General features: G+C 44.6%; 1 protein-coding gene and 1 long non-coding RNA gene across 3 annotated transcripts; one reads left to right on the top strand and one right to left on the bottom strand.

The window, feature by feature from the left end:
* The first annotated feature begins 6,998 nt into the window (after positions 1-6,998).
* Positions 6,999-9,136, top strand: LOC132533028 (uncharacterized). The gene is made up of 2 exons (XR_009544912.1): positions 6,999-7,862; positions 8,329-9,136. It is a non-coding gene; the product is annotated as an uncharacterized LOC132533028 (long non-coding RNA).
* A 4,453-nt stretch (positions 9,137-13,589) lies between these two features.
* On the bottom strand, positions 13,590-70,614 carry MALT1 (MALT1 paracaspase). Of its 2 annotated transcripts, XM_007529028.3 has the most exons (17): positions 70,243-70,614; positions 62,763-62,929; positions 52,713-52,834; positions 50,456-50,615; positions 48,406-48,584; positions 47,947-48,043; positions 47,123-47,155; positions 44,368-44,394; positions 43,080-43,112; positions 36,348-36,551; positions 28,238-28,415; positions 26,346-26,420; positions 25,451-25,578; positions 21,280-21,429; positions 17,563-17,720; positions 15,792-15,917; positions 13,590-15,252 (listed from the first exon to the last, which is right to left on the bottom strand). In XM_007529028.3, exons 1-17 carry the CDS (start codon positions 70,467-70,469, stop codon positions 14,818-14,820), a joined length of 2,499 nt encoding a protein of 832 aa, XP_007529090.1. In that variant the 5' UTR covers positions 70,470-70,614; the 3' UTR covers positions 13,590-14,817. The 2 variants fall into 2 exon arrangements, with proteins under 2 accessions (XP_007529090.1, XP_060029927.1); XM_060173944.1 differs by lacking the exon at positions 47,123-47,155.
* Between the last annotated feature and the right edge of the window lie 1,066 nt (positions 70,615-71,680).

Genomic DNA, 71,680 nt, shown 5'->3' with positions numbered 1-71,680 from the left:
TCTCACTGCAGGGCCATCATCAATGTTCTGTGACATTCTCCATCAATATCTCCAATGTGTCTGGAACTGTACACTTCTTTTCAAAGGTTTTTAAAATTACTTTTTCAAAGTTATTTTTTATTTTTAAAAGATTTATTTAGTTATTAAGGAGAGAGAGAGAGAGAGAGAGAGCGCAAATCAGAGCATCATTCTGGTAAACGTGTTGTCAGTATTCAAACTTGGGGTTCATGCTTTTAAGTCCAGATTTTTAGTCACTATCCCATCTTCAGACCTCCCTCCCTAAGAATGTTCAGTCCCTTCTGGGGGAGATGGAATGGTGGAGATGCAGAAAGGCCTTGATGCCTGTGGCTCCAAAGGCTCTAGGTTCAAACCCCAGTACCACCAGATGCCGTTGAGCTAAGTTCTGGTAAAACACAAAACACTTTTGAAAGCAAAGGACTCTGGGGAAGGAGAGAAAGAGACAGGATGGAGGGATATTGGGATCCTGGTCAAGGGGAGATAGGCACATACATAGGCTGTGCCTATGTGTTAAGGACTGTACTGTAAACCAATAATAATGATAATAATAATAATAATGTTAACCCCTTGTTGCTGTGTTACAGAATCAGGTTAAAAATGAGCATCAAGTCAAGCTCATGAGGACACAGACGGGGTGTTGCCAGGGGGTTTGGAATGAGAATCTGTCTTCACGCACTTTTTTGCCTTGCACTAGTTACCTGTGACCTGGGCTGGTGATCCTGACTCCACCTTCAGCGAGCTCCCTTCCAGTTTTTCTTCTGCCACGGCATTGGCTTCCCCGTGCTAGACTTCTGGTTGCCCTTCTTTCTTGTTAGAAGCCCCAGGTGATGTGATACCCCCGGCAGTCCGGGATAATCACCCTCCACTGTCAGCTATGCCCATAGACCCCCTGAGCCAAGTCAGCCAGCACTCCCAGATCTGGGGGTTAGGATGTGGACATTTATTTAAAAAATATTTTATTTATTTTTATTTTTAATAAAAGAGAGGTACAGAGAGATAGAGGCCAAAGCACTGCTCAGCTCTGGTTTATGGTGGTGAGGCAGATTGAGCCTGAGGCCTCAGAGCCTCAGGCATGAGAGTCTGCATAACCATTACACTGTCTCCTCCACCCAACATCTATTTATCTCCAGCTTTGTTCATGTTCGTGAGGGATTGAGGTTACCAATAATCCCCCAAACTACTAGTCTAATTGAGGCCATAAGACAATGAACAAAACCCACACAACAAAAAGGAAACATGGCTTATACTCAGGTAGGAGAACCATAGCCAGATAACATGACCCTGAGATCCAAAGCTCTCAGGGCTGAGCAAACAACTTCAGTCACTTCCTAGTGTGTCTCAAAAGTCTGGAGGGACAGCAACTAGACATCTGGACTGTCAGGTGTGTCCCTGATCAGAAATCAAAGCAGAGTATTTATTGATAAAGTCACATCCTATCAAAAGCAACAGGAAGATCAAAGATGCTTTTAGGTCAAACAATCCAGGAGCAATTGTCAAAGCACAGATTACTCTCAAGGTGAGGGAGAGAGACATCAAGAATGTGTTGGGCCTTGACGACCATAGTCTTTGTCTGACTGCCATGAGTCAGGTGCAAGTGTCTGCTGCCTCAGGAAATATTCAGCTCACTCCATCGTGCCAAAGCCCAGACCCTTCAGGGAAGTATCCTGAGGTGGGAGTTACAGACCTGCATTTCTCATGATCTCCAGGCCTGTGGGTTGCCATTATAACTCTGGACACTCTTCCTCCTTCTGCCTTCAGGGGGAGGGAGTTGTGACACCAAAAAGAGCCTGGAGCCTTACTTAGTGGGCACCTGTTAACAATCAACCAGACAGGTACTGTCAACATGGAGGCTTAAGGTAAAATCAGTAGAATTTTTATTAACAACAAGTAAATAAATCTGCAGGGCAGGGGTAGATAGCATAATGGCTATGCAAAATGCCAGGTTCAGCTCCCTGTACCACCATAACCAGAGCTGAGCAGTGCTCTGGTAAAAGAAATAAATAAAAATTTTAAAAAATCTGGAATCAGAAAACCATTATTATTATTATTATTATTATTTTACTAGAGCACGGCTCAGCTCTGGCTTATGGTGGCATGGAAAATTGAACCAGGGACTTTGGAGCCTCAGGCATGACAGTCTTTTTTGCATAATCATTATGCTATCTCCCCCACCCCAGAAAACTTCTTAAACAGGGAAAATTTAGGAAAGGAAGGTTTCATTCTTTGGTCAGAGAGGAGAAGGGGAGCTCTTGTTTTGGAAAAACCTTCCGGGGGCTGGGTGGTGGCAAACCTAGTAAAGCCACAGGGGAATCTTCAGGAATGGTGAAGCTGCAGGTATCTCTCCTTCTCAATCTCTCCCTCCCTTCTTAATTTCTCTCTGTCCTAGCAATAAAATAACAATAACAAGTGTATATATACTTTATTCTCTCCAGGGTTATTGCTGGGGCTTTGTGCCAGCACTGTGAATCTATGGCTCCTGGTGGCCATTTTTCCATTTATTTATTTATTTTTCTTTCTAATTTTCATTAGATAGGACAGGGAGGCAGATAGAGGGAAAGATACACACCTGCAGATCTGTTTCACCACTCATGAAGTGGACCCCTCTTCAGGAGGGGAGCAGGGGCTCAAATCGTGATTCTTAACAACGCTGATCTTTGTGCTTTGTGCCATGTGAACTTAACCTGCTGCGCTACTGCCTGCCCCCAGAAGTAAATATTTGTATACCCTTCTTCTACAAGCTGGCTGAGAAACAGAGTAACTTTTTTTTTTTTTTTTTCCCCTTTTACCAGAGTCACTGCTCAGCTCTGGCTTATGGTGGTACCAGGGGTTGAACCTGGGACCTCAGACACCCAGGCCCAGTTCTACCAACACAGCCATCTCCCCAACCACAAAGCAGAGTCATTTATAATGATAGAAGTGGCATTCTGGGGGTTGGACAGTAGCGCACCAGATTAAGAGAACATGGCGTGAAGCGAAAGGATCTCAGTTCGAATTCCTGGCTCCCCACCTGCATGGGGGTTGCTTCACAGGTGGTGAAGCAGGCCTGCAGGTATCTATCTTTCTCCTCTATCTTCCTCTCCTCTCTTGATTTCTCTCTGTCCTATCCAACGACAACAACAGCAGCAGCAAAAACAATGGAAAAAAGATAGTCTCCAGGAGCAGTGGATTCCTAGTGCAGGCACCAAGCCCCAGAGATAACCCTGGAGGCAAAACAAACATTTCTCCTCTGGGAATATGGACTAAAATTCTTATTGGGGTGCAAAGGAAAGGATTTCTGGCTCCTATAATTGCTTCTCTGCTACACAGGGTCAACGCACATCCCCAGGGGAGGCTGTATTTTTCATTCTTCACATTCAGTTAGGTGATGAAAAACAAGCAGATGTGGGTGGTTGCCCATGGGTGCCCCCCTCCTTCCTCTCTCAAGGACAATGCTGTGGGTGCAGGAGGGTGGTGACACACAAAGTGGAGGAAAGGAGAAGCTAATTGAAATCACTGTATGCTCAACTCCCCTCCCAGAGCACCTGAAATAACAGCTTGCAGGCTACTTAATCTTTCCCACCTCCTGCTGGCTGAGCTCTCAGAACCAGTGGGCATTAAAAATCCCAGCACAGAAAGCCAGAGGCCCACTCCACACTTCCTGGCCTACTGTTCACCTCCCTGGGGTAGCTCCTAGCCAGTGTTCTCAGAGTCCAGTCCCTTCACTAGGCAGCAGAGCTTGAGGGACAGGTGGAGGGAGGTCTCCACAGATGTGTGGGGGAACTGATGCATTCTGGGATTCCTTCCTGGGTGACTGTTTATTTTCTTTTGTAGGGAGAACTACACAGAAGTGATAGTTGGTGATCGTGTGTGTGGGAATTATGAACACCCCCATGGTGGCTCAGTATTCCTCCTGAAGGGGGGTGGTGGTGGTTTACCCATCACAGTGGACAGATGAAAACAGTGAAGTGCATAAGAATCACTCCTAACTGGAGAGCAAGATGGCGGCTGAGATGCTTGCTCATGACAACTCGCTCAAGTTTCCAAGGAAGGCAGCCAAGGGAGCCTGGATTTGACCCCAGGGGGCTGAGTTCTCATGACCACCCCTTTGTCTGACACCATTCTGGGTGCTGGCTTATAGGCGTGGGGTGCACTGGGAGTTGGGGGTAGTGGTGGTAGTGGAGGGTCTGTTCTGCGGGAGATCAGAAGAGACTGGATGGTGAGTCCCCTGGCTTATTTTATTATTTTGTTGTGCTTTCAAATTCTATTTTTAAAAAGATTATATTTATTTGTTAATGAGAAATATAGGCGGAGAGAAGAAGAGCCAGATATCACTCTGGTACATGTACTCTCAGGGATTGAACTCCAGACTTAAGGATCTGATGCTTTACTCACTGCACCAGCTCCTGAACCGCTCCAATTCTATTTTTTAAATATTTTTTTATCAGTGACTTACAAGATTACAAGATAATAGTGGTAAACTCCACACCACTCCCACCACCAAAATTCTGTGTCCCCTTCCCCAATAAGTCGCAGCCATAGTTCTCCCAAGCTCATAATTACCGGCTGACTATATATATATTTTTTTCTCAAAAGGTTTGTTTTATTTAGTTTATATGAGATAGAGAGTTTTACATGAAAAAGAGAAAGGGAGGCAGAGGGATACACTTTGGTATGTGCAGTGCTGGGGATGGATCTGGGAGCTTCAGGTACACAGATCCTTGGCTCTAGCCATTGAATTATCCACCTCACCCCAACTTTCTGTCTGTGAAAAGCGAGGCAGCTTCCCTCTCCCGCTCCTCAGGGATGCATTGGATCGACCTTCCCGTGGTGCATCCCGTGAGTACCCATTCATTGGGGAAACTGACCATCCTTCCTAGCCGACTGAATCCACATGGATCCCAGTCACTTTCAAAGCCAGCAACAAGCAGCTCCTGACAGCTTTCAACCTGACACTGTTGACTGGCTACGGAAGAAGGGCAAACGCTAGAAGAAGAAGGGCCGCCTCAGGCATCCGCTTCCAGGCTGCAGAGAAGGACAAAGTCAAGCCTGTGCTGCCCTCTGCTGACCCGTCCAGCTCATTGCCTCGCCAGAGCGCAGTCGTGTCCAGGATACCGGCCTTTTGCTGAGAAATAGCAGAGCGCAGTGCCACCCACATTTATGCAGTGCAGGGATTTGAACCCAGGGCCTGAAGCGTATACTCTGCCTTTGAGCCACCTGCTCACCCCTCTGACTTACCTGGTGTACCCATACTCGTGCCCTCCCTCCACAAAAAACTCTCCAGCACTTAGAACGCTTCGGGCTTATCTTAGAGCTTTCCAACTCGTTGTTAGGCAGGCTGACAGCAAGCACCCAGACTCCCCGCCTCAGGCAGCGCTGCGTTGGCATTTGCTGGTTGCCTTTTGGCCTAGTCCATGTCTGGGGCTCCTGCCTTTCTCTCAGTCCACTAGAACCTTCTAGCTTTGAGAATTTCCCAAATGAGTTTGCGTTCATACTTTACTCATTCTTCGTCTAGCGTTTGCCCGGCTAGGGAGGATCGTCAGTTTCCCCAATGAATGGGTACTCACGAGATGCACCACGGGAAGGTCGATCCAATGCATCCCATACTTTACTCATCATTCAGAATATACATGGGAATCTTTACTCTTTTAAATTTTTTTGGTCGCTTCTAATTACTCATCATTTGAAATATCTCATCTACATGACCAAGATGGATATTTGCATCTTTCTAATATTTTCCCCTTTTGTTGCCCTTGTTGTTATATTGTTGTTGTAGTTATTGTTGTTGTTATTAATGTCATCGTTGTTGGATGGGACAGGAAGAAATAGAGAGCGAAGGGGAAGACAGAGAGGGGGAAAGAAAGACACCTGCAAACCTGCTTCACAGCTTGTGAAGTGACCTCCCCCCCTTGCAGGTGGAGAGCTGGGGGCTCAAACTGGGATCCTTACGCTGGTCCTTGAGCTTTGCGCCACTTAACCTGCTTAACCTGCTGCACTACCGCCCAACCCTCACCTTTCTAATTTTTAAAAAAATCTTTGTTTGTTGCACAGAGATAGCCAGAAATTGAGAGGGAAGGGGGAGACAGAAAGGGGGGAAGAAGAGAGAGAGAGAGAGAGACCTGCAGTCCTGTCTCACCATTTGTGAAGCTTTCCTCCTGCAGGTGGGCGCCGGGGACTTGAACCCGAGCATTATAATACGTGCACTCAACCAGGGGCACTGCCACCACCCGGCCCCCATCTTTTTATTTATTTATTTAATTTCTTTTAAAATTTTATTTATTTTAGGATACAAAAAGACCAGAACCCTTCTCAGCTCTGGCTTATGGTGGTGCTGTGGACTGAACCTGAGACCTTGGAGCCTCAGGCATGGAAGTTTTCTGCAGAGCCATTATACTATCTCTCCAGCCCTGTATTTGTGTCTTTACTCTTTTTTTGAGTGTGTGGTTTAAATTTTCCTCCTTATTTGAGCTCTCTATTATCAACATTTTTTATTTTTAAAGATTCATTTATCTAGTGAGGGAATCAGAGCATCACTAACACATAAGTAGTGCTGGGGACTGAACCTGAGACCTTGCAGTGGTCAAGCAAGTCTTCTTTCCCTGTGCTCACCCTGATCAACATCTTTAGTCCTCTGCTCACTCATTCATTCACTCCCCCTCCCCTTTATTTTTGCCTACAATGTTTTTGCTGCGGTTGGTGCCAGCGCTATTCACCCAACACTCCTGGCATCCATTGTTTCCATTTTACTGGACAGGACGGAGAGAAATTGAAAGAGGAGCAGGTGGTGCAAAGCTCAAGGACTGGCATAAGGATCTGAGTTCGAGCCCCCAGCTCCGCACCTGCAGGGGAGTCGCTTCACAAGCAGTGAAGCAGGTCTGCAAGTATCTATCTTTCTCTCCCCCTCTCCGTCTTCCCCTCCTCTCTCCATTTCTCTCTGTCCTATCTAACAACATGATTTGCAACAATAACAATAATGATAACAAGGGCGACAAAATGGGAAAAATAGCCTCCAGGAGCAGTGGATTCATATTGCAGGCAATGAGTCCCAGCAATAACCCTGGAGGCAAAAAAAAAAAAAAAAAAAAGGAAAGAAAGAGAGAGTAAGATAGAAGATAGACATCTACATACCTGCTTCACTGCTCATGAAGCATCACCCTGCAGGTGGGGAGCGAGGTCTCAAACCCTGGTCCTTGCACATAGTTCTATATGTGCTTGACTGGGTGTGCCTATTAACTTTTGAATGCTGCCTGGGTGGTAGACACACAATCAGGCATCGGGCACACATAGCTGCTAGCGCTAAGAGAACAAAAAAAAGCTTGAGCAATTCCAAACCTGAAAATGGAGAGAAAGGCAAGGAAAGTTATTTGTATGGTGCTGGGCTATAGGATAAAGAAGAGGGCCTATTGGGATGGGCCTTCAGGGGTGACGTGGAAAAGTATCGACTTAATTCCACTCCAACAAGGCCATTGAACAGTTGAAGGAATCTTACAAGTTGACAGGGGAGTAGAGACGGATGGCACGAGCTACTCTGAGCAGTTCAGAAAGGAGACGCCACAGAGAACAGTCAGAGATGCTCTGGGTGGCAGAGTGGCTCTTCCTTCCAAAGTTATTCAGGGGCAGGTGAAGTAGCTCTCACTTGGTTCGTGTGCTTCTCTACTGTGTACATGACCCAGGTTCAGACCCCCACCCCAGCTGCACATTGAAAGGAAATTTCGCGCTGTGGCTTTTCACTCTCTCTCTGTCTCTGTCTCTCTCTCTCTCTCTATCCATATATATAAAGTGCCTCAGAGTTTCAAGGGGCCAGAAATGTGGCTCAAGTGGCAGGGCACCCGTCTCCTCACTTATTAAAAATGACACAAGTCAGGGAGGTTGTTGTTTTCGATGGGTTATGTTGTTTTCGATGGGTTATGTTGTTTTCGCCGGGCTAGCTTCACCGGCGGGTGTAACAGACGACCAGGGATTCATGGTTGAGCTGTAGGCAGTATCTCTTTATTCATGCAGGACGCAGCACAATCTAAGCCGAGCTAAGCTAAACTAAAGGTACAGTAAAACTCACAATGCTGTCTTTATATATACTTGCCAAGTAGGGTGGAAACAGGATGTGACATAGAGAGGGTGGAGAGAAAAGTGACTGGTGAAAATCAGAGTGTGACAAAGAGGGGGCAGATTAGGCGAGAATCCTATCACTGAACCACAAATGCCCTGGAGGGAGGGTGGAACTTGTTAACACTGGTTATGTAAATAGAATGAAGTGGTTATGTAAATAGAATAGTGTTAAGCAGGGGGGATTTAAATCAAATGAAACAGAAGGGGTCTCATGCATACCAACAGGAGGTGACTCCGTGATAGTGTTGTGAATAAGACCCTGGGCTTGATATTGGGCATTAGAAAGAAGAATTTCAAGACAGTGACAGTGGAGAATTAAACCAACACAGGGCCCTGTGTGACTGAGATATTACATGCCCAAGAAGTCAACTCTGCGGGCAGGTTTATATTCCTATGCATCTAATGTTTAAAAGAGAGACACTGATAGCATAGGAAAGAAGAGAAGAGAAGTGATAACCAGAGAAATGACCCCTGTGGTGGGCCCCGTAGTGTATGTGGAAGGACTGGGCGAGATGGTTCATGCCTTTCCCTATGGCCAGAAGATAAATGTAAGTGGGTTAGAAATATGGTTATGGGAGCGGGGTGGGGGCGTAGACAGCATAGTGGTTACGCAAAGAGACTCTCATGCCCGCGGTCTCAAAGTTCCAGGTTCACTACCACACAACATGATAAAGTCAGAGCTGAGAAGTGCTTTGGTTAAAATAATAATGACAAGAAAGGGGACCAGGCGGTGGTGCACATCGTTAAGTGCACACAGGACCAAGAGAAAGGACTTTTGTAAGGATCTGGGTTTGAGCCCCCAGCTCCCACCTATGGGGGGAGGAGGTAGAGAGGGGACTTCAAAGCAGTGAAGCAGGTCTGCAGGTGGCTATCTATTCTCTCCCTCTCTGTCTCCTCTTCCCTTTCAATTTCTCTGTCCTATCCAATAAAATGAAAAAAAAAAAAAAAAAGGCCGCCAGGAGCAGTGGATTCATAATGCTGGTACCAAGCCTCAGGGATAGCCCTAGTGGCAAAATAAAATAAAATAAAATAAAATGTGATGGGTGGGGGTAGATAGCATAATGGTTACTCAGACTCTTATGCCTCAGGCTCCGAAGCTCCAGGCTCAATCCCCTGCACTACCATAAGCTAGAGCTGAGCAGTGCTCTGGTTAAGGTAGAAAGAAAGAGAGAGAGAGAGAGAGAGAGAAGGAAAGAGAGAAAGAAAGAGAGAAAGAGAGAGAGAGAGAAAGAAAGATGGCTATGATGGCTCCATTTTCTTAATGATAACTTTCATTTTCTCAACGTGATTTCCATTTTTTCAATAATGTCCATCTTCTCACTGAAGGGGGAAGTAAGGCTCCCAGTCAAGAGCGAGTCTGAGGAGTAGGAATGAGGGTATGGGGAGGGCACGAGTAGAAAGCAACGTGTGTGGGAGATGGTTGGGCTGGAGTTTGGCCAATTCAAAGATAACGAAGGGAGAGCAGATCTAGGGAGTGAGACTGTAGAGTGGTAGAAATATGCACCTAGAATGAAGTCTTGACAAGAAAACAAGTCAAGGGAGGAGGGCTGTGAGTGGAATTAGAGGACTCAGTGTGTTATCAATCTTTACCAGGCCGAATAGTTTAGTTATTAAAGGGAGACTCGAAGAAGTGGACGGAATGGGTGGGTGTTTGTCATCTGAGAGGGAAAGCTTTAAATGAACTTTTGTAGGGACAAGGTTCAGATAACTCCAGGGAAAAGTGGCCGCGTTACTCAAAATGGTGTCTCTTCATGAGGGCGTCAAGGAAACAGGAAAAACAGTGGGTCATCAATATGGAGTTTACCAAGAAGGATGAAAGGGAATGGCGTGAGACTTCAGAGCAGGCATAGAAGTGTTCTCTCTTACTTTTAAAAAATATATGTGGGAGGTGGCACAGCTATTTACAAGATACTGGTAATATACAGCAAACCCTAACAAAAGGATTTTTCAAAGTTAACCCAATTACCAAATAATGTGATGATAACATTAACTATCCATTGTCTTTTTGAACCCTAAGACAGCAGGAACCTCACATCTCCACTATAGAGCCTATATTTCTCCCAGTCCTGGAACCTTAGGATAGGGCCCACTTTCCCACATGCCTCTCCCAATCCATATCATCAGTCGATCACAATCTAATCAACACAACGATTGCCACCTCAACATGCTTCAGCTCAGACTGTGTCCAGAGACTTCACGTGTGGAATGACAACCCTTCAGCTTCATTACTCGGGTGAGACCTTTCCTTTCATAGCATTCTCTAATTCCATCCCAGGTGGATCACTTTCTAACAAAGTCCCAAAACCTAGATATAGACCAGGTTCTGTGAGAGAGAGCATATGTTCACATGTATCCATAAACAAGTGCAAAATATATACCTGAAAGCAGAAGTACACTAGAGTTTGCAGTGAGCACCCCCCCCCCCCAACACTTCCTCTCCACTATTCCAACCTTTGGGTCCATGATTGCTCAACAATTTGTTTGGCTTTGTATGTTAACTCTCTTTTCAGCCACCAGGTTCCAGATGCCATCAGGATGCCGGCCAGGCTTCCCTGGACTGAAGATCCCACCAATGTGTCCTGGAGTTCTGCTCCCCCAGACCCACCCTACTAGGGAAAGAGAGAGGCAGACTGGGAGTATGGACCAACCAGTCAACGTCCATGTTCAGCGGGGAAGCAATTACAGAAGCCAGACCTTCCACCTTCTGCAACCCACAATGACCCTGGGTCCATGCTCCCAGAGGGATAGAGAATGGGAAAGCTATTGGGGAGGGTATGGGATATGGAGATTAGGTGGTGGGAATTGTGTGGAATTGTACCCCTCCTACCTTATGGCTTTGTGAATTTATCCTTTCTTAAATAAAAAATAAATTAAAAAAAAGAAAACTTTCATAATCATAGCAAGAAAAATAATAAAAAATATGTGGGGAAGAATGCACTACTGATTTTTTCTTTCAAGTGAAAGTCTGCCTGAAGTTTGAGACTCCCTTGGTTCTCCCATTTCATTCTCAATTATTAAATACTAGGACCGGAGGAGGCGTATGTCCTTTTTGCGCCAGCAGGGGGTGCAAGAGACTGCAACACACACACTTCCTTGTGGAACATGAAAGGGATGGAACTCAGGGTCAAGGAATTCTGCCTCCTCTGCTTTTTCGACAACTGTCCTTTCAGAGGCAGGTGGAATGGAACCTGCTCCCTACTTCTTGCTAGGACATTTCTACCAAGAGGCCCCAGTGAAGTCTGGGAGAGGGGAAAAGGCACATATCTGAAACTGAAATATTTACATAAGTTTAGAGTGATCTCCCCTCCCCTACCCCATCACTGCTCAGCTCTGGCTTATGGTGGTGCTGGGAGTTGAACCTGAGACCACTGGTGTCTCAGGCATGAAAGTTTTTTTTTTTTTACAGAAACATTGTGCTATCTCCCCAGCTCTGAGTTTCACATGTGTCAGAGAGAAGGAGAGAGACAAGACAGAACACCACTCTGGTATATGTAGTGCTGGGGATTGAACTGGGAGCCCCAGATGTACCAGTCTGATACTTGATTAGCTGAATCGTTTCCCCAGTCTGAAACTTGCACATGCACCATGCTAGTCTGAATAAAGTAGGAAGGAGCTTGCTCACAGAGTCCACTGCTCCCAGAGGACTGATGTGGTGCCTTCTCACCCCCTGGCCGCCCCCCAGGCAGAGAAGAGACTTTTCCTTATTTTTTTTTGCCTCCGGGGTTATTGCTGGGGTTCAGTGCCAGCACCACAAATCCACTGCTCCTGGTGGACTTCTTTTTTTCTTTCCATTTTATTTGATAGGACAGAGAGAAATTGGGAGAGGACGGGGAGATAGAAAGGGAGACAGACACCTGCAGACCTGTTTTGCCACTTGTGAAGCGTCCCCTCACTGCATGTGGGGAGCTGGGTGCTCGAACCCAGATCACTGCGTGGGTCCTTGTGCTTAGAACTATGTGTGCTTAGTCGGATGTGCCACTGCCCTGCCCCAAGAGGAGATGCATTGTACACTCGTGGTGACTGAGAGCTTGAACGCAGGTCCTTGTGCATGGTGAAATTCATGCTCTCACAGGAAAATTATCTCCTGCTCCCTCAGACGTGTGTCAGTGCACGCGAGCACTGCACATACCTCACTGTGGCCACCACTGGAAGTTGAATTTCATCCTTTACTGCACAATTAGTTCTCCTTTCCCTGATTTTTCCCCCTTACCACCAGTTGCCTTTAGCATTTAAAAGCTTTTTGTTCATTTCATTTAGCTCGTTTGTTGTCTTGCTATCCCATGAGTGGAATCCTAAGTGTCTGGTTTTTTGTTTGTTTGTTTGTTTTTGCTGTTTGGCTTATTTCATGAAACATAATACTCTCTATCTGGGTCTATCCATATTCCCAAATGTCAAGACTTATTATTTTTTTATTTTTATTTTTATTTTTTTTTAATTTTTTTTTAATTTAAGAAAGGATTAATTAACAAAACCATAGGGTAGGAGGGGTACAACTCCACACAATTCCCACCGCCCAATCTCCATATCCCACCCCCTCCCCCGATAGCTTTCCCATTCTCTATCCCTCTGGGAGCATGGACCCAGGGTCATTGAGGGTTGCAGAAGGTAGGTCTGGCTTCTGTAATTGCTTCCTCGCTGAACATGGGCGTTGACTGGTTGGTCCATACTCCCAGTCTGCCTCTCTCTTTCCCTAGTAGGATGGGTCTCTGGGGAAGCTGAGCTCCAGGACACATTGGTAGGGTCTTTAATCCAGGGAAGTCTGGCCGGCATCCTGATGACACCTGGAACCTGGATGTCAAGACTTATTACTCCTCTTAACAGCTGTATAGTATTCCAATGTACCAATATCCTTTCAATTTAAGAAAATCATTTATTGGGGTCCAAGGCCATCTTGCCACAGCTTGAATGAGAAGGATGGTTTGAGGGCCACATTTAGTGCTATCGGGTCAGTACCTACTCAGGTGGCCTTCCCTTGTCAGCAGCAACTCCAAGTCACAGACATTCTGGGCACTTCCATTCCTCAGGGAGGCCAGGGGCCCTCACTAGGCAGGTGCTATTTCAATGAAATAGAGACATACAGAAATACCAGAGCACTGCTCAGTTCTGGCTTATGGTGGTGCTGATGATCGAACCTGGGACTTTGGAGTCTCAAGCATGCAAGTCTTTTTTTTTTCTTCAGCATGAAAGTCTTTTGCAGAACCACTATGCTGTCTCTCCAGCCCGGCAGGCGGTTTTTTCCATGGTGGTTTTCTCAGTGCTGAGATCTGTCCACAGGTACCCGTTAAGGTTGGGGAGTGACTGTATGGGAAGGAAGGATTTCCAAGCCACGGTGGAGTCTGGTGAGGAGTGACTCAAACACTGCTTTATGAAAACCAGTGCTAGCTAGGAAAGGTGATAGGCAAAAGGTAAACTCTCAGTTGTCCTAGAGCAGACAAAGCGGGTGCCCATGTCAACATAGCTGTGTACTGAATTCAAGAGGCCAGTCTTATTTATTTATTTATTTACTGGATAGAGACAGAGGGAAAGGGTAGATATAGAAGGAGAGATACAAACACCTGCAGTCCTGCCGTCCTGCTCAAGAAACTTTTCCCTGCAGGTAGGGACTAGGGGTTTGAACCTGGGTCCTTGCGCGTTAGAACGTGTGCACTCAACCAGGTGTGCCACCACCTGGTCCTTACTCTTGTTTTCAAGGAATGGTGGTTTCTTGGAAATACTGTTCAGACAAAAAAAATTATTCTTGGCAATATTTTAAATATCGAGTAGTCAACCCAATGTGAACATTTATTTTATTCTGTTTTGTGGAGCTAGGGAGTGAGGTCAGGGTCTTACACATGCTCAGTAACACCACTGTGGAGAGAACTCTCCAGCCCTCATTTTCCCATTTTGAATGAGTGAGAGAGTGAGTGAGTAGAGATATCAAGAGCACATAGCACTGCTTCACCATCCCTGGAGCTCCCATGTGGTGCTGGGACTTGAACCCAGGGCCTCAAGCATGAAGAGGAAGGTGTATGCTAGATTGGGGTGTCCTTAGCTATCTAGCTTGCTCTCATGACCTTACAAGCCAAGCAAGACATTCAGTCTGTTCTACATAGATTTATATACAACTCTCTTAGCTGACAGTTGTGGCAAAGCCCTACAACACAAAGTCTACAATATTCCTAGATTATATACAGACATGTGTATTTACACAGCTACCTGTAGGCCTATATACAAAAATAACACCTGACTTGGTCCCCAGTGAGTAGTGGAGAAAGTGCTGGAGTGGGGGTGTCTCTGTTAGGGAGCCAGCTCTGACTCACATGGCCTGCCTCTGTCTGTTTTTCTCTGCTGACAACATCACATTAAGTATGATGATAGCCAAGGCTCTTGTCTGGATTTTAAACATACAGAGACATAATTTAAAAAAATGCAATGCCTCATTGTACAGTAATGCCATTCCCATTGTTCTTGAAGCAGTGACGAACATGAAAACAGTCACGTTCTCTCCCTCTCTCCCTCTCTCTCATTCACAGACCAAATAAACTGCCTCACTAGACCTTAAGAGAAATCTGACATTAAATCATTGACTTCCAACCCCTCAAAGTCCCAAGTCTGCTACGGAGTAGTTGTTACTCATCTTCCTCTTTGTGTCTGCATTTGCTCTCGCTCAATCCTTTGATTCATGAAAGCATTGAGGGGTCTTGTAGTTGAGGTAATGTCCAAATGCAGGGAGGTAGGTCATTTCTCAGAAATTCTCAGCACCTCAGAGAAACTGAACGGCACCTCATCGGTGGTCTCGACTGGCACGTTGCTTCCGCCCAGCTGACAGGAGTAGTGGTGTGTGGGGGGGCTCGGGATGAAGGTGTTGGCTGTGCGGCTGCAGCTACAGCCATCAGAGGGCATGAGGGAGCCTGGGGGCGCCAGGTGTGAGTGGTAGACCCCCTGGAAGGAATCCTGGGAAGACTGGTAGTGCCCAACTGGGGTGGAGGCCGCGCTCTGGAAGGGTCCTTCACACAGGAGGCACGTCTGGAAGCAGGTGCTCCTGCCCAGGCTGCGGTGGATGTCGAGTTTGGCGATGAGCGGCTTCCCCACATTCACCTCCTGTTTCTCCTCCACCGTGTCGTCCAGCCCTGAATACTGGTAGGACAGACACACGGTGAAGACCAGCTGCTCCTGAGGAGGAAGAGAAGAGAGGCGTGCTACTGTTACCCACCAGTGTGGACCCACCAGAGAACAAGGGTGACAACACACACCCGCTCTCCCCTGTCTCCCCGGGTTCTGGTGCCCCATTTTCCTGGGAGGAAATGAGCCTAGCAGCAGCCATCTTCCTCCTCCCTCATTCAAGGTTCTGAGTCTGCAGAATTCTCATTACTGAAGGCAGCCGGAGCCGTGAGGAGACTGAGACTGAGCCTGAGACTGAGAAATGGTTATTTGAAAAATGCTAAGATGGGGCCTGGGGGTGCCTTCCCTGTGAGGGCGCCCTGTTTCCAAGTGGGTGACTCTGGCCTCAAGCCCCAGGAAGCAGCACCATGGAACCCAGGATGCTCCACAGATGGTGGAACGGTGCTGTGGTGTCTCTCCTCTCTGCCCACTTCCTCTTTCTCTGAGAAAGAAATCATGTCTGGGGACTGATACCAAGGGTCACGTGTCAAAGGAAGTGAGCACTTTCATGAAGTGTCCCGCTCTCAGTTAGAAGCAGACAAAGTGATAACCTTCAGTTTCTGCAGCGAGCTGAGTCGGGTGTAGAGGCAGTGCTTGGGGAGGTCCTTGGACACCAAGTAGCTGCCGGTTTCCTCAGGTGTCCCTTTATTTGCTTCTTTTGGGTCAATGTCCAGGTCCTGTGAAAACCAGTCGACATTACTCATGAGCCAATGAAAGCCACACTGTTAAGTTACGACAATGAAGCAAATAGACGGGCATTGCCCCTGTGTGTGTGGATGCTGGCCAGAGTGGGTAAATCCCCTCATCTGAGACTGAAGAAAACAGTTAAGATCACAGGTAGTAGTAGTTACAGGAATTCTAGTTCTGCACTTAGTATATGTGAAACATTAATTCTGTAGGGTTAGGGAGAGATGAGCATCATGGTTATACAAAAAGACTTTCATGCCTGAGGCTCTGAGGTCCTGGGTTCAATCCCCAATATCACTGTAAGCCAGAGCTGAACAGTGCTTCAAACACTTGTGAAGCCTTCCCTCTGCAGGTGGGGACCAGGGGCTTGAACCTGTGTCCTTGTGCACTAGTGGTGAGAACTGTAGAATTGTACCCCTCTTATCCCACAGTCTTGTTGATCATTATTAAATCACCAATAAAAAAAGAAGTTGAAAAATAAGAAAACACCAAGCAGAACTTGGACTGGGTTCGGTGTATTGCACCAAAGTAGAGGACTCTGGGGTGTTGGGGGCGGGGGGTGGGCTCAGGTCCTGGAACATGATGTCAGAGGACCTAGAGGGGGTTGAATTGTTACGTGAAAAACTGAGAAATGTTATACATGTACAAAATACTGCATTTTATATTTTATTGTCGACTGTAAACCATGAATCCCCCCAATCAAAAAAAAAAAAAGAGAGAGAGAGAGAGAAGTATTTCTAGGGGGCCAGGTGGAGGCACATCTGATTAAGTGCTCCCACTACACTGCGCCAGGTTCAAGCCCCTGGCCCCAGTGCTGTCTGTCTACTTGTCTCCTTTTTAGAGAGAGGCAGGGAGGAAGGAGAAGGAAGAGACACCACAGCGCTGCTTGTGGAACTTCCACTTTGCTCCTGGCCAGAGGCCAGGGCTTGAACCTGAGTCCCTGTGCAAGGAAAGGAGTGTGCCCTACTGGGTGAGCTATCTCCTAATCCCCATGCAAATCATTTTTCAGACATAAGCACCAGGACTGGCTAGAGGCTGAGGAGGGGCCTGCTGTGCCCAGGTTGGAACCCGGCGCCCACTGCACTGGGGGAAGCTGTGGCGCTCAGGTGTCTCTCTCCCTCTCCCTCTGTCTCTATCTCTTTCTTTCTGAAAAAGATGGCTCTGAGCAGTGACATTCCAGTATAATTTAAAAAACACCAAAAAACAACATTGTATTGAAAGACACCTAAGTATTTATGTGTAAATATGCATTTTCTTTTTAAAAAAAATTTCCCTTTATTGGAGGATAAATTATTTCCATTAGGCAATAAATACAATAGTTTGTACATGCATAACATTTCTCAGCTTTCCACATAACAATACCACCCCCACTAGGTCCTCTGTCATCCTTTTCCAGGACCTGTACTCCCCCCCACCCCACCCCCCCAGAGTCTTTTACTTCGGTGCAGTACACCAGCTCTAGTCCAGGTTCTGCTTAGTGTTTTCTCTTCTGATCTTGTTTTTCAACTTCTGCCTGTGAGTGAGATCACCCCATATTCATCCTTCTGTGCATTTTTCTTTAAGTTTCCCAAAAGTTAGCCATTAGTAAGTGAGGAAGTCTTGTGTACTTAAAACAAGAGGAAACGGGAGACTTACGAGAGGGAAGTCAGTGACGTAGGCGTCACACATGATTATGTCTGGGGGCTTGTGGACGATGCTTGTGTAGATTATCATGACGTTGGAAAACTCGGCCGCGAAGCCCAACTGGATCTGGACCCCACACTGAAACTTCAGGCACATGCTTTCTGGCAGCTCTGAGGAAGAACAGGGGAGGCAGCAGACGAACAATCACTGAACGTACTCGGTAAGTTCCCCGATAGACAATGGGAATAGTCTTTTTGGGGGAGAGAATATGGTTAGTATTTTTCCCCCCACTGAAAATGTTTTCTTAGCTAGCAAAATGCTTTGAAAATGACACCATTAAATAAAGAGAGAAGAGGGCTCAATATTCTACTGGTCATTATTTCCTAACATCCCAGAATATCACTGGGGATTGCGGTCTGCACAACCACTCCACTGCTCTTGGTGGATAATTTTCTCTTTCCTTTCCCTTCCTTTATCTCTCTCCCTCCCTTCCTTCCTTTGTACAGGGAAAGACAGAAAGATACAGGGAGAGAGTGACAGAGACACCTTCAGCACAGCTTCTTTCTTTCTTTCTTTTTAATTTCTTTATTGGGGAATTAATGTTACATTCAACAGTAAATACAATAGTTTGTACATGCATAACATTTCTCAGTTTTCCATATAACAATACAACCCCCATTAGGTCCTCTGTCATCATTCTTGGATCTGTATTCTCCCCACCCACCCACCCCAGAGTCTTTAACTTTGGTGCAATACACCAACTCCAGTTCAGGTTCTACTAATGTTTTCTCTTCAGATCTTGTTTTTCAACTTCTGCCTGAGAGTAAGATCATCCCATATTCATCCTTCTGTTTCTGACTTAACATGATTTTCTTAACATGATTTCACTTAACATGATTTCTTCAAGCTCCATCCAAGATGGGCTGAAAATGGTGAAGTCACCGTTTTTAGTAGCTGAATAGTATTCCATTGTGTATATAGACCACAACTTGCTCAGCCACTCATCTGTTGTTGGACACCTAGGTTGCTTCCAGGTTTTGGCTATTACAAATTGTGCTGCTAAAAACATATGTGTACACAGATCTTTTTGGATGGGTGTGTTGGGGTCCTTAGGTTAAGAATTTAAACTTGCTTTCTCACTAAATCACACATATGGTAAAGGTTGTCAACAATTTGTTTGGCTTTGTGTGTTAACTCTCTTTTCAACCACCAGGTTCCAGATTCTAGCATGATGACGAATAGACTTCCCTGGACAGACAACCCCACCAATGTGTTCCGAACCTCAGCTTCCCCAGAGCCCTTCCCCACTACAGAAAGAGAGAGACAGGCTGGGAGGATGGATTGACCTCTCAAACGCCCATGTTCAGCAGGGAAGCAATTACAGAAGCCAGACCTTCCACCTTCTGCAACCCACAATGACCCTGGGTCCATGCTCCCAGAGGGATAAAGAATAGGAAAGCTGTCAGGGGAGAGGATGGGATAGGGAGTTCTGATGGTCAGAACTGTGTGGAGTTGTACTCCTCTTATCCTATGGTTTAATGTTTCCTTTTTATAAGTAAAAAAATTAAAGAAAAATATGACCTCCACCTTGCACTTGTTTTTGTTAAACCTATATAGCTTTATGGTTATTATTTTAACTTATCATTGATTGGAAAGAGAGAGAGAAATTGAGAGGGCAGGGAAGATAGAGGAGAGAGAAAAAAGAGACACCGGCAGCACTGCTTCAATGTGCATGAAGCTTCCCTGCGGCAGTTGGGGACTGGGGACTTGAGCCCATGTCCTTGTTAATTGCAACATGTCCACTCAACGAGGTATGCCACTGCCAGGCCTCCACCTTGCATTCTTTTAAAAAAATTTTTATATTTATTTATTTTCTCTTTTGTTGCCCTTGTTGTTTAACATTGTGGTTGTTACTGATGTCATAGTTGTTAGACAGGACAGAGAGAAATGGACGGAGGAGGGAAGACAGAGGGGGAGAGAAATATAGACACCTGCAGACCTGCTTCACCGCTTGTGAAGCGACTCCCCTGCAGGTGGGGTACCGGGGGCTCGAACCGGGATCTTTATGCCGGTCCTTGCGCTTAACCCACTGCGCCACCGCCCGACTCCCCACCTTGCATTCTTTTCTCTTAATTACTAACTTAATGTCAAGGGTCAAAGAGAATATGTATAAATGTATTTTGTATGTGTATGTGTGTGTATGCATGTATGTATCTCAAGGGTGGGGGGGCAGTGTGTGTGTGTGTGTGTGTGTGTGTGTGTGTGTGAGAGAGAGAGAGAGAGAGAGAGAGAGAGAGAGAGAGAGAGAGAGAGACTCCATAGCACCACCAAAGTTTCTTTCAAAAAACTGGTGGGGGGGCTGGGCCCGAACCTGGGTCTCACACTTGGCAGGGTAGCACAAGCACACTAACCGAGGGAGCCATATCACAGGCCCTGAATGTGCATCTTAGTCACTATCAGCAACCCCACCACGTAAGCATGATTTCAGGCTCCTGCTTTCCAGATCTACTGTAAATGGATTGGCAGAGACAGATTCGGAACTCAGGCCCATCTGCTTTTTGAAAAAGAACATTATTCTTTTGTTTTTTAAATTAAAAAAAATTTTTTTTGCCTTCAGGGTTATCGCTGGGCTCAGTGCCTGCACTACCAATCCACTGCTCCTGGAGGCTAATTTTTCCCCATTTTGTTGCCCTTGTGGTTGCCCTTGTTGTAGTTGTTATTGTCATTTGTTGTCATAGCTGTTGTTGTTGGATAGGACAGAGAGAAATGGAGAGAGGAGGGGAAGATAGAGAGGAGGAAAGAAAGACAGACACCTGCAGACCTGCTTCACCGCTTGCGAAGTGACCCCCTGCAGGTGGGGAGCCAGGGGCTCGAACCGGGACCCTTATGCCGGTCCTTGTACTTTGAACCACATGCGCTTAACCTGCTGCCCTACTGTCTAGCTCCCTCGAAAAAGAACATTTTAACAGTTTACACTCCAGAGTGACCATATTTAAATTTTCCCAGTGTGAAGACTGTGGAATAATTTCACGTTTTCTATCATAATCTCACTGGTTTCACACTGATAACCAAAACATTCGCTTGGTCTTGGGTTTATCCACCAAGCTAATTTTTTAATCAGCTCTGGCTTATGGTGGTACAGGGGATTGAAACTGGGACTTTGGAGCCTCAGGCATGCGAGTCTCTTTGTACAGCCATCATGCTATCTATCTACATGTGCTGCCTCACCCCTGCTGGCATAGATTCTCAGTACAAAGTTGGGCAGAAAATTTTAGGAGGAAGCACAAGTTCAGGATTTATACATTTATGCCTTTTCATTTTAAAAATATTATTTATTTATTATGTCATAGAGACAGAGAAGAATTGAGAGGGGATGGGAAAATAGAGAGGGAGAAAGAGAGACATCTGCAGCACTATTTCACCACTTTCCCTCTGCAGGTGGGGACCTGGGGCTTGAACCTGGGTCCTTGTGCACTGTGATGTGAGCGTTTAACCAGCGCCATCACCTGATCCCTACTTATTTAAAAAAAATTGATTCATTCACTCATGAGAAATGGTAGGAGAGAGAGAAAGAACCAGACATCACTCTGTACATGTGCTGCTGGGGACTGAACTCGAAGCCTCATGCTTGAGAGTCCGATGCCTAATCCACTGCGCCATCTCCCAGGCCACTATATACAAGTATTTTTATAGCAAGAGTCCCCCCACCGCACCCCCCAGACCACGTACCGTGTGCCTTGGCCCACTGCAGGTTCCGCACCAGAGACTCTGCAGAGCACGCCGTGCCCTGCACAGGGTCAGTCAGTGCCCTCTTCTCAGACAGGCTGCTCCGTATCTCTAGAGCCTGCTTGCCTTTGGTGAGGTGACACTTACCCATATCTGAAAGGGAAGAAGCAAATGTGTTTGTTCAGAGCACAGTCCTTTTATGTCACCAATGTCTAGGCCAGCAGTAGGTCTTGCACACGCCAGGTTATATCCTCCACAGCACGTATTCACTCTACATACTTACTAAGCACCTGTAGGTGCCAACTCAGTCCAGAGTGCTGGGGGACACGGCACGGGGCAAACATATCTGGACCAGCTCACTGCTGAAGGTCTCTTTCTAGCTATTACATGTGATTCTACTATGGACTTCTAGTATTCTAAGCCTTGAAATTCACAGAGAACTGAAAGTTTATGTCTTTGCTGTGTCTATACTCTGTTGAGAAATGCATTCATGGTTACTAAGCGAATGGCTGCTCATCTATGAGAAAGTTAAAATACACTGCCCTTGACCCCACATTCACTTTCAAAAGGGAAATGTGCTGAAACCACTCCCCTATTTAAAGCACACCACTGCCCTCCCCCAGAGAACCATGGCTCAGTGTGCTGTGTATATGCCCACGCACAGCCACGGACACGATGCATGTGAAGGAGTTGTCGGCAAAGAGTGTCCAGCAACAGTTTAGGCTTTGGACTGGACAAGAATCTCATGCTTTTGTTATGTGCTATTTCCAGTTAGCAAGGTTCAGGTTCTTTTGAAGGCGTGTGGTGTGTGTGTGTGTGTGTGTGTGTGTGTGTTATGTGAGAGAGACTGATATACAGATAAGCATTACATTTAAGCTTAAATTTACTTCTGTATATATTATTACTAACAAATGGCAAAGTTAATCATCACGTGTTCGGAAAACATTATATATCTGGGAAAAAAATGAAGACTTTATTTCTTTCATTCAGAAAAAAAAAAAAGATTCCAAGTGAGTGTTTTGTCTTTTGATAATCAAAAGGCCAGAAAGGTAGAGACAGAGAGGGAGAGGAGGAGGAAGGGATGCATCTACAATAATCCAGAATTAAATGGAAGGAACAGAGACATTTAGGGGTCAGAGGAGGGAGGACAAGTGCCATGCATGTACACTCAAAATACTGCACTGTTAAAACAAACAAACAAACAAACAAAGGTCATTTTTTTTTCTTTCCCCAGAGCTCTGCTCAACTGCAGCTTCTGCTGGCACTACGGTTTGAACTTTGGTGGCACAGGCATGAAAATTTTTCTGCATAACCACTGCGCTATCTCTTCAGTCTACAAAAATTAATTTTTCAAGATGAAAAAGGAAGAGTGAGACAAAAATCTTTAAATGTTTAAAATGGGCACAAAAAGCTCACAACAAGTGTAACTGAACTGAAATTTTCTAGTTTAAAGACAAAGACCGCCAGATTGGACTTATCCTATGTTTTTGAGATTTTATTTACTTATTAACAAGAGAAAGAACAAGAACATCACTCTAGCATATGTGATGCCAAGGACTGAACTTGGGGCCGCATGTTTGAAGTCCAGAGTCTGAGCCATCTCCCAAGCCATATCAGATTGTATTTTTAAAAAATTCATTTGTTCTACATAAGAAAACATGAGAAGCACTCTCTTTAAAATAAAATTTAAAAAGTAAGGCAAGACTATCTGCTATTGCTGCCACACTCATTCTAGTCAATAATGTCTCTTAGCTAGTTTATCATCAAGAACATATCAGAGGTAGGAGAGGTAGCACAAAGGTTCTGCAAAAAGACTTTCATGCCTGAGGCTCCAAGACTTAATTCTCAACACCACAAAATGCTAAAGTGTATTTATTTTTTTCTTTATGGGAGGAGTAATGGTTTACAGTTAAGTACAGTAGTTTTACATGTGTAACATTTTCAGTTCTCCACGTAACACTCTACTCCCCCCGCTCCCAACAAACACACCTGAGCCCTCCTCTGTCAGTCCTTCTTATTTTTATTTAGTTAAGTTATACTTAGACAATAAAAATTAGAAAGACTTTTTAATTTAATTTTTTTATTTTACCAGAGCACTGCTCAGATCTGGTTGGGGCCTGAGCCTGGGACCTCTGGTGCTTCAGGCATGAAAATTTGTCTGCATAACTATTATGCCATCTTCCTACCCCTAGACAATAAAAAGTCGAAAAAAACTTAAAAAAAATTATTTCCAGGATTATTTCTGGGGCTAAGTGCCTTACGACAAAGCCACTGGTCCTGGCAGCTATTTACCCCCCCAACATCCCCCCATTTTTTATTTATTTATCTGAGTAGGTCCTTGTGCTTAGTACTATATGCATTTAACTGGGTGTGCTACTACTCAACCCCTCCCTCCCTCCCTTCCTTCCTCCCTCCCTTCCTTCCTTTAGTACAACAGAAACTGGGAGGGGAAGGACAGAAAGAAAGGGAGAGAGATAGAGAGATACTTGCAGTGTTTCACTGCTTGTGAAATGAGCCCCCCCCTCCACATGGGGCATGGGGGCTCGAACCTGGATCCTTGGGCATGGTAACATCTGCTTAAATGAGTGTACTACTAACAGGGCCTCAGAAGAAAACATTTTAAATGAAAGAATTAAAGATCATTTCAGAGTCTCTGATTACCATCAGATATTTCAGGTTGAAAACAATGGGCACATTCTAAAGTCTAATCTTTTTTTTAAAGCTGCAGAACCTTTTCTTTCCATGAGGACTTAAATAGAAAACCAATATGTAAAACAGATAAACGCAGAACTTCTCAGGCTGCAGTGGGGGAGTGGAGGAGGCCCACAGGCCTGGCAGTCTGTTAAAAGATAAGGTCGTTAAAGTCAGCTGATTCAGAGAAAAGCTCAACACTGGTAAAAATGTGAAAAACTCCCAAGTGTGGGTAGCGGTGTTTGTGAAAATAGTCACATACGTGCCTTATGTACAAACTACACGCTGGGAACTTCCATGAAGCTCCGCAGGCCGGGACAGATACTTTGTGAGGGCAGCCTTCTCGGTTTATACAGTGGCCTTACAACAGTCCATGAGCACCCACAGATGCAGTGTTGCATTCGGAGAGCGTCAGCTGAGCACAGGAAGCTGAAGAAGGCAGGGAAATAAACAGAAAGGAACAGGAGACATGGAGTTTGGTTTCTAGGCTCTTGTTTGTACAGCAGCGTTTAATAAAACAGCTGACTGACAGGCTGGTCACCAGAAAAGGAACGCCAATTTTTCTCACCAAGGTCTCAAACTTTCTGTAAAATCCTGTCAGTCTGATCATAGGTCAGGCTGGTCACTGGACTATTTTATTTCATTTTTTTTTTCTCCCTACTGGGACCTAAAGAACTTTTTCTCCTGTCTAGTTACAGATAGAGACAGACAGACAGGGGCCAGGTGGTGGCACATCTAGTTAAGCACACACATTACAGCACACAAGGACACAGGTTCAAGTCCCTAGTCCCCACCTGCAGAGGGAAAGCTACACAAGTGGTGAAGCAGGGCTGCAGCTGTCTCTCAGTCTTCCTCCCTCTCTATCTCCTCCTACCTCTCAATTTCTGGCTGTCTCTATCTAATAAATAAAGATAATAAAAAAGTTGAGAGAGGAAAGAGACAGAAAGAAAAAAAGAAAGAAAGAAAGAAAGAAAGAAAGAAAGAAAGAAAGAAAGAAAGAAAGAAAGAGGAGAGAGGAAGAATGGGAAGGAGATCAAAAGGGAAAAAGAGGGTGGGGAGTGAGTCACCCCAGCTTCTCCTGGTGCTGTGCACGGTGCTGCCATGTGGTGCTGGGGGCTCTAACTTGGGTCTTTGCACATGGTGAAGACGTGCTCCACCAGGTGAATTATCTCCTGGCCCTTGGACAGTGTTTCTGCAAACAAGGCACCAGCCATGGAGGCAAGGCAAAGAGCTCAGAGGGTTAGTCTCCATTTATTTCATAGTGGTGCCCAGGGTCAGCTGTGCAGGGGGCAGGTGGCTCAGTTGGGTGGGGGGGGTGCCGGGGTGGGTGGAGGAGGGGAAAAGGGTTGAATAGGATTGACTGTTACATAAAAGACCCATCTTACAGAATAAACACTAGTTTTAAACCTGTGTGATTACATAGGGAGCAAACCATCACCACACAGGGAATACTGAGCAACTTCTTCTGTGTTTATTATTATACCTTCTGCAACTTCATCCAGCAACACAGTAATTTTCTTGTCTTCTAATAACCTATCTTTTAAAAATTTCATGAAGATTCCATTTGCCAATCCTGAATGTTGGATTTCAAAAGCTTCTGCTCCTTGACACCTTAAAAACAGGAAAAAGGGGAAGAAAAAAAAAAGGAGAGGGGAGGATAAGTTTTTACGAAGGCACCACATGGGGCTCCCATACCTGATAAGCCTCCCTCTACTGTCTCTCATATCCTACCCTTTAAAAACGATTGTATTTATTTGATAGGCCAGGAGAAGTTGGGAGACGGAGAAGAGACGGAGACACCGGCAGCACTACTTCATAAAGTGAAGCTTCTCCTCTCCAGCTGGGGACCTGGGTTTGAACCTTGGTTCTTGCACAGTGTAATGTGTGCACTTGACCAGGTACGTCACCGCCCAGCTCTTCACCATTCTGATCAAACACTTAGTCCTGAAGCAGAAAGTAACTGCGCCAGCTAGGTTAATAAAAAGAAACTGCCAAATGATCTCCCCAAAGCCTAGGCACATAAAACATCCTGCCTGTCATATTCCCAAAACCTCTAGTGATAGGAATTCACAAATTTCTTCTCAGGTGAGGCGTGAGTGACTCCAGTAAAAATAGAGTCTCAGGACAGCTCTTCAACTTAGTTTCAGGCCTGCAAATGCAGACGTCCAGTCAAGTTTGGATAAAAGGTTCAATCTCTGTCTAGCAGGTTGAGGAATATGGAGCTTTGAGGCATAGTGTAGAGTCAATTACTTATTATTTTTTAATCAATATCATCAAGGTAGTAAACTTATGGGCATTGCTAAGCTCCCAATCTACAAACCAAAAAGAAGTTATCAGAGATTCAAAGGATCTTCCAAATACACATGCAGTGTCCTTACGTGGCATATCCAAACACGATGTTGGCAGTGACTTTGAGTGCATCCAGGATCGGGATTGTATCATCATAGTCGTTTCTATTTGAAATAAAAAGGAGGAGGCAAGAGGACAGTTACAGAAAAGTTCAGTAATGCTAAAGAGCATCCTTAAGAGAGCGTGGGGGTTGTATTGTTAAATGGGAAACTGGGGAATGTTATGCATGTACAAACTATTGTATTTACTGTTGAATGTAAAACATTAATTCCCCAATAAAGAAACAAATTTAAAAAAAAGAGAGAGCACCAACAGCATGAGGGTCAGCAACAGTACAGAATGTTCCATCCTCCCAAGGGAGGCTGGACAACACACTATCTACCACCTGAGGAAGATGGGTCCTGAAATTGGTGTAACTCGGGACTTTCCTACTCATGACCACAGAATGTGAGCTCAGACCTACAGGGATGTAGAGGTCACATAGGCCCCTAAGCTGAATATGGGCCCCAGATCACATCAAATTGATGGGGTTTACAGTCAACAATATTTATACACCTTTCCCATATTTGGGAGCTACTCTTTTTCCTGATCCAGCTTTTTAGCCCTTTTTCCAGCCATGACATCATCTCCCCAGACAATAACTTGAGTCCACTTGCATATCAGATGTCAGGCTCAGGTAAAAACTGGTAAAGTCATGGGTCTCTTGGAATATACCTAAAACAGACCTACTAGCTATTTCCAAAACAGAGACCCCCAAATCTTCATCTTCAATATTCTTGGCTTTAGGTTCATGATTAGTCAATAATTTGCTTGGCTTTATATGTTAACTCTATTTTTTAGCCACCAGGTTCCAGACGCTACCATGATGCCAACTGGACTTCCCTGGGCAGATGACCCCACAAATGTGTCCTGGAGCCCTGCCTCCCCAGAGCTCTGCCCCACTAGGGAAAGAGAGAGACAGGCTGGGAGTATGGATCGACCTGTCAACACCCATATTCAGTGGGGAAACAGTTACAGAAGCCAGACCTTCAACCTTCTGAACCCCAGAATGACCCTGGGTCCATACTCCCAGAGCGTTAAAGAATAGGAAAGCTATCAAGGGAGGGGGTAGGATATGGAGCTCTGGTGGTGGGAATTGTGTGGAACTGTACCCCTCTTATCTTATGGTATTGTCGTGTTTCCATTTTGTAAATAAAAATTAAAAAAAAGAGAGAGAGCACCAACAGCAATAAAATGAAAAACACGATGTAAGAACTAGTCGACATAACTAGACATTAAAGACTTGAAATTTCTGTATCTAGTTACCTATATATTTACCCTCAAATAATCCAGGGCCCCTATACTGTTGACATGGCAAAGAATCACATCTTTTCTCTAGTCGGTTAAACTGGAGACAAGGTCAAGCCCTAGCACTGGGCTCTGGCTGGTGGGTGCCGACCAAGCAAAAATGTGTAAGCCAGAGAGGCGGTGTCATTGGTTCCAGTCCTCGTGAACATTACAATGGCAGACCGGACAAATGAGATCAGCGCCTTCACACATCTGGGTCACTGAACTCCCTACTGTTTCAGGATCAGAAGTGACAAGAATGGCACAAGAGACTCAACCATAGGGGAGGTACTTCTGCTAAATTCAGACTAGTAGGGACATTTATAGGCTTGTTAATGAGTGGTGTCTTTTGTTGGATGACCCATGACCTTTGACTCTTCAGTTTACTCTATGGCAAGGAAAAAAGTTAATGGCGTGAGACACACGGTGAGAAGACATCATTTTCCCTTTAACTTTCTTCTTTACTCAGTTTCGAACTATAACCTGCAGTTCAAATCTCCAGGTGTACTGTGTTGCCTGTATAACTGATAGGTTTGTTGGGTGGGTGTTCACCTCACTCCAATGAGCCCTGTTTAACGAAGATTAGACATTTTACCTCTTCCTACACATGTCCAGTAAGAACACATTGAGGCCGGTTTCTTTTTCTTGCATCGACTTCAGTATGTTCTGCACACACAGGCAATTTTCAGACCTGTATGGATTTGGAGCGTTAATGGGAACCATAAAACTGTTGCCAAAGTTTTCATAGCCATGTCCTGCATAATATAACAATCCTAAAGAGAGAGAGAGAGAGAAAGACAGCAAAGGTTAAGTCTAAACTGTCTTCTTGACATGTATAGTGTATTCTTTTAAGATAAAAGTGTGCATTTTATTCAAGTGAATGCAGACTTATTTAAAAGCTACCTGATCATAGAGTGAGCTAAGTCAGCACTGAAAATTGTTTTGGCTTTGTAGTCACTGAAGTACTGCATTTTAAGCCAACCTCAGGAAGCTGTCCTAAAGTATATTTTAACTATGAAAAGTCACATGTTCAGGAATGCCTACTATAATCTGGAATGCAGTTTTATCTCATTTTGTATAAGAAGGAAAAAGACTAGAAATTTGGTTGCTGACTCACTTCTCTTTTCTAAGAGACCAGACTTCCTTCAGGCTGAGGCGGTCTAACATTTTTCTAAGCACCCCTCCCCCCCCCCCAACCCCAGCAGGTGCTTACAAGCAGTCAGTGAATGACTAAGTGAACACAATGCAGATGACTCACTGGATATGAGTGCAGACGGTCCCCAGGCACCCCAGGCACCATTAGGAAGCATTAGAAACTCACACAGGCCATTGTGGCTAAGCAGAGAGGACACCGGACTTCCAGCAGTTACTTAATTACGAGGCATAATTATTATTAGTTTTCTGAAATTTGGGCTAATTTTAGTATTTGAGAGCAGTCATTTCTTTTTTTTAAATTTTATTATCCTTACTTATTGGATAGACACAGCCAGAAACCAAGAGGAAAGGGGGTGATAGAGAGGAAGAGAGACAGAGAGACACCTACAGCCCTGCTTCACCACTTGAAAAGCTTTCCCCCTGCAGGTGGGGACCAGGGGCTCGAATCTGGGTCCTTGCACACTGTAATATGTGCGCTCAATCAGGTGCGCCACCACCTGGCCCCAGAGCAGTCATTTTTTCTTTTTTTTTTTTTTCTCTTTTCTTCTTTTCTTTTTATTTATAAAAAGGAGACATTGACAAAACCATAGGACAAGAAGGGTACAACTCCACACAATTCCCACCACCGGCTCTCTGTATCCCATCTCCTCCCCTGATAGCTTTCCTATTCTTTATCCGTCTGGGAGTATGGAGCCAAGGTCATTGTGGGATGAAGAAGGTGGAAGGTCTGGCTTCTGTAATTGCTTCCTCGCTGAGGCAGGCTGGGAGTATGGATCAACCAGTTAACGCCCATGTTCAGCAGTAATTTCTTTACTGAAAAATGATACTATTAAAAACATCACTAAGCAACTCTTAAAACACTTGCTTGAAAAGACATTTTTGACTATGAAAATGCAGACACCCTCCCCTCAAATCAACAAAAACATTGTGTGTGTGTGTGTGTGTGTGTGTGTGTGTGTGTGCTTGTGTGCACACACGTGTGAATGCTTACCAGAGTACTGCTCAGCTCTGGCTTATGGTGGTGAGGATTGAACCTCAGACCTTGGGGCCTTAGGCATGAAAGCTGTTTTGCATAACTAACCTGCTGTCTCCTCAGCCCTGGGAATACGCTTCCTTACAAAAATATTTACTAGAAATACTTGTGAAGACATATCCCCTTAGGCATGAGATCCCAAGGGTTTATTAACTTTGGTCTCTTAATATTCTAGATGTAGTCTTTGACAAGAGTGCCTAGACTATTAAGTAGGGAAAGCAGAGTCTCTTCAGATGGTGTTAGAAAAAATGGGTTGAAACATGCAAAATAATGAAACTGAACCACGGTATTTCACCAAACACAAAAGTAAACTCCAAATGGATCAAGGACTTGGATATTAGACCTGACACTATAAAATACTTTGAGGAAAATATTGGCAGAACTCTTTTCCATCTAAATCTTAAAGGAATCTTCAATGACATGAATCCATAACAAAGAAGAATTTAAAAAAATGAACAAATGGGGCTACATCAAATTAAAAAGCTTCTGTACAACAAAAGAAACCACTAACCAAACAAGGAGACCTCTCCCTGAAATGGGAGATGATCTTAACATGGCATATATCAGACAAGAGGCTGACAACCAAAATATATTAAGAACTCACGAAACTCGGCAACAAAAAAACAAATGACCCCATCTAAAAATGGGGAGAGGATATGAAGAGAATATTCAGAAGGCTGACAAATATCTGAAGAAATGCTCCAAATCATTGTCAGAGAAATGCAAATCAAGACAACAATGAGATACCACTTCACTCCAGTGAGAATGTCATACATCAGAAAAGGTAGCAGCAACAAATGCTGGAGAGGGTGTGTGTGTGTGTGTGTGTGTGTGTGTGTGTGTGTGTGTGTGTGTGTGTGTGTGTGTGTGTAAACAAAGGAACCCTCCTGCACTGTTGGTGGGAATGTCAACTGGTCCAAACCCTGTGGAGAGCAATCTGGAGAACTCTCACAAGGCTAGAAGTGGAATTCCTCCGCTGGGGATATATCCTAAGGAACCAAATATAGATCTGTGTATACCTATGTTCGTAGCAGCACCATTTGTAATAGCCCAAACCTGGAAGCAACCCAGGTGTCCAACAACAGATAAGTGGCTGAGCAAGTTGTGATCTATATACACAATGGAGTATGACTCTGATTCACATGCCCAGTCACTGACAGAACTGGAATTTGAATGCTGGTTCATCAACCACTATGCTATGTAGTTACATACCATATTATATATTATGCTGTCTGTAACCTACTGCTGGTTTTTAGTTTTCAGAAAATATAAAATGTCAGTGTACATTCTTTTTGTTACTAAAGATTCATATTATTGTGTCCTATGGGATAGAGTTTCATGAGAGAGAAAACCAGACCACCTCTCCAAGACATGCGGCCTGGGGATTGAACCCAGACCCTCAGGCATGCAAGCCCAGTGCTCTACAATTTGGGCTATTACTTCAGCCACCAGAACACAGGGTTTTAATGGTTTCACTACACTATTGCTTTAAAAAAAATCCTACCGTTTTGTCAAAATTTACTATTTTTTATTTTATGAATAAATTTAAAAAATAATCCTTTTCAATAAAATTGTAGATTTCACCTTAATAATATGTAACAACAGATGAAATTTGGGAATTTTGAACTGAGGCCTGAAGTGAACTGCCATCTAGTTGAAATCCTCCATCTAAAGACGAAGAAAAGCGAGAGTCTGAGTAGTGACACTAGTAAGAGCTCCAGTACAGCGAACACTTCCAGCCTGTAGAGCTCAGGGCTAATGGCTTTACCCTGTTTACTCTGGGAAGGCATCCGTATCCTGGTGGACCCACTTTACAAGCTGTCTTTGCCTTTGAAAAGCTAAATGTTTAACTTGGTTGTGGTCGCACGGCTAGTACATAGAGAAGCCAAAGTGCTGGGTTTGGCCTTGTTCATTCAAAAGTCCATGGCAGACCCACTCTGCTAGCTGGCCCGAAATGAAAATGGCGAGAGTCTGACCAGACTCCTTCAATGTTTTTCTCGAGAGCCCAGTTAGGCTGCAGTGAATGCCGCCTATAGAGTGTTTAGGTGGGGCTGCCCTCAGACTAAATACCTACTGTTTACCCAGCAAGCTACATTAGGTAGCCAGGAGTCCTTCCTTACTCTCTCTATCTCTAAGGATAGTGGCCTTGACGCTTTGCACCATGTGCGCTTAACCTGCTGCGCTATTGCCCGGCCCTCCCAAGATGATGTTTTTATATGGGGAACAAAGCTCAGTGGAAGCTGAACTCTTTTCACCACAACTTAAAAAAATTTTTTTTTCTAACTCTCTGCTTTGCAGGGGGCAACTCAAAGTCTTGATTTAAAAATTCAAAGGACTTAGAAAGAAGGCGATGGGCTAGTTCTGTGACAGACTTTCATGCCTGAGCCTCTGAGGTCCCAGCTTCAATCCTTAGCACCAACATAAACCAGAGCTGAGCAGTGCTCTGGTGAGAGAAAAAAGAGAAACAGTCAAATGTACAATCTTTCATATTATTCCCTCAGTCTTAACATTTGACACCAACCTCTCCAAACCTAATTTGTGAATTCTTCCTTTTACTGTATCATTATGTCAACACTAAAAAAATAGAGGCAAATTATATAATATAAAAATAATCAAACAGTCTACCTTAGTCTAGACTAAAAATAAACTGCCAAGGGCATGCATTCTTTTGTATATTCTCTCTCTCTTCCTTCCTCTTTTATTTTGCTTTATTTTTACTTTTTTTTTTATTTGATGAGAGAATTTGAGGGGGGAGAAGGAACAAAGAAGGGGAGAGAGATAGACACACTCAGCTCTGCTTCACTGCTTGAGAAAGGTCCCCCCCTGTAGGTGGGGAGTGGAGTGGGGGCTAGATCTGGGTTCTTCAGCAACATGTGCATTCAAGCAGGTGCACCGCCACCTGGCCCTCATCCTCTTATAGTCTCATGTGAAAAACCAAGGGACTCACACAGGATCATCCTGGTGAATATATATGAGTAAGATCTCACTGCTACCCAGGCATAAGAGTGGAAATTCTAAAGCTCAGACACTGACTCTTTTCATTCTTGGGTTATAGTTCTAACCCTTATTATTAAGAAAAGACTCCTTTAAAACGCATGTGGTAAGATTTTAAGACTTCTCCTCTTTACAGATAGAGACGGGTGACTCTTTGAAAGACGATGTCTTTCTTTCGTTGCAATGTTTAAACTGTGAAGCGATTTGGAATTCCACCAAGCCTACTTCACCCTATCAATCCAGTTATAAATAAAAGGCTAGAGAGAGAGAGAGAGAGAGAGAGAGAGAGATTACTGAAGTAGAAGTCAATTGAAAGCCAGGAGAGCCGGACTGCTGGTTTTTGTTTATAGCTGGCATGCTGGGACCCTGACAACAGTAAAGAAATGCTGCTTTCTTGGCAGGTAGCCGCCATTGCACAAGTCTGTGGAAGCTTCTCGGCCTGTGAGAAGCAGCTCCTGTGAGCCCTTTTCTAAGGCTGTGGCTACATTTGCTAAGGGAATAAATTACTCAAAAAGTTATCACTGGTAGCATTCAGTTCCTTTAAAAATCCTTACTGTGTGTGCAGTGTTCTTGAAAAAAAATTTTTAAATGAAAGAATGAGAACAACCATTAAGAGTTTACTGTTCAAATTTTTTAATTTTTTAATTATCTTTATTTATTGGATAGAGACAGTCAGAAATTGAGAGGAAGGGGGAGACAGAGAGGGAGAGAGACAGAGAGACACCGGCAGCCCTGCTTCACCACTGGCAAAGCTTTCCCCCTGCAGGTGGGTGCCGGGGACTCGAACCTGGGGCCTTGTGCATTGCAACGTGTGTGCTCAACCAGGTGTGCCACTGTCCGGCCCCTTTACTGTTCAAATTTTTATGGAAGTTTGCTTTTTTTTATTTGCCTCCAGGGTTATTGCTGAGGCTTGGTGCCTGCACTATGAATCCACTACTCCTATGGCCATTTTTTAAAATATTTATTTATTTATTTTTTGGATAGGACAGAGAGAAATTGAGAGAGTAGGGGAAAATAGAAAGGGAGAGAGAAAGATAGTCACCTGCAGACCTGCTTCACCACTTGTGAAGCGACTCTCCTGACAGTGGAAAGCTGGGGCTCAAACTGGGATCCTTACTTTGCACTATGTGCGATTAACCTAGTGTACCACTGCCCAGCCCCCAGAAGTGTACTTTTACATCCATAGAGAACTTGATTTTAGAAATTATTTTTGTGCGAGTCACTTGTCAACAATTCTTCATGCAATTTTACTTACTGTGAGTGGACCAGGAAATATAATGCAACAGTTAGAAAAGGAAACACATAAAGACCTTAAAAAATAAAAACAAACAAATAAACAGACAAAAACCAAATAAACAAGTAAGAGCACTGCTCAGCTCTGGCTTATGGTGCTGCTGGGGATTGAACCTGGGACCTGGGAGTCTCAGGCACATAAGTCTTTTTGCATAACAAATGTACCTTGGCTAACAAGGCACATTAGGCTACATGTACATTTTACAATCCAAGTTTATACACACAGAGATCAAGATTTTGCATATAGGGTATATATGCAACCTGCTACCTTTCCATTGACTTTTACTATGCTACAGTGTTTGTATAGTCAGTAAAAGCAGAAGCATATGATTAGTAAACACGCTAATAAGAACAACAGGGTGGGATATGGAGATTAGGTGGTGGGAATTGTGTGGAGTTGTACCCCTCCTACCCTATGGTTTTGTTAATTAATCCTTTCTTAAATAAAAAAATATAAAAAATATGAATAAAAAAAAAAAAGAAAACAAACAAACAAAAAAAGAACAACAGTGTTCTCAACTCTGATACCACCATCCAGACCTTTTAGCCCACCTGTACATTAGCTCTCGGGCTCAGGCAAAACTTTCTTTTTTTTTTTTTTTAAAGATTTTTTTTCCATTGTCTTTTCTTTTTTTTTTTAAATATTTATTTATTTATTCCCTTTTGTTGCCCTTGTTGTTTTATTGTTGTAGTTATTATTGTTGTTGTCGTTGTTGGATAGGACAGAGAGAAATGGAGAGAGGAGGGGAAGACAGAGAGGAGGAGAGAAAGATAGACACCTGCAGACCTGCTTCACCGCCTGTGAAGCGACTCCCCTGCAGGTGGGGAGCCAGGGTTCGAACCGGGATCCTTATGCCGGTCCTTGTGCTTTGTGCCACCTGCGCTTAACCCGCTGTGCTACAGCCCGACTCCCAAAACTTTCTTTTTTAAAAAATTTTTTTTTCTTTTTTTTTTATTGGGGAATTAATGTTTTACATTCAACAGTAAGTACAATAGTTTGTACATGCATAACATTCCCCAGTTTCCCATGTAACAATACAACCCCCACTAGGTCCTCTGAATCCTTCCAGGCAAAACTTTCTAATGTCATAAGCTACATGGAACATACCTCAAATAGACTAACTAGCTTCTTACCACACAAAGAGCTCTAGTTTCATCTGCTCTATTCTTACCTTTGGGTTCCTGATTATTAAACAATTTCTCCTGCTTTATATCTTGCTACCTTTCAGCCACCAAGTTGCAGATGCTACTAAGATTCCATCCTGACTTTCCTGGGCAGAAAACCTCACTAAATGTGTCCTGAAGTCTCTCTCCAGAGCCCTATCCCACTAGGAAAAGATAGAAGCAGGCTGGGGGTTTGGATTCATCTGCCAACATTCATCAATTAATGAAGCCAAACCTTCTTCCTTCTGCACTCCAATAAGAATTTTGGTCTCTACTTCCCAGAGAGGGATAAAGAATAGAAAATCTGGGGGGTAAAGGATAGGAAAGCTACCAGGGGAGGGGATGGGATACGGAGTTCTGGTGGTGGGAATTATGTAGAGTTGTACCCCTCTAATCCTATGGTTTTTGTCAGTGTTTCCTTTTCATAAAATTAAAAAAAAAAAAAAGAACAGAAAAGCCAGGGCCAGGTGGCGGCACACTTGGTTAAATGCGCGCGCGTGCGCGCGCGCGCGCACACACACACACACACACACACACACACACACTACAGTGCAAAAGGACCTGGGTTCAAGCCCATTTCCCACCTGCAGGGGGAAAGCATCACGTGCAGTGAAGTAGAGCTGCAGAGGTCTCTTACTCTCTATCTCTTCCTCCCCTCTCAATTTCTGTCTCTAAATAATAATAATAATAATAATAAATAAATAAATAAATAAATAAATAAAACAGGAAAGCTTCCAATGAAGGGGATGGGACATGGAACTGTGTGGAGCTGTACCCCTGCTGTCTTACAATCTTGTTCATCATTATTAAATCACTAATAACATGTTCTTAAATATTACAAAAAGAACAATACTGTTTTGATAAAACAAGAGGCAGGAAAGTAAAGACATTAAGTGAATTAGATACATGAAACTTTGGAATGAGGACAAAAGCCACCATGCTTTTTAAAGAAGAAGAATAAAATTCAACAGTGTGTTTACCATACCCTTTTCGGTTTTTGACTCTTGGCCTAACTTGTACAATGAAGAGTGGACACTTAGAAAAACAACAAACTTAACTATCTTACCGTATACTCCTTTGTCTAGAAGCAGCAAGAATTCAGCCACGGCATTACGCATCTCAGATTCAGTCAGATCCAACAGTGAAACGACCTTGAAATCTAGCTGTCGTAACAAGTTGGTCAGCTCATACACATCCACCAGAGGGGCTTTGAGCTTGGGGTGTTCCCAGTAATTCATATTTCCTATCAAAAGGGCAACTTTGTCCTTTGCTATTAAAAAAAAAAAGGAGGGATGGAGGGAAGAGGATTAAAAGATGATATAAAGACTAAAATAAAACCTTTACACATAAACTCTCATGATGACTTCAGTCATTTTCTAGTGTAGCTTTCACTTATTTACTGGCTTAATTTCATTCTATCATTATTGCTTTATGTAGTAGCCTCACAGGCTCTGCTGAGGAACACAGAAGCTAGTAAATCAAATCCTCAGAATTAGACTCCTCAGGGCTTTATAGAAGCAGGCAAAGATTCCCATTTATCTGTATATCATTTATAATGGTAGCTAACACTAAAGCAATAGCTTTATTAAAGTTACAGTAAAAGAAATTACAGTTGAGTAGATCTTTGGAGCAAATATAGGTAGGAAAAGAGGTTTGAGATTGTGTTCTCATCAAATCGCGTTCTGTTTTGCTGAGAATGGGAGAGGTTAAAAATACAAGAAGTGCCAAAAAGAGGGACAGGGGCAGGGAGAATTCACAACAGAGTAAAGGAGAGAAAAACTGGAACTGAACTTGATCTCTATCTTTACATTTACAGTGGATACACTGTCTTCTTGGAGCTGTGTGCCTGTGTGATTCTGCCACTCCTGGTGTATCCTACTTATTTATTCAGATAGAGGATGATAAGCACAGGAGAGTCAGAGTGAAATGGAGAGACACCACAGCATTGCTCCAAGCTGTGAAACTTTCCTTCTGTATAGTGCTCTCATGTGGTGGGCAGGGGATCAAACCTAGGTCCTCGAGTGTGGTAAAGTGTACTCTCTACTAGACGATCTATTTCCCAGGCCCCACTTTTTTTAGCTTCTTGAAAGACTCCCAAGGGACCAGTTTGTGGCACACTGAGTACAGCCAGGGCACACATGGTGCAATGTATAAGGCCCTTCCCCTTTCCAGTCCCTACCTACAAGGGGAAGCTTCATGAGGGGTGAGGCAGTGCTGCAGGTGGGGTTCAAGGTGTTAATAAAGACGCAGCCAGGCCAAGCCAGCTGGAACATGTTGGGATGTTTTCCTCCAGGGCTGGCAGGAGGCCGTGTACAGCATATGCAGGGGTGCAATCTGTGATGAAGACAGCGGAGAGCTGAGGAGGAGGAGGGGGAGAGAGAGGAAGGGGAGGAGGGGAAAGAGGAAGAAGAGGAAGGAGGGAGGAGGAGGAGGGGAGCACCTGCTGACCCAAGAGCCAGGCTGGTGAGAACTGTAGACCCCCCTACTTCTCCTGTACCCCCCACAACCCTGGTCAGCTGACACAGGGCAGAGCTTGGTGACCAACCTCTGTCACAAAGTGCTAAGTAGTTTATTTATAAGTGATTGTGAAGAGTACTCTATGAAACCAAAAGAGGAAGAAATAATCACTCTGCTGACTCAGTGTCTGCAAGAAATCATATATCATTTCAGATGTCCCAAATCATTAAGACAATTGAATATCACCAACAAACAACAAACAAAAATCTCTGATGAAACTCCTTCCCCTCCACAGAACACTTTTAGTCTACTGTTAGTCTGGAAAAACAAAATGCAACAAACACACTAGTGCTGACTCAAAGAATGCGCCTTTCTGAAAAGTGACAGAAGGGGGCTGGGAGCTAGCTGGCTTGGTATAGCACAAGGACCTGGCTTCGAGCCCCCAGCACCCATGGGGAGCACCATGCTTCATGGGGCAGCTTCAGGAGTGGCATCTCTTCTTTATTCTTTGTTTCTCTTCTATATGAAGTATAGAAGAAAGGAAGAGAGGAAGAAAGAAAGAATCTACTGGGAGTGGTGAAACCATTCAGGCAGGAAACCCCAACAAAAACCCTGGTGACAAAAAATAAGTTGACACAAAAACTCTACTTGGTTAAAGGCTTTCTTACTTTTGGGCCACAGAATCTTAATTCTATAGTCACATGTTTAGAGGTTTCTTGCAAACCACCTGTTATGAGGACACACAATTTAGGAAAATGTGAAATGACACTCAAGTGACATTTCTTAGTCTAAATTAAAAAAATGTATTTATTATGAGAATGAGAATGAAGTGACAGGGAGAGAGAGTCAGAGCGCTGCTTAGCTCTGACATACGGAGGTGCTAGAGATAGAACCTGCAGCCTTTGGGGTCTCAGGAATGCAAAGTGGTGCTCTAAGCTGTCTTCCTGACTCTAATACAAATTTTGAACTTAGTAAAAGTTCCTGCAAGTCAATATAATGGTAGTTTCTTTTTGGATCCAAAAGGGAAGGCCAATTACTAAGACTACCTAATGTATATTTAAAACAGGCATACAGCTTCCCTCAGGCTGCTCTGAGCTATAAAATCTCTAATGAAAAAGCTGACAACACTCCAGTAGATGCAACAGGAGCTTGAACAACATTGTGTATCACTCAGGTCGTCTTGTCCCCCTTCATGTTTCTTCTTAACTCAGCAAGACGTGCACTCTTACACCACTCTAAGCTCTGAATAGGAGAGGGAGCTAGTTAACGACAAAACAGAAAACCAGCAGTTAAATGAAGCCTTCAGGAGATACTCCTGTTAAAGTTAATTTATTCTTAATTGGTTTTGTTACTTATTTAGGAAGAATCTATTTCACAGAATACAAGGTTGAAATCATTTGAAAATTATATGCCTTAAAATGTTTCTAACAGTTGCTTTGACACCTGAACCCCCAGCCCTACCCCAGTGATAGACAGCAATCTCTACGATGACAGCATTTGCCTGAATTTCACGTGAGTTACGATGGTGGTAAGAAACTCTTACCTTGCCCAACTCTGCTTGTACAAGAGTTGGTTAACACCGGGAGGGCTGGAGAGGATTTAGACTAGAGAAGCAGCAGCAGAGGTTGAAATTAAGACATGACAAGGACCCAGTCCAGGAAGTTAGTTGTAGAATGAGAAAGGAAAAGTCAGACTTTTAGCAACATGACAGAAAGCAATTGTAAATTCACAATTGAGGTGATAAAAGCAAGGAATCAAAGAAAACTTAAAAGAAAAAATAGCAACTCTATAGACAGTGTAGTAGGCTGAATTTCAAGTGATAAAATTAGTGGAATAAGTTTCCTATAGAAAACCATTTACTGTAAGAGCCACCCACAATTTCTTGAACAAAAACTATTGTTGGAAAAAGGGAAGCAAAGATGCCAGTTAATTAAGCCCTAGAAGAATAAAGTCAATTCTGAGAACCCCTCAATAGTCCCCAGTCATTGTCCCAAGCCTAATGCAGTGAATTATTTAAAAAGTGGTGTGGTGTCCTATCATTAATTGAACTATTCTGCCAGTGAGTTACTGACTTTCTCTCATCCAAAGTGTATTATTAGTAATAGTCCCAGACACCCAGGAAAAGACCTGGCACTCATTAACCATTAGATAAGTGTTTATTTTATTTTATTTGTTTGGTTTTTTGAGACAGAAACTTAGGAGACAGAGAGAGAGAGAAAGAGAGAGGGGGAGAGATAGAGAGATTAATAGGCCTGCTTCACCACTTATAAAGCTTTCCTGTAGGTGGGGATCGGGGGCTTGAACTCAGGTCCTTGTGCATGGTAACATGTGCACTCAACTGGGTGTACCATCACCTAGATCTGATAACTGTTTAAATAAAAAAAAAAAACTATTTAAATTGCTCATCAAATTTGACCTGCTGAATATACAGTTCTTGTGGCTCTCTCATGTAAGATTTTTTTTTAAAAATAATTTTATTAATTTTATTTCCTTTTGTTGCCCTTGTTTTATTGTTGTAGTCATTATTGTTGTTCTTGATGCCATCGTTGTTGGATAGGACAGAGAGAAATGGAGAGAGGAGGGGAGACAGAGAGGGGGAGAGAAAGACAGACACCTGCAGACCTGCTTCACCACCTGTGAAGCGACTCCCCTGCAGGTGGGGAGCCGGAGGCTCAAACTGGTACCCTTATGCCAGTCCTTGCACTTTGCGCCACATGCGCTTAACCCGCTGTGCTACCGCCTGACTTCCAATTTTCTTGATTTTAATGAGAGAGAGAGAAAGAGAGAGAGAGAGATACACAGAGAGAAAGATACAGAGAGAAAGACCAAAGAGCACTGCTCAGCTCTGGCTTATGGTGGTTCTGGGGATTGAACCTGGGACTTCAGAGCCTCAGGCACAAAAGTCTTTGCATAACTATTATGCTGTCTCCCCAGCCCTTGGTGTAAGATTTTTAAAATCAAAACTCAGTCTTTCATGCAGGAGTCACCTGTATTCTGCCCATCTCTGCAGCATTAGAAAAAGATGCCTCCCCCGCCCTCACCCCCTGGAACTAGGTCTTGCTGCCTTCAGTCCCCCCAAATCTGGGCTGCCATGTGATTCTCTCTCTGGACAACAGAACGTAGCAGAACACCTCGACTGTTATGAGTTTGAACTTGAAGAAGCCCAGACAGCTTCCAGTTTGGGGATCTTGCCACCATGCAAAGAAATATGACACGCGGAGGCCATGTGGGGAAGGTGAGGAGGAGAGAGAAAGGGGGTGAGTGAGCAGACAGAGTGGGACACAACAGAGAGCCAGGGAAGCCCAGGTCCCCTCAGGAGGAGTCACGATTTAGCCACAACTGATAGCTACCACTTTTCCAAGGAACTTAGAAATCTGACTTTTTTCTTTGCTATCTGATCAGGGACAACTGCTTCTAATTCTGAGAGGATACAGTGTGGGCCAGCCTCCCCCCATCCCCAACTCAGAGGTGAGTCAGGGTGTGCCCTTCTCACTGACCTGACATCGTGGACTTAAATGTGATGCCCACCTCTGTGCTGGTGATGCCCATGACTGATGCCTTCTCCTTAGAATTCCTCTTCCCTATCTGCAGCTGTCTGCTGGTTCTGACTAAACTGACAAACCACTTCCCTCTGAACTCTGGCTTCTGATTCTGTCCTCTCTAACTCAATGGGCTGAATCACCACCCACCTCATTGTCCAAGCAAGAATTACAGCAGGCGGGGGGTGGGGTGGGGTGGGGTGTTACTGTTCTCTTTACTGCTGATGTTCTGAAAGTCTGTTTCTGTTTTGCTTAGTCCTCTTGCTTTGCTCCTACTTTTCATACCCTCTGCAAGGTGTTAAATGCCTACCTTGGGGGTTTCCAGGGACATCCCACTCCTCACAGGCCTCCCACCCACTAGAGAACGTTTTTGCAGTAATTCCATCACTTAAAGGTCTGAATTCTTCTTTATCTTGTAATTGTACTGGTATTATTCTAGTTTAGATTCTCATTAATTCTTACTTGGAGCATTACAACAGTCTCTGGTTATTGCTTGTCTTCTAAAACAGAGTTCACATTGATCAAAGACTGGCTTTTATTCTTGCCTCCAGGGTTATCGCTGGGGCTTGCTGCTAGCGCTACAAATCCACTGCTTCTGGCGCCCATTTTTTCCATTTTTTTATTGGATAAGATGGAGAAAAGCTGAGAGAGGAGGGGAAGATGGGGGGGGGAGAGAAAGACAGACACCCGCAGACCTGCTTCCCCACTCGTGAAGTGTCCCCCTACAAGTGGGGAGCTAGGGGCTCTAACTGGGATCCTCGCACAGGTCCTTGGCACTTGCTTAATGTGGCGTGCTACCACTTGGCCCCCAAGACTGGCTTTTTAGGGAGACAAATCTCATTCACCTTCTATCAAAATGTGTCCTTCCAGCAGCGTGCATGAGAAACAGGTCTCTGTAAGACCTGTGCTCATCTCCTCCTACTTTTCTCTCCTCTTTCTCCCACCCTCTCCTGTAATGCCCAGGGAATGAGAGTGCAGGGCCTTGTGTTTGCATGTTATCACCGAACTGGCTCCTCAACCCAATTTTCATGCTGCATTTTTGACAGAGAGAGGAAAGGAGAGGAGCAACGTGCCATTCTACCATCTATGCAGTCCCTTTGGTGCTCCCAGATGGTGCTGGGGATTGAACCTAGGACCTCATGGTAGTGAGGTGTGTGCTTTTTTCCAGTTGAGCCACTTCCTGGTCCCTCACCTCTACCTTCTTGTGCTAGAATATCAGGTATCAGTGGAACTCCCCAAATACGGTGCACTGTCTCCGCTCCCTAGTTTTGTACTTGGGATTCCAAGCTTTCTCTGTCTAGACGGCTATTTGCCTATATCCACTGCTCCTGGAGGTTATTTCTTCCCTTCTGTCTTCCCTTACTGTTTACTGTTGTTGTTATTATTATTGTTGTAACTGCTGTTGGACAGGACAGAGAGAAATTGAATAGGATGGGAAGACAGAGAGGGGGAGAGAAACAGACATCTGCAGACCTGCTTTATCGCTTGTGAAGCAACTCCCTTGGAGGTGGGGAGCCAGGGGCTCGAACCAGGATCCTTGCGTCAGTCCTTGCGCTTCAAACCATGTGCACTTAACCTGCTGTGCTACCGCCTGGCCCCCTCAAATTCATATTCTTAAGACTCCTGTTCTACAACTTCTTTTATGACAATCCCTAAAATAAAATATTTGGTTTCTGTTATTCAACTGTTTATAAAAGCTGCCAAACTCACAGGTCTTAAATCCTGTCAGGATCACGTTAAGAGTAAAGTAATTCAATGATACTTTGACCAAGTATTTTAATCACCTACATGTTGCTACTCACCTACATGTTGCTCAGCTGTCTTCTCTTTATTGTCTACAAAAAGATGAAAAAGAAAAAAAAAGGTGTTAATATTTACAATACAATTGCTGTCAGAATTAGTCAGCTATGTGGGAATAATGAAAAGCTATGTGGGAATAATGAATGAATGAGCTTCCTAATAACTAATATTTAAAATTTTCCAATTCATGACACAACATATTGCTGGGGAGGGGGGCAAGCTCTATATTGGAATCAAGGCAGGGGAGTGCCTTCAGTAACCCCAGAGGTCTGGTGACTACAGAAGTGCTTTCCCTGTCACTCTTTCAAAGACTGCTCTTGCTTTCAGATTAAAGATCACACTTCCCCCAGCAGTGGCCTTTTACGATGTGAGAGCTATATGCAATAAAAAACAAAGTACAATGATATTTTAATAACTCATTTCATTAAGAAAAGGATCTATTTATTTACTAATGAGAGTAAGGAAGAGAGAAAGAACCAGATCGTCACCGCAGCACATAAGATGCCGGGGATCAAACTTGGGATTTCATGTTTGAGAGTGCAACACTTTATTCATTCTGTCACCTCCCAGGCTGCTATAGATATGTAGATATATATTTATTTATTTAGGGGATTAATATTTTACAGTTAACAGTAAAATATAACAGTTTTCACATTCATTACATTTCCCAGTTTTCTGTATTACAATACAACCCTCCACTAGGTCCTCTGCCATTGTTGGTATGCTTCATATTGGTTTGGTCTCCTTCCCCCCACCTCTGGGAGATTGTGGTTTAGCCCTGCTAGTTTCGTGCGCCCCCTTGTCCCCGCCCCTGAGCCCCTACGGATGTCCAGAGTCCCAGCCGCAGCCGCCGGAGAGGAAAGATGGAGAAAGATGGAGAAGCACATGGTGTGGTGATTTGCCCGCTCATGAATAAAGATTAAACTGCATTCTCTGCCCAGCCGTGTGTCCTCGAGTCTCAGTCTACCGCCGCGAAGCTAGCCCGCCCTACTGGAGCCCCGAACATTAACGACATGCCATCATGTTCTTGGACCTGAACTCTCTTCCCCACCCACCACAGAGTCTTATACTTTGGTGCAACACACCTGCTATTGATATTTTATATTACCTCGGTATACTTATTTATTTATTTTTTTACCCTTACAGTCTTACAATCTTTAAATATTTCCATTTGCATGAGATAGTATTTCAGGTAAGTTAGACTTTCAACTCTAGTTATCTACCACATCTCTGTGATTGTGTCTACACTAATCTTTGCATAAAATCAACAATCATGCCTGTAATGCTTACCAGGATGTCCCAGATTATGTAACTCATCTAAAACAAAGTAAAAGAAAACAGATTAGGTTAACATAGTCAATTTAACACACACAGAACAGACCAAAGAAGCAGTCTTTGATGATCTCCTAACCACCACATAATGCTTTGTCTAGTACCTTAAGTGAGAAGCCATGCAACACTGAGAAATGAGAAAAGCCCAGATCCAAGCTCCACAAGGAGTAGAAATGTATTTAGCAACCAGTTAGTGTACAGCAAATCGCTCAACAGGGAAGAACACTCTCTGGGTGCCATCAGAACTTCTGAGTATTTCACTAAGTGACAAGAAGCTAAAGACACTCTTTTATGATTGGTTCCCAGTTTTAGATATTCAGAACCTCTGCAGAACGAATGTAATCAAGAGATAGCTCTTTCTGTGGTCTCAACTAAAAGCGTCTTTCAACTAATGGCTAATCTTGATCATCTTTTTCAAAATGAATCTTCTGACAGTTTAAGATTTAAAGAACTACTATGACAATGCCTGCCTCTGACCATACCTAACTCCCCCATCTTAAGCATTTGATGTTGATAAGCTGCACCTGTCACAACAGTGACTGTTCTGTTTTGCCAGGACCCCACTCAGGACCTTGTATTATACTGACTTGAGTCTTCTTGCCTTCCTCTTTGTCTTGACTGTCTCTCTCAGACTTTGCTTATTCTGATGATCTTGACACTTTGGGAGCTCAATGGTGAGGCATTTCACAGACTGTCTTTCAACTGGGATCTGTCTGATTTGCTTCTTATGGCTAGAATGGTGTTAATATGGCTTTGTAGGCATAGTGGTCTCGGAATTGTTAACTTGTGCTGCACAGCCTTGGGATTGATGGCATGATCTAAGCAGATATCCACAACACAGTGGCCATCTATTTTCCCTTGATAGCTTCTATGAAGACACAGGTGAATATTAACAATAAATTATAAACATTATGCTTGAGATGCTGTGGAGGAATTTTTCTTTACACGGGATATAAAATCCACTAAAGAATGACATCAGCTATAGATCAGACTGTTGAGTGCACCTTGTTACCAAGCACAAGGACCAGGTTTCAAGCCCCTTGTCCCCACCTGCAGGAAGAAAGCTTCACAAGCATTGAAGCATTGTTCCAAGTGTCTCTCTCCTTCTCTATCTCATTTCCCCCTCTCAATACCTCTCTGTCCTATCCATAAACAAACAAAAAAATCCCCCAAAACCCTACATACATATATCTGTCACTTCAACTATCTTTGAAATAGCTCTGCTGTCCTAAACTATTCCCTAATTTTCACCTAATTCAACCCTATCCTACTCCTTGTTGCCATCAAATGAGTTAAACAAAATACTCAGAGGGAAACAGTCTCCTGAGAAAACCAACATGGACACTATTTGTGATGTGTCCTTCTACCAGTAACAAATCTTATCAGCTTTTTGGAGAAAAAAAAAGGCAGAAAAGTTGAATTTAACGTTTCCAACTGACAAGATTGGAGTAATGTCACAGCTTCTGAGTGTCTCAAATTCAAGATTATTTTGTAGATTGTTGCTGCAAAAATCACAGGGAGAATGTGGCGGGTGAGGGTGACGTCCAGAAAGGTGGTAATTCGCAGACATCACTCTGCTTCCAAACAGTTTGTTCTTGGTCTCTAATGTTAGGAAGTCATGCAGTAAGTTGAAAGAGGAAGAAGAGAAGAAATAAGAGTTTGGCTAGGACTTCTCTACACAGCTTCCTTCAAGTTGTCCCAGAGATGTGAGAGAATTCCTATTTATAGCCACGTACTGGGACTAAAGTAGCAACTGGAGTATTTGCCAGTGATGCTACAGAAATGTGAAGAACTGGAAAATGAGAAGACAGAAGGTTTAATATTATCTTCTTATTTTATCCAAGGTTGCTTTCCTTACCCTGAGTTTTTATATACTAGTCTAAAGAGACAGCCATTGGAAAAAAAAATCCTTTGCTTTCTACATATATGATATTATAAAACACTGTGATGTCTCACAAAGGGAACACTCACTTAATTAAAAAATGTATGCAGCATTAAAAATTGCTTAGTTAAGACAAATTAGAAGCTTGTGCTGAAAGAGATTTTCAGTTCTTTTTTTATGATAAAGATGAAATGGCAGATTAACCTACAGCCTCGTAGCTTCAAAACTAGATGTTATCAATCTGGCGTTATAGTAGAATATCTGATATTTTGTAATAAAATTAAAAGTCAAATCTGGCATAAAGCTACACTTGCATTTGAGAAGCTCTTATCATGACTAGGGGTAGATAAAACGATGCAAGCAAAAATAATCCTGGTAAACAACTATCCAGGAAAATAACTTTTTTAAAAATAAATTTCACAAAAGCTAACATTAAGAATTGCAAATGTTCACTATTTATAAAATTCTGTTTAAGAAACTTTTTTTTTTTTTTTTTACTTATTTTTGCCAGAGGGCTGCTCAGCTCTGGCTTGTGATACTTCCAGGGCTTGAACCTGGGACTGTGGAGTCTCAGGCATGAAAGTGACTCACATAAATATTATGCTACTCCTTAGCCTCAGGAAACTTTACTTGTATATGTGGAATAAAAGCTGTTAATTTAAGAGTTTGCCAGTCTAACTGTATCAAGGCCAATCGACAAATCCTGCATCACACGATGTCCACAGCTAGTGTTTTTTCCAGTCGCTGCACTCAGAAGGTTAGAGCCCTCCACCAAACCCAAGAAGAGCCAGCATGCAAGGTCTCTGGTTACAAACCAAAGAAATACACTACCTTCAGTGCACTCCACTGCCTCATCTGTTCTTCCTTGTTCCAGAGAAAACAAAGGTGAATATATTGTAATTCAGAATCTTAGGAAGGGCAGCCATCAAGCAAACAGAAAAAGAAGTACAAAAACACTTTGGACAACCATCACACACATCCTCTCCTACTATTAACAATGTAGCTAGAGACCTGTAGCTGCTATGTATTTTATGATGGGGATTAAGGATTAATAAAATTATCCTGTCCTACGCATGTTTATGATGTTTGTTTTAAAAGAATCTTGTTAAAAATATTTTCCCAGCACCTGTATTACCATGTATATGACCCAGGTTCCAGCCCTGGCAACATATAGAAATTACTATGGCAACAGAGGAAGCTCTGGGATGTGGTGATTCTCCTTCTCTCCCTCTCTCTCTCTCCCTCCCTCCCTCTCAGAAAGTAGAAGATCAATGACATCAGGTATGCGCAAGGCACCAGTTCCACACCCCACACCCTCACCCCCCCAAAAAAAAAAAAACCTTACTAAATCAACAATTTTACGGCTCAAACTATAAAGAACTTGTTTTGGCCACAGGAGTTTACCACCAACTATCAAAGCAAAAAAAAAAAATAATAATAAGTAACAATAACTAAATAAAAATATATCTTCTCTTGGCTCTTTCTGTTCTTTGTATGTGAACCTAGATACTTATTTTAGCTTTTGCTTTTGAATTTATAAGTAATATAAATCTTGACATTTAAGACACTACTAAATAGAAAAAGGTAAAAAACAGTCGTTTCATTTCGTGTAGCTTATATTACACTCCTTGTTTCAGAACACCAAGACTACTTACCTACGATGATGTCTACCTTCTTGCTATCTTGACTTTCTCGATCATTATACACATGACACCAATAGGTCCCTTGGTGCTCCAGATCCACATAAGGCACCTGCATCAGAACCAGAACACACACACGTCCTCTTGAGTTTCATAACAAGCAAACATTACAGAAGACTTTAAGATTAGTTCTGTTCACTGAAAACTAGCAAGCAAATGACAGAATGATTCCAACACCGGTGAGTTTGGTGCAATATTATTTGAAATCTTATAATGCCCTCAGATGAGGACAGGTTTTATGTGCAACATCAGAATCAATTCATACTAAATATTCAGGTCCATGAAACAAACACTGAAGACATTAAAATCTCCCAGAGGATATGAATCTTAATAGTCACTTTACTTTTAAACTGTATTATTTTACATACTGACACTTAAGACACACACAAAAAGACCAAAATGCCATCTTCCTACCATGTACAGCTTTTTTGTCTCGTGTGTTAGGGGTGAGTCGTCTTTGAACCACTGGTAGTGAGGAATAGGGCTTCCCACAGCAACGCACTGCAGCACCAGCGTGCTCCCAGGTGCCAGCTTCTGGGACCGAGGCTCCACACAGATCTGCAGCCTGAAGTCAGAGCTGCCGTCCAAACTACCTTCAGTTAGGAGACATAATAATAATAAAAAAATTTCTCCTGATTTTTAAATAGATATGTTCTCTCATCCACCCTTCAATCTACTTATTTTATTCTTTCTATGTTTAGTAGCATCACTAAAAGTCTGGCTCATGAGATGACAGCAGGACTATGAAGAGGTGATGTGTGGGTCTAGGACTGCTGTCAGTCAGCAAGCTTGGAATGTCCTGACCTGGGCAGATTTTGTCATTGCAGGACTCCCCAGAGCTTCTAGAGTATTAATGTCCACTGTGAATTTAAGAGAAAAAAACAGCTCAGTGGTTAACCCAGAGCCTTATGGATGGGAGGCATGCGCTCTACTAATAAGCTACCCATCTGCCCCTGATGGTTGATTCCTGATGTCAGAGCAGACTGGATTACTTATCAGTCAGTACTTGTTATACGGTAAAGACAAGGAAGTAGGAAAATCATCTGATGAAATGTGCAGCTGCAGTGACGTTAAGACTCGCCTTTCGTGCTGACAGCAACTCTGGAGGAGCTTTGACTTCTTATTCTGCTTCATTTATTTTGAAGACAGACAGAAAAAGTGAGAGGGAAGTGGGAGACAGGGAGAGAGAAACACCCACAACGCTGCTTCGTTGTTTGTGAAGCTTCCCCGCACCTGTCTCCTGCATGCAGATGGAGGTCAGGGACTTGAACCTCATGCACCGTAATGTGTGTGCTCAACTAGGTGTGGCAATGCCTGGCCCCTGAGGGTTTTACTCAACAACCTAATTTTGGGGGGAGTAATACAACAGTTTAAAGAAAGACCTGGAGTAGAAAATGGGGACTGAAAAGTAAGCAGGACAATGTGCCAGAGCACAGGCTTTATATGCTTGAGGGCCTCAGAGGGCCCCCAGTTCAACCCCTGGCACTACCATGAGCCAGAGCTGTACAGTGTTCTGGTTTTTCTCAAGAAATTAAAGCATAAAAAAAATTAAAGCAATAAATCTTTTTTTTTAAGTAAGCAAGATTATATTAGATTCTTTTCTTCTAAATTCAGAGACCTGAACATTCAAATCCATAAAAAAAGGAGTCTGAAGACATCAGCAATAGACCCAGGCTAAGAATGTATAGGGGTGTGTGTGTGTGTGTGTGTGTGTGTGTGTGTGTGTGTGTGTGTGTAAATAAAGAGAAAGTCTGTGGGACACTAACACAAGTGGACACACACATACATAGACATACACATGCACACACACAGAGACATACACACACACACATACACACACACACACACACACACACACACACACACACACACACACACACACACACACACACCTGTCCATTGAGAAAGAAGGTCAAAAAGCTCATAGGATAAAATCTTTGACAACTGGGGCCATTATAGTGGGTGAATTTTTGGTACTTTGAAATTACTTAAAAATTAAACTTTTCAAAGAATGTTTTATTTATTTAGGATACAGAGAGAAATTCAGAGAGAAGGAGAGGGAGAGAGAGATACATGTAGCATTGCTTCACTGCTTATGAAGTTTTTGCCTTGCAGGTGGGGATGGGGGGCTTTGAACCTGGTAGCATGTACACTTTACCAGGTGTGTTACAGCCTAGCCCCAAAACTAAACTTAAATTTTTAAAATTATTTTTGTTTATTTACTGGATATAGACAGCCAGAAATCGAGAGGGGAGGGGGTGATAAGAGAGGAAGAGAGACTCCTGCAGCACTGCTTCACCACTTGCAAAGCTTTCCCCTTGCAGGTGGGAATTGGGGGCTCGAACCTAGGTCCTTGAGCACTGTAACATCTGTGTTCAACCAGGTGTGTCACCACTTGGCTCCCAGAAGTAATCTCTTAAAGTCAGGCAGTTCCCATCCTACCATTCAAGTTGTTATTACTTACTCCGGAAGTTCTCTGTTACTTCTGTGACATCACAAACATCCAGCTGTGACCACTGGCTGAATTCAAAAGTGAAGTTATCATTCACTCGACAGACATAAAAACCTGCATCTTTTACATGCACTGTGCTAAAAATAAGTTCTGATGAATTTCCGTTTGGGATCTGTGGAGGAATCAATAACAGAATATCGGTGAACAACTCTTCAAAGCATGCCTTATAGAATGTCCCATGCATTGTGTCAAACTGCTTCGGAGTTTTGAAAAGGTCTTTTCAGCCCAAGTTCTAGAATACTTATTCCTAAAAGAACAAACATTTTGAGTGATTTAGGACTTAAGTCTCAGGTATCTATAGTGTTTTACAAATCCTTTAACCTGAGCATTAAGACCTCTCTTATATACTTTCCTAAAACTCACTACTGGAAAGATATTTGTCGTTTAAAGCCACAGACCTGTTGGCTTCTAAGGGATGTGTAATGATAGCACTTAGGTGAAAAGGCCACAGAATATGGTGAAGACCATGACTAGCATCTAGAAAATAGAGGCCACCATTCCAATTCAGTTCTGAGGAGACTCACTCTGAGGGCACAAGCAAGCTGTCTTACATGTGCCAGTATTTTCTAGGACAGACTCCTCCTTAACTGGAAGTCTCCTCTTGTGGTCTGGCTGGGGCAGGGCTGTGGAGGGCACAGCAAGAATGGGGAAGAATGGCTGCCTGAAGGCTGTCCAACCTTCTGCCCTTGGGCTTGGGCCACCCTGTAAGGTCTCTGTTCCCTTTGCGGCTCCCACCAGTGTATCAGTGCCCCCACTCTGCCACACATCCTGGGCCTTACTAAGTGCCTTGTAGCTGGGACTCCTTACAAAGCAGTCCCACGAGCTCACCTCTCTTCAAATCTGAACTGACTGGATTTAATGCTCTTCCCTGCACCTCAGCAAGATATTTTGCTGAAGACGTGCCCACTAGAGCTACTGTGCTGTCTTACAGAGCACCGAGTTCCCTCAGCAGTACTTGAAGTCACTGACATGAGAGGAATCTCTGAGGCCTGCCGCCAAATTGCAGCCTAGCGCCCTCTGCACCTACTTCTAACTGTGCTCTTCCTCATCAGTGTGGAAAGGGCACCATCTTAGCAAGTCTGGGGGGATCCACCAAGAACATTCAAGTTGGTATGAAGATTGATTCAAGTTGAAGACATAGGTGGTTTTTTTTTTGGGGGGGAGGGGGGAGCTGGGGCCTGGTGCATGTGCAGTGTCACTTCTGGGGGGTGGGTGGGTTTCATCTGGAGAAACAGAGAAGGGAGTGACGTCACAGCACCAGAGCTTCCCCTAGTGCTGCCCTGATGCTCCCATATGGTGCCAGAGCTTGAACCTGCTGCTGCACAGCTGGCCAGACAGAGGCCCTACCCAGGGCGAACGCTCTAGCCCTGAAAATTATTGAATTAAAGATTCTGGTTGGAATATATTGTTATTATTACTATTTGTAACTGCCAACAGGGTTCTTGCTGGGGCTTGGTGCTGGCACTATGAATCCACCACTCTAGGTAGCCATTATTTCCTTTTCTTTTTTTCTTTCTAATTTGATAAGATAGAGACTGGGGGGGGGGAGAAATAGAGAGGAAGAAATATAGACACCTACAGACCTGCTTCACGGCTTATGAAGCATTGCCCCCCACAGCAGGTGGGGAGCAGGGGCTTGAACCTGTGTGCTTGAGCATGGTAAGGTGTGTGCTCAACCAGGTACGTCACTGCCTGGTCCCTGGAATATATTCTGTTGTAAATGATTTTGCACAGATATGCTAGAATGTTCCAGTGATATTTGTTATTTGCAAACATCATTGTTTAATGTCAATTACACAGGTAGCCCTATTTTCTAACATTTTTTGAGTTGAGAACCAGCTTTATTACTGAGTACCACATTTTGGTGAGACAGTTTTAGAGTCACCTTACCACAATGACAAGTTACTTTAGAATAACATGGGTAAAAATAGCAAAAAATTTCAGGTTCTTATGCAGAATTTCTAGAAGTACACATTCAATTCTCTGCTGTGCTCTTTTATAACAGAGGGAGTGAAAGATGTTTGGCACATCACCATTTTTTTTAAAAGAAGTTCTCTTTTTTTATAATTTATTTTAAAGCAAGAGAGAAAGACCAGTGCACTGCTCAGCTCTGGTTTATGGTGGTGCTGGGGACTGAACCTGGGACCACAGCACCTCAGCCATGAGTCTTTTGCAGAACCATTCTGCCATCTCCCAAGTCCCACGTTACCTCTTTATTCATCTTGAACCACTGGTACTGCACAAAGGGGTGCCCGGTGGCTCTGCAGCACAGCCTCACGCACTGCCCAGCTAAGACAGCCTTTGATTCGGGATTCACAGTGATCTTTATTCCTTAAAAAAACAATAAAGTTAAATCATCAAAGCCACGGCAGAGGGATTTTCCTTGCTTCTATTTCTGAAGTCTCCTGGCCCCAAAATCCCACTCCGAGACCAGATGATAGTTGTGTTCACCCCAGGCACTGGAAAACCAAGGGAAAAGAAACTTTCCAGCAGACTGTGTTCAACTGTCCCTGGTGTGTGTGTGTGTGTGTGTGTGTGTGTGTGTGTGTGTGCGCGCGCGTGCTTGGAGCAGGGAAGTTTGCTGAAGTTTGTCAAAACTTAGAAATCGTTTTCCTAAGCAGGGAAGCAACTGTGGAAGCCAGAACTCCCACCTTTTGCACACCAAAAAGAATTTTGGTCCATACTCCCAGAGGGATAAAGAATAGGAAAGCTATTAGGGAAGGGGATGGGTATATTATTAGGTATACTATTAGGGAAGGGGATAGTTCTTGTGGTGGGAACTGTGTGGAATTGTACTCCTCTTATCCTATGGTCTTGTCAATATTTCCATTTTATAAATAAAAATCGAAAAAATTGTTTCCCATGTCCTGTTGGGAATGGGATGGACGTGCCTTGGCATGGAAGCTTCTAGGCAGGAGGCTGCAGTGCCAGCTCTGGGCATTCTTAGTCAGCTATGCCCAGGGGGCACTTTCAGTAAGATGCATGTAGGAATGCCATCAAGAAGGTTATCAAAAGGCACTGAAATATCACAGCTGTGACAAGGACCAGGTTCAAGTCCCAGTTCCCACCTGCAAGGGGGAAGCTTCACAAGGAATGAAGAAGGGCTGCAGGTGTCGCTTCCTCTCTACTCCGCCTCACCTCTCAATTTCTCTCTGTCCTTGTCAAATAAATAAATACAATATTAAAAAAATAAGAAATCTCATGGCTATGGGTAAGCAATGATAAATGATTGTGTAAGCAGAAGCCACAGAAACGCAATGGCCAGAGATAAGATTGATATGAGGGAAGCAGATGCTTCTCACCAGAGACACGCCTGTCAGTGGGAAAAACCTGAACAACTTTGACAAGAACTTTGGAGAAAGTCCTGGAGTCACGTGGGTTGTCCTGCCTTCTGCCCACAGACTCGCTTCCAGCAGGACACCTGCTGCTCTGTCCTGGGAACATGGGAAGAAATGTGGCTCCTCCCCCAGTTATGTGAGCAGACGGGGGGGGGGGGGGGGGGCGGGGGGCACCCTCAGTCAACCCCACAGAACTGGCTCACCACTGCACTGCTACCACCCGAGTCAGAAATGCACCACTAGGCTGGCCCTGGACCCCCCGGCTTCGGAAACTGTGAGATAATAAGCAGTAGCTGACTGAAGATTTCAGTTTGGGGATGATCTGTCATGCCGCCAGACAGCCGACACATAGAAAACACCAGCAGAGAAGTCTGCACATGCGGAGGGAACTGTACACGGGGCTGGGGGAGAGGGCTTTCAGGGAAAGGAGTGAAGCTCATTAAAACTTCCTTTTAGGGGGCAGGTGAGATAGCTCAGCCAGAAGGGTGTCTGTCTCATCCTGCCTCCACCTTCCCCCACCACATGTGAGCATGACAGCATGGGGACGGCTGTGGTGCTGGGGTCTCTCTCCTGTCCAGACCTGATGAAAGCTGGCCTGGAGCAACAAAGTTCCAGCAATGACAAAAATAGTGACACATAGCAATCACACACACACACACACACACACACACACACACACACACACACACACACACACACATTTTATTGCCACCAGGGTGATCACTGGAGCTCAGTGCTGGCTCCATGAATCCACTGCTCATGGCAGCCCACCCTCGGCTGGCCTTTCCCTCCAGACTTTCTCCCCATGTCACGGCACCCAGGGCTCTGCTTCTCTGGGAAACATCTGTCCGTGAGCTGCTCTCCTATCCCAGTCTCCCATCACTGTCACCTGCTTTGTGGCCGGCGCTGCACTTGTGACCTGAGACTCGTAAGACCAGTCAAAGGAGTTATCTGAGAAGAATGGGGACCTCTGGCCATCCCCTAACCCTTACGGTAGCCTGGTGTGTGTATAAAGCGTCAGTAAGTGCTACAGTCTATGCTGCATATGGCACCTGGGTGCTACACTGTCCATGGCTATTAGTGCTGCTGTCATCACACATGCCCAATCAGCAAATGTGTGCCGGGATGCCCCCTGTGCCACCATATGCCAGGCACTGCTCTGGCTGATGGGTGGAGGGGTGACTAAGGCCCTTGCTCTACTGAGGTCCGAACTCAGGAGGAGAAACTGACAGACACAGAGATTTCAGAAGACGAAGACAGTGGCAGTAATCTGATCTCTGTCAGACCGACTTCTTTCTCCTCTGTGAATGGTGGCACCAGGACACATGGCTAGGTCTTCTCAGCCCTGGCTGCCCCAGTAGTTCCTTTCTCCCTCTGCCAATCTTGAAGTTTAACAGACAGATGCACACGGAGTCTCTTCTGGGTGCACAATGTGCTGACTGGACACGCTTGTTTGCTGTGAACTGGTGCTGGCAATGGAGCTAATGAACACCCCCACCGCCGCCTGGAGTGAGCACTGCTCTGTGAGTCTCCATGCAGCTCCCTCACTGACCACACCTTCCAGCGGAGTGAGCCTCTCTCAATAAAGCTAGTATGCCGGGAAGAGAACTGAGCTGGTGAGCCTGCCGTGGCAGCTGTGCTCTGCCCTTACACGGAGACAAGAGCAATGGAGGTTGGTTCAAAGGCTTTCCCGGGGCTGAGAGATAGCTCAGTGGGTAGAGTGTTCACTTTTCCATGCATGAGGCCTTGGGTCTGATCTTTGGTACCTTGTGTGAGCCAGTACTCACGGAAGCTGCATGGCTGGTGGGACAGTGCTCCAGTGTCTCTCCCTTTCTCTTCACTAAGTGTCTAGCACAGAAAAACAACAACAAAAAAGGACTTGGGAAGATTCATGGTAATACTATGTATGTGTGTGGCCCTTTGTTCATTCTTCAGCAACTCTTAAAAATAAATAAATAAAAGGCTTTCTTCTGGGAGGTATTAGACAATGGGAGGAGTGACTTCAGATGGGTCAGGGTGCTCTAAAAATTATCCTTCCTTCATGTGGAAGATGAGAGCAAATCATTACAAACTGTTTAATGAGAGAGAGAGAGAGAGAGAGAGAGAGAGAGAGAGAGAGAGGAGAGATCAAGAACAGAGCAGAGCATTACTCTGTCATATATGGTGCTGAGACTCAAACCTCAAGCCTCAAACATCCAAAGCGTACACTCTACTCAATTGACAACTTTCCCGGCTCTGAGTAAGTTAATCCTGTTTATGTTGTTGATTTTGTCATCAGGACTTCATCACTCAAGGTCAATTTTTTCAGCAGAGAGAGAGGGAGGGAGAGACACAGAGAAAGACAACTCAGCACCAAAACTTCCAGGTAAGCTCTCTGGCCAGCTTGCTTTTTAAAATTTTTTTTAAAATTATCTTTATTTATTTATTGGATAGAGACAGCCAGAAATGGAAAGACAGAGAGAGGGAGAAACAGAGAGACACCTGCAGCCCTGCTTCACCACTCACAAAGTTTTCCCCCTGCAGGTGGGGGTTGGGGGCTCAAACCCATCCTTGTGTACTATAATGTGTGCTCAGTCAGGTGTGCTACCACGTGGCACCACTAGCTTGCTTTTTTTTTAAAAAAATATTTATTTATTTATTCCCTTTTGTTGCCCTTGTTGTTCTATTGTTGTAGTTATTTGTTGCTGTTATTGATGTCATCGTTGTTGGATAGGACAGAGAGAAATGGAGAGAGGAAGGGAAGAGAGAGAGGGGGAAGACAGACACCTGCAGACCTGCTTCACTGCCTGTGAAGTGACTCCCCTGCAGGTGGGGAACCGGGGGTTTGAACCGGGATCCTTAAGCCGGTCCTTGTGCTTGGTGCCACCTGCGCTTAACTTGCTGCGCTATCACCCGACTCCTACTAGCTTGCTTTTTAACACATGTTCAAATTTGGGCTCTGCACTGTCTTGTGACAGCAGTTTGAGCAGTCTGGTCCTGCATAAGTGAGTAAACACACATTATTTACGGGGTGTTGCTTCAAAGACTGAGAGCAGAAAGGCAACAGGTGATTGGGAAACCGCCCCCGTGAGCAAGAAAGGAAAGAAATAGCCACCCACTGGTCCAGTCTTTAACCGCTGGCTTCCTTCCACCAGCAATGCCACAGGGAGCTAGGGTCTGTCTCTCCTTCCCCACCCTCACCCCCACAGCGCCCACCTGTCAGCAGGAGCTGAACACAGGCCAGGAGGGTGCAGGGCAGCAGGCTTTGGAGGAAAGCCCTGTCTAAAGGGTGAACGCGCAGCTTCCTGGCAAACACGCCTGTTCTCAGACAACATCTGCAGAGGAGTCAGAGGTGGCTCTGCTTCCAGTAAGAGGTCTGATGGGCCAGGGGGACCTTGTTGCCAACACACACCTGAGGTGTATGAGGTGCTGAGCGATCAAATTGAGCACCCCTCTGGGCTTAGAAACCGGATAGATCTGGGGATCCCTCCCTATACAGGAGTCACCAGAGGCCCCCTTTAGCTCGTCTCTCCCACAATGCACTCCACTTACGCTGTTTGCAAAGGCTTTCCCAGGAGCAGGTAAGCTGCACATAATACCCTGCACATGCTTTCAGAGGCTGTGCATCAAACGTCTTTTCTCCAGCAGCTTTCATCTGGAACTTTCCCTCCTCAAGGGAATTCTAAACATTTTTTTAAATTCTTTATTGGGGGATTAATGTTTTACATTCGACAGTAAATACTATAGCTTGTACATGCATAACATTTCTCAGTTTTCCACAAAACAAGTCCCACTAGGTCCTCTGTCATCCTTTTTGGATCTTTACTCTCCCCCACACCCACCCCAGTCTTTTACTTTGATGCAATACACCAAATTCTAAACATTTCTAAGTCATCACTGAAAAATCTCCCACAATATTCCAGAATGTACACTTTCTCTTTCTCTCCCTCTCTCCATTTCTTTTCCCTCTCTCTCTTCAATGTCAGCTCTGCTCAGTTCTGGCTCATGGTGGTGCCAGGGATTGAATAAGGAACCTCCAAGCTTCAGGCATGAAAGCCTGTTGTGTAAACCCAATGTACGTCTCCCCCACCCAGAATAAACACCATTCCTCTTCTTCCCACAGTCCTCCCCCAGTACAGAACCAATGCATGCCCCTGTGAATCCCCCACTCAGGTCAGTTTATATTTCATCAACTGCAGCTGAATCCCTTACTCATCCTCACTGCCAGGCGCTAAATATCCTGGTGGTAAGCACATTCTTTCAGGCCTCACTGATTCCCTTTCTCCCATATTCCTGTTCCTAGCCACAGCATCTTTGCCTCTTTTCCTGCCTTGGTATTTTCCTTTTAGAGATTTCTGGAGGAAGAATAGGAAGGGGGGGGGGAGGAGGGAGAAGAGGGAAGGCTGGGGAGATAAAGTGGTTCTGCAAAAGACTTTCATACCTGAGGCTCCAAAATTCCAGGTTCATTTATCAGAACCATCATAAGCCAGAGCTGAGCAGTGCTCAGGTTAAGAAAGAAAAAAAAAAGGAAGAAAAGCAGCAAAGAAGAGAGAGTACAAGAGAAAGGGGGTGTTTAGAGATAGCTCAGTGGGTAGCACCTCACTCATTCGCGAGCCCTTGGGTTCAACTTCTGGCACTACACCAGAGCATTGTGGACAGCACCAAGGGAACACCACGGATGGAGGAAGGAGCTCTGGTTTCTCTCCCCCCTACACCCCGCCCCAGTCTCTCTAAGGTACACAGAATGAAAAAACCCGGCTGAGGCAGACCCACAGTGATGCCGCCCACATGCAAGGCCCTCAGTTCCTTCCCTGGTACCATGTTAACAAACAGGTAAGGAAAGAGCCTCACAAGTGAGACACTGCATTAGAGCACTCTCAAATGTGGCAAGAAGAAACTGAGTCTACAGGTTAAACAGGCAATGCAGGTCATGATCCATAGCTAAGTTCCTCAGAATTGCCAAGTGCTTCAAAAATGACACTGAGTTCAGGTCAGGAGCCAGTACGCCAGGGTTCTAATCCTACCTTTGTCAGTAGCCAACTGGGTTTGGCTGAAGAAAGCTATCGCCCGACTCCCTGCTGGTGAAATCTCGTCACAGAATTATGAAGATAATTTTTTTTTATTATCTGGACCAGGTGGTGGCACACCTGGTTGAGCATACATGTTACAGTGCGCAAGGACCCAGGTTCGAGCCCCTGGTCCCCAGCTGCAGGGGGAAAGCTTCACAAGTGGTGGGGCAGTGTTGCAGCTGTCTCTCTGTCTCTATCCCTCTCTATCACTCCATTCTCTCTCAGTTTCTGACTGTCTCTATCCAACAAATAAATAAAGATTTAAAAAATGTAAAAAAAATTAGTATCTTTATTTACTGGATAGAGACAGCTAGAAATTAAGAGCGAAGGGGGAAGCAAGACAGAGAGACACCTACAGTCCTTCATACCACTTGTGACGCTCTCCCCCTGCAGGTAGGGACGAGGGGCTTGAACCTGGATCCTTGTGCACTTAGCCAGGTACACCACCACCTGGCCCCTACGGAGATAAAATCTTATGTAAATTTATTTTAGGAACTAAAGAATACTCAATAATCTTGTTTCAGAGACAGTAAGAGTAATAAATGAGATGATTAGGCCAGTAGCTCAGTGGGTAGACTTGCAAGCCTAAGGTCCCAACTCAGCTCCCCAGAGTCACATATGACAAGTGATGCTCTCGTCCTCTCTATGTGTCTCATAATTAATAAAATCTCTTTTAAAAGGGTTAAGGGCCAGCCAGTCAGCCAGCTCACTTGAGTTTCATGCTGTTTTGCCATGTATGTGACCCAAGTCTGAGCCTGGCCTCTACAGCAGTGACAGAAGCTTCAGTGCTGTGGTCTCTTTCACTTTCTCTCTCTGCCTCTAAAAAAACGTAGTAAGTGAGGCTGGTATCAGCAACATCACAATGAGCATATGCCGAGGGATTTGAGAAAAAAGTGACAGGAAATAAAAGAGGAGTGGGACAAATGGAGAGGCCGACACTGAAGGAGAGTCATACGACTCGCCCCAACAGTCAGGGACTGGGGGTGAAGCCCCTCTTGTCCAATGACAATGTCACAAAGACAGAGCTGGGAAGAACCTTAGAATACAAGGAACCCAACCTGCATGTAAGATGCTGATTCTCTCTCTATACCCCTTCATGGCCTTGCCTCTGCTTACCGGAGCCAAGTTAGGGCGCTCCTGCCTCAGCAAAGGCTTCAAATCATGCTCAACTCCCAGCGCCCACAATGTGCACATCCAGGGCTTCCTCTCAGAACAAAAGAAACAAGTGACCGACAACTTGAGCTGCCAACCTAAAGGTATCTGCTGCTGCCAAGGACACTCACGTCAATACTGGCAGCTCTGAGATCAGCGTTCTCCATCCTTTAATCAAAGACAAAAGGTCGATAAGGCCACACAGACTGAGGGTGAAAACAGTTTCAGCCCATTCGCTCATTAACCCCATAATTCCCACAAGAATGGGCAAAGGAATAAACGCCAGGCAGCAGAATCTTCTTGTCTCAGTGAAAATATAAAATAGAGTAACTGAATGGTTTCTTTTTGTTGTTGTTCATATTACTTTTTTATTGCCACCAGGAGTACTAAGCCCAGCAATAATCCTGGAGGCAAAAAAAAACCCCACCAAAAATAAATAAATAAATAAATAAATAAATAAATAAATAAAATCAGTAATCCTGGGCTGGGGAGATAGCGTAATGGTGACGCAAAAAGCCTTTTATGCCTGAGGCATCACAGGCTCCAGGTTCAATCCCCAGCACCATCATAAGCCAGAGCTGAACAGTGCTCTGATAATAAATAAATAAATAAATAGGAAAGAAATCCTTGCCATGTGTGATCACACCCCATGATGAGAGGAGAGGCCCCTGACATTGTTTAGATGCCACTGAACACACATTATCTCACTCATTCCTACGACTCTGCAGGGCAGACTACACTTCCCTTCATGCCACAGACCCAACAGGCCAGTCACAGCAATTACTGCAAGAAATATTGAGATGTGAGTCGTGTTTACTTCACAGAGAAGTTTCTTTATTTCTCAGAGGTCTAGCAGGCTATAACATATGAGGGCTGAGTAGCCGAGTTCCCTGGGGGGGGGGGGGGGGGGATTTCAACCAACACAGCTTCTGGATATTACCTGAGGTTCTGGGAGGTGGAAGTGAGTAAGCTTCACCTTGACAGGCTTCCTGATTGGGGACGGACAACAAGCAGCATTAGCTAGTCCCACCCACCTCTAGAATGGAAGAGAAACTGAGAAATACACATCACATCAAGCATTCGAGACAGCAGAGGTGTTTAGAGAACACCTAGTTCACTTTCTATAGGAGGCCTTGTGGATACTAGGTTGTACCCGGGAGCCTGGAGTTCTTTGACTCATAGTCTGGGCTCCTTTCAATCTGCAGTAGACCCGGAGTTAACTCCCAGCACTTGTTACTCTCCTCTCAGTGGATCCCAGTTCCCACTGGTGATCCATGTGGTTTCTGGAAGGCGAGATCCACCCAACTTCCCGCTCAGCTCTGACTCAGATGGGTCAGCGTGTTCCACCTCTGCAGACAGTATCCGGTGTAGGTGCGGGCATTTGAGCAAAATTAGGGAGCCAGAGTGACCTTGGAATTCTTGCTGGGACGACAAAGGTGAATATAAGCAGCAGCCTGCAGACTCCTGCCACTCTGTGAAGCCTCTCTCCAAATGAAGTGAAGGATGAGGAGGGAAGAGCAAAGGGGAACCCTCTCCTCAGAAACAGACCTGATCCCTGCCTCTCCTGAGGCTCAACCTGCTTCAGCTAGCTTCCCTTTCTAGGCCCATCTGAGTAGGGGCTTCTTGTGTCTGTCACAGACACCACAGGTGCCTAGCTCTCCAGCCTCCTGTGAGGATGTCTGCAGTGCTGTTGCCATCAGGTGACTTGATGGCAGGGTCCTACCTGCTGAGTGGCGGACCCATCCACTCTACAGGTGGAGGGTCCGTTTCCTTATTCCTCCTATCTGCCCTTGGAGGTGAGAAATCTTGCTTAATGTTGGTGTGTTCAGAAGAATAATCCCGTGGTTGAGTCTGTTCAAGTACCAAAATCATCACAAACCGAGTATCTGCCATACTTGTTTCTATCTCCCTTGTACATATGCGTGCACACAAATAAACACAGGTGTGTTTCTGTATAACTTACACTACTTCAGTATTAAAGAAATCTTGGCCTTCAACACATTAGCACACATCTCCCTAGAATAAAGACATTCTTCTACAGAATGACGCCAACACCACATAATAGAACATAATTGCAGAGCACCTTCTGGTTAGGTCACATTCAAGTTCTCCTCGATGCCTTCTATAGTTATCTGTCTGAATCCACATCCAGTTACTGCTTACTAATGCACCGTATTTTTATTTATTTATTTTTAAAGAGAGAAGAACCAGAGCAGTGCTCAGCTCTGGCTTATTGCGGTGCTGGGGATTGAACCTGGGACCTCAGAGCCTCAGACATGAAGTTCTTTCTGCATAACCATTATGCTGTCTCCCTAGTCTTTCCTCCCTTTTTTCTATTTTATTCAATAGGACAGATGGAAATTGAGACAGGAGGGGGAGCGAGAAAGACAGATACCCAGAGAACTGCTTTACTGTTTATGAAGTGTCCCCACCACAGGTGGGGGTCAGGGATTCGAACCTGAGTCCTTGAGCATAGTACTATGTGTGCTTAACCAAGTGTGCAAATGTGCCACTGCTCAGCCCCTGCACTGTATTGTGTTTTTTTTTTTTTCTTTTCTTTTTTAAAATGTGTTCTTTAGTCTTAATCTGGGGGCAAATGAGGCTACAAACATGTTCCTTTTCCAAATAGAGTCAATACCATTCATCTAGTCAAGATGAGCTCAGTCCCTCCAAGTCTGTCTGCACCAAGGCCCGGAGGACACCCCAGAAGGGAAAACCTACCTGGACGGCTGAGCAACTGAAGCACCTCTGTGTACTCCATGGCGTGCAGGAAGTCGCTCAGCTCCATGACCGTGCACCCCTTTTCACCCATCAGCTTCAGCAAACACAGGCTCGGGCTACCTTCAGGCTCCAAGACCTTCAGAGAACACTGCTCCAGGTCCAGACAACTGGAAACAACAGGTTTGACAGAAGTTAATACATTTCTTCAACAGGATACAAGTGGTTGTACATCTGGCAACACTGTTCAGTGCTGGAAGGAATACATTGCAGATTCTTGAGTGGTGAAAAAAATCTTGATACTACTGGCATTGCTCTTCTTCTTCCTTCTGCCACTGTAAGGGATTCCTTTTATTTCTTTCCTTTCCTTTGCTTTTTTTTTTTTTTTAAAGAATTTATTTATTTATTCATGAGAAAGATAGGAGAGAGAAAGAACCAGACATCGCCCTGGTACATGTGCTGCTGGGGATTGAACTCAGGACCTCACGCTTGAGAGTCCAGTGCTTTATCTACTGTGCCACCTCCGGGACCACCTTTTATTTCTTTTCTCAACTTAGCTTCTGTGACTATGAAATGATGAAGTGTCAGAGAAATCCCCAGACAGGGTGTATGTAAGGGAAATTCGGCCTTGATCTTGTCAAAGAAATTCATCTTTAATTTGGGTCTCCCACCACAAGATCTCAATCCCCAGCATCATGTGCCATAGTGATGTTCTGGTTCTCTTTCTTTAAAAAGTAGGTTGGGAATAGGAAGAGTACCAGGCAGTGGTACATCTTGTACAGTACACATATTACAATGTACAAGGACCCAGGTTCAAGTCCCTAGTCCCCACCTGTAGGGGAGAAGCTTCACAAGAGGTGAAGCACTACTGCAGATGGCTCTCTTTTCTCCCTTTATCTCCCCTTCCCTCTCAATTTCTCTTTTGTCTCTATCCAAAATAAATAAAAACCTTCTAAAGAAAAATCATTGACTGTGGAAGGTCATATGTCATTTTATAGGAAGAGAAAATATGAGTATAAAACACTTGTGAGAAGGAAACACAAATCTGAATAATCACAACAGAATGAAAACCTTTCCAATGAGACATAGCCACCAACAGCCCAAGCCTTCAGATCAAGTCCATGAGTAACTAACAAACTCCTACCTCGTCTACCTTCACACACACCTCTTGCTTCCCTTCCGATTTGAACTCCAACTTTCCTGTGAAGCCTTCCCAGGCCAACCCAGGCCATTCCACTGAGACAGTTTTCTAACAGTGTTTAGTTTGCCTGCCTCAGGCTGGCAGACTTTGGCTACAATGACCAAAGGTTTACAGGTCATAAAATCTCTAGACAGATTCTTGATTGGCTTTTTGCTTTACCATTTTATAAGATACAAAAGTCACTGAGGCCAGGTGGTGATGTCCCTGGTAGAGTGCACATATTAGCATGCATGAGTTCAAGTTGAGTTCAAGTCTCTGGTCCCCACCTGCTGGGAGGTGCTTCTTGAATGGTAGAAGAGTGTTGTAGGTGTCTCTTCTGCTCTCTGTCTCTCTTTCCATCTCTATTAAAAAAGTAAAGACAGTGGTCCAGGAGGAGGCACAGTAGATAAGGCACTGGATTTTCAAGCCTAAGGTCCTGAGTTCGAGTCCCAGAAGCACATGTACCACAGTGATGTCTAGTTCTTTCTTAATCTCCTCCTATCTTTCTCACTAATAAATAAATAAAACCTTTTCTAAAATTTTGCTCCTTTTAACTTATTATTTATTTTATTTACTAGATAAAGACAGGCAAAAATTGATAAAGGAGGGAGAGACAGAAAGAGAACGAGATAGACAGACACCTGCAGCCCATTTCCACCACTTGAGACGCTTCCCCCTGCAGGTGGGGACCCAGGTCCAAACCCAGGTCCTTGCACACTGTAATGTGTGTGCTTAACTAGGTGCATCACCACTTGGTGCCTAAATAAATAAAATATTTAAAAAATAAAAAAAGGGAAGACAGAGAAAGAAAGGAAGAAGAGAAGGAGGAAAGGAAGGAAGGAAGGAAGATGCCACTGGGAATGGTTGTGTAGCAATATAGGCTTAATAGAAAAGTCATTCTTAAATGGGGAGAGGACATGGACAGAATATTCACCACAGAAGAGATCCAAAAGGCTGAGAAATACATGAAAAAATTCTCCAAGTCTTTGATTGTCAGAGAAATGCAAATAAAGATAGCAGTGAGATACCACTTCACTCCAGCGAGAATGCCATACATCAGAAAAGGTAGCAGCAGCAAATGCTGGAGAGGTTGTGAGGACAAAAGAACCCTCTGTACTGCTGGTGAGGATGTCAACTGGTCCAACCTCTGTGGAGAACAGTCTGGAGAACTCTCAGAAGGCTAGAAATGGACCTACCCTATGATCCTGAAATTCCTCTCCTGGGGATATATTCTAAGGGACCCAACACACCCATCTAAAAAGATTTGTATACATATATGTTCTTAGCAGCACAATTTGTAATAGACAAAACCTGGAAGCAACCTAGGTGTCCAACAACAGATGAGTGGCTAAGCAAGTTGTGATATATATATATATATATATATATATATATATATATATATATATATATATTGGAATACTACTCAGCTATTAAAAAGGTGATTTCACCATTTTCAGGCCATCTTGGATGGAGCTTGAAGAAATCATGTTAAGTGAAATAAATCAGAAACAAAAGGATGAATATGGGATGATCTTACTCACAGGCAGAAGTTGAAAAACAAGATCAGAAAAGAAAACACAAGTAGAACCTGAACTGGAGTTGGTGTATTGCACCAAAGTAAAAGACTCTGGGGTGGGTGGGGGGGAGAGTTCAGGTCCTGGAACAGGATGACAGAGGACCTAGTGGGGGTTGTATTGTTGTGTGGCAAACTGAGAAACACTATACATGTACAAACTATTGTATTTACTGTCAAGTGTAACACATTAATCCCTCAATAAAGGAAAAAAAAATTTTTTTTTTTTTAAAAGTCAAGCCATTCTTGTGGTTGGGGAAGGAGTTCAATGGACAGAGCATCAGACTTATATGCCTGAGGCTCCTAAATGGATACAAGATGCTGCTTATACCAAAGTGATGCTCTGGTTCTCCTCTCTTTCTGTCTCTGTCTTACATGAAACTCCCTCTGTCTCATATGCAATAAATAAAATCTAAACAAACAAACATCTAACCAAAAAACCATTTTTTGGTTCATGGACTGCACAGAAACAGGGAACAGCATGGACTGGGCTCACAGGTCAGTTTACAGACCTCCTGTAGAGTCTTTCCTGATATAATTCTGCCTTAAAACTGTGAGCTTTGCTTTCATTAGTGTGTCTTCTCTACCTAACTAGATTTTAATATATTTACTAATGAGAGAAATATAGAGAAGAGTCTAGAAAGTCTAGAGTGCTGCTCAGCTCTGGCTTATGGTGGTGTGGGGGATAGAACCTGGGACTTTGGAGTCTCAGACAAGATGCCCATTTCCTCGCTGGGCGCAAGCTTGCAGCGGAGGCGAAGCTTACAGAGACCCAGCTCCTCTCTTTCCTTTTTAGTTACTTTCCTGTGAGACTGTACTCTGAAGTGGTTTCTACTCACTCTGATTTGGAATTTCTGGTTTAATTGAAAAAGGTTTCTTGATGTGAAACCAATGGACTTTTTTTTTTTAAAAACAAAGCGGATTTGGCGTTCTCTTTACATTCAAAACAATGATCAAATAGAACATAGTATACGCCCTTCAGGATAAAGCCCATGACACTGTGTTTAGGCTCTGTTGCTGCGTTTCCTGGAATTTCAATTCATTCATTCAACAGCTACTTACTATCATTTTAAGACATTTTATTTACTGGATAGAGACAGAGAAATCAAGAGGGAATAGGGGAGAGAAAGATAAAGACAGAGAGACACCTGCAGCACTGCTTCACTTCTCATGAAGCTTTCCCCCCCTGTAGGTGGGGACTATGGACTTGAACCCAGATCCTTATGAATTATAAGATGAGCACTCAACTGGGTGTGCCACCACCAGCCCCTCAACAATGACTTATTAATCATCTGACATCGGCCCACTCTTGAGGAGGCAAAGGAGAAGTCATGCTTCAGACGAGGAGACCCTGGTGGTCTGAGTCCACAGAAGACACCAAACTCTTAGTGTGTTCAAGGAAAAGCAAGAAATCATGTGAGGTTAGAGCCACAAGGAAGGTGACAAGAGGCTTCCAGATTCATCTCTGTCTTATCCAACAACAATAGCAGCAAAATGGGAAAAATGGCCTCCAGGAGCAATGGATTAATAGCACAGGCACTGAGCCCCAGAGATAACCCTGGAGGCAAAAAAGAAGAAAAAGAAAACACTTAAAAAGAAGCACAACAATCTTTTGAGATTTTAGTTGTGAATTCAATGAGCAAGGAATATATAAGAGAACTGTAACCCACTTAGGCCAGACATATGACAAATCTGAGGTTTGACATCAGAAGAGATTATCTTTAGGACTTACTATTATCATAGATGCCCTTGTGCCAACAGCATGAGGTGACTTTAACAGGATGGGTCTTAGTAAAAGTAAACCTCACCAGTTATCCTTGTCCCCTCAACTGCCATTCTCCAGTCCCCTCTATGCTAACCTATTATGTCAGTTTAATTCTATTCTCAATAAGCACAGGAGCTTAATGTCCCCCAATTCTCCAAGCTGTAGGGTCCCCTCTACTGTCTTCATTGCAAACACCCTACTCTGAACTCAATTTCACAATTCATAGTGACCAGAGATATCCCATTAGTCTCACTGTGAGACTTCCTATCCTGGAATTCCAAGATTCCACAATTGCAAGCCTTTCCTAAACTGTCACCTCTCACTAAGCAGTGGCCCCAATACCCTAACTAAAGCTACGGCCATGCAATAGCCTCTAACAAGACTTGACTTGAAGGCCTGGTGAGGAAAAACGAGTGCCTGGTGTCAAGAATCCAGTTTAGTGAGTCCTCACTTAACAGTCACTGAAATGTTCTTGAAAGTCACAAATTTAAATGAAACAACCTATATGGAAAGCAACTCCTGGGTGGGGGAGATAGCATAATGGTTATGCAAAGAGACTCTTCATGAGTGAGGCCCCAAGGTCTCAGCTTCAACCCCTGTCTCCCCCCCCCCACCATAAACTAAAGCTTAGCTGTGCTCTGGTACAAAAACAAACAAACAAACAAACAAAGGAAGAAGGGGAGAAAGCAGGTCCTCCAATAATGCAGTTTAGATCAGTGCTGGCTGGAGCTATTTCATTCTCATCTACAGAGGGAAGGGATATTAGTTGAGGACTTTGAGATACTTTGAGATTCCACCAGTCAGGCTTTTATGGTGCCGGATTTAATTTTCTTCCCACTTGTTCAGGACAAGTAAGTGACCTTGCTAGCTAGCTGTTCAGGAGAGCAGTGGGTTTTCCTCAGCTACAGTTCCATCAAGGACCGGACCGCAGTGCTCATGATCTTACCCACAAAGTGGACAACCTTTTATATTATTATTAAGTCTAGAAATGTGGGTGACCTACGGACCTAGAATAACAGTGTTTTGAATTGTTTCTCTTCCTTCCTTTCTTTTCTTAGAAAACAGTACTTGGGGTTTTTCGTAGCAGAGACAAAAACCATGCCACTTACCTGCTTTTTGTGTGTGTGTGGCTAGTTTCCCACTTTATTTTATCCTCACATTACTCCTCAGAATGGGCAGGTATCCTACAAACTCTGAAACTCAGGGCCACTGTGGCAGTTAAGGTCAATAATGTACATAAACACTATATTAATGGTGGACAGTAAGTACTCAATTTATGATAAAAACCTATATAGCATGTTATCCGTGAATGCCCTAGAATAAAAGTTCACTACTTGGTAAGTCCTTACAAACAGGAACAAAACATCTGTCATCTTTCTTTCTTCTGGAGCTTCTAGCAAATAACAGGCACTTGATACAGTTTCAGATGAATATGTCTCCCTTTCAACTTAAAGTGCACACAAAGTAGCTAAGAGAGATTCTAGGCAGAAAGAATGCTAAGAGTTGGTCCTTGTTCTCTAGGAGTTCACTGAGATGTATACAATTACTGAACAAGAAAAGACAGAATGACAGAGAGAGGGAGAGAGACACCACAGTGTCCCCCCAGTTCCAAGGCACTTGCCATGTGGTGCAGGACTTGAACCTGGGTCTGCTCACTCAGCAGGGCACACACCCAGATTTAAGACAAAGTGTAGTAACAGTGAAAAATCGCTGGCAGTTGGGGGTGTCACTGGTAGGCCAAAATCCTAACAGTGGTTTAACACAGAGGATCCTATGTGCAGTTCCTGAAACTCTTTCAAAGGGCTCACAAGGTCAAAGCAACTTTTCCACAATATTACTAAGATGCTGTCTTTTCATTCATTCATTCATTCATTCATTCATTCCGTTTATGTTGGGAGCTTTTAGTGGTAGCTGGTCTGCTATGCTGTAGCACAAATGTAAACAAATCAGCTTTCTCTAATTCAACAATGATATTAAAGAGACTTGATATATATATGTATATATATATATTTTTTCATAGAAGTAATAGTCAACCCATTATCTGTAACCGTGGGAGAACCACTCCAGTTTCCAATGGAGAGAACGGGGACACAGAACTCTGGTGGTGGGAACTGTGTGGACTTAAGACTCCTGTTATCTTATGGTTTTGTAAATCAATATTAAATCACTGATTAAAAAAATAGACTTGCAAAATAAAAAGCAATGTCACTTAGTCTTTTTCAGAAGGTTGTTTTCTGCCCCCACCTGCAAAACCATGTGGTTTCTTTCAACATGGGATAGCTTACTCTTTTTAAAACTGGCACAGTTTTAATTTCTGCAAATGGTAAATATCGTGCACATCCCATGTCTGCAGTGCATATAACCCACCTAAGCACTCTTCTGGGGTCGCCAACCATTCTTAAAATAGTGCTAACAAGTGCTCAATAACAGCTACTACAGCAAGTCCCAAGCCTGGCAATAGGAGGAAGTTTTACTTAGAGCTTAATGCTCACGGCCTGCATACAGTTAAGTGAAAAATGTTGAACACAACTTGCTAAAGCTGCTTTAGTGGAGACGGAAGGTGACACTTCCATTGCAGCCCTCGCCACCATCCCCTCCTACACAAACACCTTCCAGAATTCCTGCCCCGCTCCGTCCCCCACCTCTGCACCTGCACTTCTGCCCCGGGTGTCCGGGTGTGCGCGCAGACCTGCTTCGTTTGCATTTACGATCCCGATCACACCGGGCTTCCTGCTCTCAGGGTCCCCCTCCCTCGCGGGCCCCCTCGACTTCTCGCTGCCGCTCCGGGGCAGGGAGGCTGGAGGCGTGGGCACTCCCCGGCTCCGACCTGGAATCTGCACTGCGAGGACTTTCCCGGGAGAAGCCAGATGTTTGCTCCTTCCTCCCCCTCCCCCGCGGCGGCCTCTGCACCCCTGGGAGCGGCCCCGATGCTCCCCAGCCCCGCACCCCACGGCCCGAGCCTCACCTGAGCCGCAGGCGCCCCCGGCTCCCCGCCACCTCGGCCAGCCGCCTCCAGCCCCGGCCCTCGGACGCCCGGTCCAAGCTCTGGCTGAGCCTCCGCAGCAGCGGCTCCGGGAGGCGGTTGAGGGTCGCGGCGGGCGGCGGCGGCCCCGAGGGCGCGGCCGGGGGCGGCGGGACCTGCAGCGACGCCCCCCACAGCGACCCCACGACGGCCGCTCCCGCCGAGTGCATCGCGGGCCTGGGCACCCGCGGCCCTTCTGTTCGCCCCGTCGCTCGCCCGGGGCGGAAGGACTAGGCGGGAGGCTCGGAGGAGGAAGCTCGCTCTCCGCCCCGCCGAGACAGGTTTGCTGGGGAAAACCGGGCCGCTCGGCCTAGACAGCCGCGTCGAGGGGGCGGGCCCTCAAGGGGGGCGGGCCCTCAGGGGCGTGGCCCGCGCTTCACAAGCGTCAAGGGGGCGGGATCTGCAGGAGGGAGGCGTGGCCTCGTCGTGCTACACAGCGCCAGGGGCGGGCCTTCAAGGGGGCGTGGCACGCGCTCTACAGCGCAGCGCCAGAGAGGGCACGCTACACTGTGCCAGGGGGTGGACCCCGTAGGGGGCGTGGTTTAGGCGTGCGCAACATTGAGTCGAGGGGGCGGGCCCTAGATGGGGGCGTGACTAGGGGGCGGGGCCTTACCATCACACTTGGCGAGCCACCGAGGGGCGTGTCCGGGGGCGGGATCTGGCCGCGCCCAGGGGGCGGGTCTAAGATTAGCCCACAGAGCGCGTGCGCGCTGCCCTTGGCTTCTCCTGGCCTCCTGGCTACCTGCCTCAATAGAGTGCGTGCTTCAAGTTCGGGAAAGTGGGGGCCAGGCGGAGCGGGCAGGCGTGGGTGGTGGCAGCTGGGGGCGAGGAAGCGGTGGAGGAACTACGCCCCGGCAGCTCCACTCCCACGAGGAAGCCGGCGGCGTCGGGGCTTCCCGAGACCGTGGGAGGAGTGTGTGGAGTCCAAGTGGGAGCGAGCACTGGGCAACCCCGCTGCAGGCTTCCTCCTGCCAGGCTAGCAGGTTTGGGCATCGCCAAGGCAAGTGGGGGAAGAGATGCAGACACTTGATACTAGTGTCCCCAAACCTGTACCTAGACTTTCATAGTTATAAGTGGACTGTGCAGTATTTAAAACCAAACACGTTTCTGGAAACAGTTGCATTAAAAATATTTTTGATTTGTTTTGGATAGAGATAAGTGTTGAGAGGGAAGGGGAAATAGAGAAGGGAGAGAAAGACAAACACCTGCAGCCCTGCTTGTGAGGCTTCCTACTTGCAGGTGGGAACTGGGGGGCTTGAACTCGGGACCTTGAGCTTAGTAGTGTGTGCTTTCAAGCCGGTGTGCTGCTGCCTGCTCCCAACAGTTGCATTTTTTTTTTTTAGCAAGAATCTTCTGGCTTCCTTCAGTGCAGACTGCCATA

Source organism: Erinaceus europaeus, chromosome 15, assembly GCF_950295315.1.
Source record: "Erinaceus europaeus chromosome 15, mEriEur2.1, whole genome shotgun sequence".
Lineage (NCBI taxonomy): Eukaryota > Metazoa > Chordata > Mammalia > Eulipotyphla > Erinaceidae > Erinaceus > Erinaceus europaeus.
The sequence above is the reverse complement of the archived record's forward strand: the minus strand, read 5'-3'. Positions and strand labels throughout refer to the sequence as shown.

What these genes read in the sequence shown, in the direction of transcription:
- MALT1 (XM_007529028.3), bottom strand. Translation starts at nt 70,469, where the DNA reads ATGCACTCGGCGGGAGCGGCCGTCGTGGGGTCGCTGTGGGGGGCGTCG. An exon ending in GAAGGTAGACATCATCGTAG is followed by an intron (nt 47,156 to 47,946) that starts GTAAGTAGTCTT and finishes CTCTGGAACAAG; the next exon opens with GAAGAACAGATGAGGCAGTG. An exon ending in TCTAGACAAAGGAGTATACG is followed by an intron (nt 28,416 to 36,347) that starts GTAAGATAGTTA and finishes CTCTCTCTTTAG; the next exon opens with GATTGTTATATTATGCAGGA.